Consider the following 72,089-nt stretch of genomic DNA (forward strand, 5'->3'; position numbering starts at 1 on the left):
GGGGAGTAGGCATATGATGAACACAAGCATTCACAAACTGTCATAGCAGAAGGCAATGAATGCTATGGCACCTTTATGATCAGTCGTCGCTCAATATTGAGCAAATATATTGATCCGTTGCGATCAACCACTAGATGATATGCAACAAATACAAGTTCCTAAGGGCCCTTGTAGAAGATCTGCAATACATATGTACGCACCAAATACCACCTATGAGTAGATGCATAAAGGCTTTAGTGAATGCAGTATCCTTTAGTCAATTTCAGTCTATGAATGAATACATCTACCTGCCTACAGGTAGCAGCAACGAATGTATTGGAAATATCAAAGATCACAAGCAAAATGCAAAATAACTACAACAAATACAAATGCCTGTGGTAGACGATAGAAGAATTGTATGCAAAGCAATGGCCATAAACAAAGTTATCATGTAAATGCAGTTATCCATGAAAAACAAGCAAGAGATTCGTTAGTGCACTGCAATCCACTTGCAAAAGCAACAAGTAGTACACGATAGTCTACATGTATAAAACGGACAAATAATTATAGTACGACGCCACACCACCGGATCCGCAAAATCCATGCAAGCGGATAGCTGTTTACAAATATTTCAAGAATGTGTGGGTCAATAAAATTGAACCGATCCTCCTAAGTAGGTAAGTAAGAGTTGATAAGGTTCAACAAATAATTATAAAATAACCCCAAACACCCGCATGGATCCCGGCGAGCGTGTTTTGGATATACACGTGACGTCTAGGGATGTTGCGCGGGTCAATAAATGGACGGAGTTCAAAACTGATCCTTCTATATGAATAAATAGGAATCGACATGGTTTGAACTATCAAACATATATACGATCAGAGTGTCGACCGAAATATCTATTTTATACGCTCATCTAAGGCCTTCAAGGCCTATAACAAAAGAAATTCATCAACAAAGAATAAAGCCTACAAAACTCGATCCTCTATCGACAGCTCGACAAAGTTCAATCCACAAATAGAAATAACCCCATTCACCCTGATAATGGCCGTATTGAATGTGGATCTCAACCAAAGGGGTTAATTCCAAATAATCAAAATGTTATCATAAATATTTGAAAATCCAAATTTCCAAAAATCATTCAAGTCTAAAATATTTAAAATTGAAATCAACCAGTCAGCCACTAAAAGAAAAATTCATCCACCATCCGGAACAGTTTGTCGAGGTGGACAAATTGAAATTTACTTCAACTCATATAGAATCAATGCCTAGTCGAGAATATCACTAGGATCCATTCTCAAATAATCTCCTACCAGTAAGGACATGATATGTGTCCTCTGACCGGCGATTTTGCTGCTAAATGGCACCGCAGAATAAACAGTTATGACCCGGGGCCCTCTGAACCGAGCGATTTTGCCATCAAATGGCACACTAGATAACATTTATGGTCGAAGTCAATACATTCCTTATTGGCATCAAATTCTTGAGATATGAATCAATAGGATATAATCGATAGGGTACAAAGCCCTCCATTAGCAAAGGTGGATTCAAATTTGTCTACTTAGACAAATACCCACCCCAGGTCTACAAGGATCCTTCTGTCAGGTTGGGTCGACTACCTCCTCTAACTAAGTAGACTAAGGACCACGATGGCTCAGGACGACGAAACCATGGGATCTTGATCGGGTCCATCATTCATTCCCCCACCATCCGCTTTAAGTGCAAGATGATGAAATTTACAATTTTAAATATAAAACCTTCAAATTTCCAAATACCCAAACCTATGTTGCTACTATATGCCAGATAACATGTATTTCTAAGTATTTGATCGATAACTAGTCTGAATCGAAAGTTCTCTCTCGTGATCGGGAGGGGTAATTAACTATAGGGACTTGCACCTATAGGAAACTAGAACTCAGATCATAAAGTCCTTGCAAAATGAGGGCGAAATCTCTGGGCAGTGTCTTATCTACAAACTAATCTATCTTCCCAAAATTTACCTCGGAACTTAATTCCGTTAAAACTCCCCTGAAGAAAAGTAGTGTGAGAGGCTAGGGCCGCAATTTTTGAAGCCCACATATTTTATATTGTGCCATATGTTTAAAATGGCGCACCTCGCCATGAGCTATGTGTCATGACTCCACAGGAAACTTTGCGCCGCGGTGTGTCATTCGTCATTGACAAGTATGATTATAAGTTAGGAAATTTTTTATTTGAGAAATCTATATTTTATAGATTATTTATAGAAGAAATGAGTTTTTGAGATGATCATAAGATATTCAATTTTTATATTTAGAAAACAATTTGCTTTATCAATTTGTATATAATTTTTTAAGGTAAACTTCTAAGTAAACTATGTATTAGAAAGTTTTTCATATTGAAAAGAGCAAATTCATGTCCTACCAATTATGATCAAATGATTATGCACTATTTTAAATTATGAAAAGTATAAATTTGAAATACTAGAAGTATATTGGCATAGTCTTAAAATATTGTATTTTTAAAGTAGGATTACTTTTACTTATAAACTACATATGGATGCACATATTAAAGTTGAATACTATATGTATTCAAATGTTTAGCAATAACTATTTATGCATGGTTTTGTTTATGCAACAATTTATGCATGGTGATGATTACATTTTTTGCTTACTACAAACCTAATATCAAACCACTTACTACATAAAATTTATTCAGTAAATGATATATTAACATTATAATTACTTTCCTACTGTATTGTTTGAATAGCTACCACGCAAAGCTACAATTGCAGCAAGCAAAGCCAGCACCTGCCACACACAAAGATAATTGCTTCCCAGCCACCACAACAGCATGCGAAGACTAGGCAATACCACACTTTGGGTTCATAATTATTTAGAATGTATTTCAACAACAAACATACCTCGTCCATACAGCTAAGGACTTTTATTTATTCTTCTCTATAGTATATTAGAATTTGGATTGCAGCATGAATAACTCACGACGGTTAGCATTTTCATGGTTCATCCATGATGTCACCCTACTTGGCAAATCTCAATACAAAAAGATAGAGAACAACGGGAAGTATATAAGCGAATATGTCATTGACAATCATACACAATGTTTAAAATTGCGTATTCGGGTATTGAGGCGTTTTTCATTTGTGAGGCGAGGCGTAAGCCTGAAGGCGTTTTGAGGCGTAAGCCTCAAAATCAAAAGATTGCGTAAACATAAAATGATAAATTTTTTATATACTAATGAGTAAATAATATAAAACATACAAAACATAAGATATGAAGTGAAATCAAAATATCCCAATAATAAAACAACATGAAATATAGTTCAACTCAAAATTCTATCTTTCCCAAAGCCTAGTATTTTCTTCATTAACATATAATTCAAATTTCAAAAAATAAATAGCAATGATATATCACATAAGAACTCATAAGTCATCAGCACTGTCATCACTAAGGGGTTCTTCATTTGAATCATCATTATGATGAACTACTCTCTCCCCTTCCTCCTCTCCTATAGAGTCCAATGTCGGGCATTTACTTCAAGATTTATGTAAGTTTTAATATATATATATAGCGTGAGGCGTAAGCCTCATGCTAGTGAGGCGAGGAGGGCCTTAAGGTGAGCCTCAACCAAGTTGAGGCGCAAGCCTCATAAAAAACTCAAGGCGTAAGCATCGAGGTGTTTTTTACTGGAATTGCGCAAAGGCGGGCCTCATATTGCGCAATTTTAAACCATGATCATACAAAGTATTAATGAAGTCGCACTCTCAAGCTACTACTCATTTCAAATCCTGCTCAAATATTTATGGAACAAAGTATCAGCCTACTAGACCTCTCCACTTAAGAATACATGTTTCATAACGTAATAGGGCATCACCAACAATGAATGCCCAGGTCATAAAACTAATCAATGTGGCAACAATAAAAAATTCTAATGCAGGGCAAAGGCAAGTTTGTCCAAACCAATATTCAACTAATTCCATAACACAATTCATGATTCTTAGTGAACATTATTTCTTTTATATATTCGTTTATATATATGTAGTACTATGTCATTTGATTTTTTATTGTATTTCTACATTTATCATTGTTTGGATAGCGCAGAGGGATTTTGGAGACGTGATGGAAAATCCCCCCTTTCCACTAGATATATAGAACCATAATGTAAAAGAAAAAAATGAAGTGAAATACCAATCTCTTGCATCCCTCCATTAGCCAATCAAGGCACCTTCCATCCATTTTAGTTTGTGTACCCATTCTCACTCCTAGGTTGAGTGTCTGATCTTTCTTCATCTCTCTTCCCCTTAGGTTGTGCACCATTTACCTAAGTTATCCTCAAACCCTGTACGAAACAAATCCCTTCCACTACAACTCCACGCCAATAGCTATAATCAATATTTTTGTTACCAAATTCAGTCCAGCCCGAATTTAACGCCAAATCTTTTCTTTACCACCACTGCAACCTTTAGTAATCTCTCTCACAATTTTCAACAGCAGTGCCTTCTCGATAATCATTGTGAGCAAGCCTTTAGCGTGTATAGAATACATTAAAAATACAATCTATAATGCCACTTAACTCTATTTCAAGGACTCTTCTTGAGAAATAAACGAAAATCCTTTTTGTTTATTTAAATCGTACCTTGCAATGTAGGAATATGTGGCCTGTAGAAAGAGAAAGCATTATGCAAGAAAAAAAAGAGGTCTTTCTTCTAAATTTTTTAAGATAACTAAAAAAATAAATCTAATTTTTTATGTAATACTCAAATTTAGTAATGCTAAAGGGTAATTAATTAAGAAGATTCAAATGAAAAAAAATGCCAATGAAAGGGCAAGTAACAGTAAGTAAAGGTGCTCGAAATCAATAATCATACCAAGAACGTGAGCAGCAACAATACTGGGTAAATTTTGAAGAAATATCTCTCCCTCAAGCAAATCTAAAAGGAGCGTTTAATAAAAAGATGTCAGAAACATAAAATTATTAATTCTTATCTATAAATTAAAAAAGAACAAAAAATGAAGTAAATGTGTATAGTTACGAGAATTTGTGGAGATAGTTATACATCATATCTTAATAATAATGAAATGTTATCCACGTAAAAGAAAATTAGGCTAGAGCTTAAAGAGGCTACATGATTAAAGGAAGAATTTATGTTTGCTGATATGAAAGCTTGACATGTAATTGCAAATATGAATATTGTTATTTAGCTGAAGGAAGCAACATTACAGGATTAATTGGCTGATCAAATCATCCAAAGCTAAAATGGGTAATCTCATATCTAAAATGAGATCAATTTTCCTTTCTTCAAAAGTTGATGCATCTAATATATATTTTCATGATTCATGCTCTTTTATGAGCATAATACAAATATTATTACTACAATATTATATCTCATATAGTTATAATTATTTATCTCTTATGCACAAAAATAGGAGTGTCAATATACCCAACCCGAAAACCCGACCCGAACACGAAGTGGGTCTGGTTCAGGTCCGGAAAACCAACCTGTTTGAAAAACCGGGTCGGGTTCGGGTTGACCCGGGAATGACCCGGAAATCCAGCTGCCCTACCTACCCCGCGGTCCGCTTGCCCGCCTGCCCCACATCGCGCCACGTCGTGTCCGCTCCACGCATCACCTGCTGTCGCTTCGCGGCACCGCTCTGCTGCTGCTGCCCCACCGGCCGCCGGCACCATTGTCGCTGCCGCTACCCCGCCTGACGCACTGACCCTAAATCCTAAACGGGTTGGGTTGATCGAACCCGAATAGTGCCGGGTCAGTTTCGGGTTCGACCCGAACCCGACCCGTGATCCGAAATTGACACCCCTACACAAAATGATTCTTTCATTTTGTAAAGAATTATACAAATAGCTCAACATTATCTTTCAAAATTCAATTATTTAAAAAAAAAAAGAATATATTAATATTGCTTGGTTAAAAAATGCAAAATAGAAAATATAAGAATATTTACATGTGAATGTTAAAAGATAGAGTCACTCCCTCATGATATTAGCTGAGGCCAATAATGAACCTAAGGAGTGATGACTTTAACCTTTTCACTATAGATAATAGTAGGTGTATGAGCTACACTCTGCTATGTTCACAATGCATGTATCGCCTAGTAGTGATTTAGTTGCCTTTCAATCTTAAACAACATTAGATTTATAAGATATGTCTTACTATACCGACGAGGGATGAATCGACCAAACATTAGTAAGATTTATGCTTAAAAGGTGCTTCTAAGATTGATGTTGTAAATATATGCTAAAGGATAAGTTATTATATAATAAATTTGATTTATGTTTAGACTCTTAATATCAAATTAAATGTTATGATTATATTATTATTCATAAATTTGACAGCTAATCAATGTATATGATTATAATTATATTATAATGAAAAATCAAATTTTATGATTTCTTTACAACTTTAATATAATAATTGGCATGTATATTGCTTCTTATTTTCTTTGAGTTACTACAATTTAAAACTGCGATATATCTACTAAGTTATACATTCATACCTCACCCTGATTAATTAACAAATGTCTTCCCAAAAAATATATGATGAAGTAAATGGAACATAGTGTTTACAACATACAAGAAGTATAATATGTTAGATACTTGTATAATTATGATAGATACATAAAATTATTTAGATAATTCCCCTTCAAATGTTTAGTATATGACATGTATTCAAAATGTAACTGAATTTCTTCATGATAAATGAAATTCCTGGTTTAGTATCTCTTTTGTGAGATTAAAAGTCTTTTACATACAAGAACAAGTTGGTTTAAAATTGTTCTAGTTGTGTACAATATATGTTAAGCTTCAAACTTCCATTCCCTATCTATTTCTACCCTGATAATTGCAAGCTCATGGGTCAAATCATGACAAAAATGATATCAGAGCAACAGGTTAAAAAAGAGATAAATTATGACAAAGAAGTCATTAGAATGATCAATGAAGAATTTTATAAGCAGCATCAAAGATTTTAGTGTCATTAGCATATCAAGTCTATGGCTTCTTGTAGGTAAACCACAATTGAGAACACAAATAAAGTTAGGATAGGGTGATTAGAAGTCACGTTAGTACAAGAATTAATTGGTCCCACAATCTAGTGTAATTATTATTTTCACGGATATCTGTACTCAAATGATGACAACAATAACTCAACTAATCCAAGATTCTTGATCCTAATCAAGTGGGGGTAGCAACACTACCATGGATAAATGCTTTAAGTTGTTTTCCAAGACATATGACAACCTCTTTTAATAGGAGCGAAAGGGGCTACTAAGTTGAAAATTAGTTGATATGCATAAAGAAGACACTTGATGGTATGTATCAGCTCGTGGATCGAATTAATTTCATTTTGAGCCAGTTCAGCTTAAACCAGCTCGATTTCTAACCGGCTCAAATTTGAATTGGGCTAAAACAACATAAAAAATTTTCCACTTTTTATGTTTAAAAATATAATATGCACAAATGAATTATATATATGATTTCAAACTGGCTATTTTGGTTTAATGCATCCCTTTGGAAATTTATGGATTACGGTTACATCAGTGGCGAAGAAAAAAATATTTCTTAGCGGGGGACTAAATTCATTTTGATAAACATTCTCTCGACTTTTTTCAACCATGTTTGAAACAGCATAGACAATTTTAAAGTAAAAAAATGAACAAACACTATCCATAATTAATTGTCTAAATTTATAAATCATTTGTAAATTAGATAAATAACAATTATGGACTTATAAAAACACGTCATATCTGAATTATGCTTCATTGGAGCATTTCCATCTGCACTTAGAGTGCAGAAGGTTGCTTCCTATTCAACATCCATGGCAAAATATTTCAAACACATGCTTGATGAGTTCCTAAAATCACAAACATCCACTACAAAAATTCTCAATCATATCAGCCCGATCATTCAAGACCATATTCACGTCTCGATTCTGTATGAAATTGTGATACACCTCTAGATTGTCGTCCCAATTACCATCACAACCAGACATAGGCCATATCCACGTCTCCATTCTGTATGAATGCCTTACAAGTAATTGTAAATATGAATACAGGTATTAAGCTAAAGAAGGTCATATTTAGGGATTAATCGACAAATCAAATCAACTAATCTCTAACAACAACAACAACATGAATGCCTTAGCTGACATGAATGCCTTACAAGTAATTGTAAATATGAATACAAGTATTAAGCTAAAGAAGGTCATATTTAGGGATTAATCGACAAATCAAATCAACCAACCATTAAAAAAGCAGACGAGGTGTCCGCATTGAGTCGCGCCTCAAGTCGAGGCGGAAGTCATGCGTATCGGGGCTTATGCCTCGAACAATCCAGCGAAGCCTACGATTTTTTCGCACGAGGCACGCGCATTAGAGCGTAACGCCTCGAGGCAGTATGAGGCACCGCCTCGAAATTTTTTCTTCGGTATATATGTAAATACGACGCAGTCGATTCATATTTGTGTATTCGCGTATAGGATTAGGGCTTCCTGTGAGAATTAAAAGGCGAACTAGAGGCGAAGCCGTGAGGGAAGGAGACGAAGCCGTGAGGGAAGGAGACGAAGTCGGAAGGAGACGACGCAGGGAAGGAGACGAAGCCGAAGTTGTGAGTGCAAGAAACGTTCAGGCATCGATTAGGTCGGAAGAGCAGGTACGCGATGTTGTGGCCTTGACTTTGACGTGCAGTAACGAATGCTTGAATTAACTCCTTATTCGGCTTTCTTTCATTCGTCCGCTCAGTACATGCTCGGTACCGAGCAAGTACAAGCTCGGTACCGCCAGTACATGCTCGGTACTGCTAGGTACATGCTCGGTACCGAGCGGTACACGCTCGGTACGCTCGATCGAACCCCGCCTACTTTAGGTCTTGATCCTAAGGGGATGTTTTATTTTTAAGTGAGTTTATTTTAAATCTTGTATTCCAGTAATATTATCTTAAAACAAATCTTCAAATTCATAGTTGACATAATATTTTGTTATTTTTTGTCATTATTTATAATTTTAAATTAATTTATTTTAATCGTTTTGAGGCTTACACCTCGCCTCGTTTAGAAAAAACGCCTCGATTCCCGATTTCGCCTTTTAAAACCTTGTATAGTGATCATTGTTTCTAAAATAAATTTTAAGTCTCTATTATATGATTGCAACATCTACTTTGCTCACTACACTATTTAGAAGACTTACAAATCCAACACGAAAAATTCAAGTTTGGTTCAACCGATTTAAATTTCAAGTACTTGTACCACCATTGTGTCCTGTTAAAAGTCAAATTCTCATTTAAATCTAATAAAGAAAGATCATTTCTAATATTTTCTAACCAAGACTTTTTAGGTCTACCTCTACCTTTTTTAATATAAGTCAAATCTAATACCTCAACTTTCCTAACCGGGTCATCGGAAGGCCTCCGTTTAATGTGACCAAACCATCTAAGGCGGCTCTCTCTAATCTTATCTTCAACTAGAGCTACTCCAACCTTTTCACGTATATGCTCATTTTGTATCCTATCTCTAAGGGTCAAGCCACTCATCCACCTAAGCATCCTCATCTCTGCAACACTTAACTTAGTAAATCATCTAATTTTTAAATTAAAGTAAAAACTCATTTCTTCTAAGCCTAAATGTGTTAATGGATATGTTTATGATTCATATTCTTTTCTAAGCATAAGACAACTATCAATGGTGCGAGATTGCATCTCATATAATTACAATGATGTATCTCTTATGCAAAATAATTCTTTCATGCATTGTTATAAATAATACACACATTTGTAGGTCATGTTTCCATAATTTAAGAAAAGCATAAATTATTCTATATAATGTTTCTTACAAGTAAATATTGTATTTTGAAAAGATTGAATCATTAAAAAAAGAAATAAAAACAAAAATGCATGTGCATGTTGAAAGATAGAGTCATACTATTATAATCCTAAGGACACTAATGTAACTGCATAGGATGACTTTAACTTATTCACTATAGACCATAATTGATGCATGAACTATGCCCCCATTCTGCCGACAAGGAATGTATCATCTAGTGCTGAGTTAGGTGACTTTCCACTTTAAGTGAGATTTATTTTTAGAAGGTGCTCCTGGGATGTATGTATAAAACATGCATTAAAGGATACAACAACAACAACAACATCAAGCCTTTATCCCACTACGTGGGGTCGGCTACATGAATCCTTTTTCTCCATTGTGTCCTATTAAAAGTCAAATTCTCGTTTAAATCTAATAAAGAAAGGTCATTAAAGGATAAATTAATAAAATGATAGCTCCACTCATGTTCAGGCTCTTAATGTTAAGTTATATATTATGATTCATTACTGTGTGTAACTATAATTGCTAAGTAATATTTATGATCATAATTGTAATTAAAATAATCTTTAATAGCCACTAAAATAGGAGGAAGCTACAGAACCTACAAGGAGAAGCCGCACCCATAAGAAATTATAAATTGCAGCAGCTAAGGAAACTGCCGAAGGCTAGTGCAGTCCCAAGAAAAATATCAGAGTAGAACCTTGTTAAACTTATTCCCCAATCGGATGGATGGATTGATGCATGCCCCATGTCCATTGCAAAATTACCTAATCATGGTTATTATATTAATAAAATAAAGTTCTAAGAAGATAGCTTTGTAAGACGATTGTTTGTGTAGTCTGCAGCTAATACGTAAGAATTGCATTCAGGTGTAGGTGATTTGTAAGATAATCTGAAACTGCGTGAAAACATGAGAAAGTTCCATTTGCATTGCTAAGAGCAAGGGCTAACAATTCCCAGGATCTTGGTTAGAACCTCCAAATATTGGTCCAACTGCTGAATTACTGCCACTGTCTAATTGACTTTGGAACTTCTAATAAGACTATCATGAAGAAAAGCAAGACTGCTTTTGTTTGTCCCAACTAGTATGACTGCTAGAAAATGATAATGAGAGTTTATGAAGTAATTATGATAATGTGAGGAGAATTAAAACAATGGGCAAAATACACTTGCACATAACAATTTTTAATTTTACGTGGTGAAATGAAACATATCAAGCTAACAATATCAACTTTAACAGAACATGAATCAATAGAAACATATAGAAATCACCATTTTTACCATCAAAACATGGACAGCTATAAATAATAACTAAAAAAGTCAAATGATGTTTTATATTTTTAAATAGCTGCTTCCTGATACCATGTCATGTATAGATAGGTTTATGCAAGTTTGACAACTTAATCAAACCCTCAAGTTAAGCCAGAAATGAAGGAAAACTATAATTCCGGAGAAAGGAATACATTCCATTCAAGCCATGGTTTAAAAAATCATTCAGCGCACATGCCTCGAGACATGCCTCAAATTAAGGCGCATAAGAAGCACCTCAATATTTTTAAGCCTCACGGTCATCAGTAAGGCTTTAGCCTAAGTGTACAACTCAAGGAATTTTGAGGAAGCGCATCTATTAGATTAAATTTTAATAAAAAAAAATTATTATATATTATTATAAACAATATATAAGCTATTCTATTATATACTCTATCAAATTGAGACCGACTTTTACTACACAGATATTAAAAAAAATAGAATAAAAAATGGGAATGGAGTTCCAAAAATAAATAAAAAATTAATTTGAGTATAATTGATCACTTAGTTGCATGGTTTAAAATTGTGCAATATGAGGCTCGCCTTGAGGCCCGCCTTTGCGCAATTCCAGTAAAAAACACCTCGATGCTTACGCCTTGAGTTTTTTTTATGAGGCTTGCGCATCAACTTGGTTGAGGCCCGCCTCGCCTCACTGGCATGAGGCTTACACCTCACGCTATATATACTAAAACTTACATAAATCTTGAAGTAAATGTCCGACATTCGACTCTATAGGAAAGGAGGAAGGGAAGAGAGCAGTTCACCATAATGATGATTCAAATGAAGAACCCCTTAGTGATGACCGTGCTGATGACTTATGAGTTCTTATGTGATATGTCATTGCTATTTATTTTTGAAAATTGGAATTATATGTTAATGTTAATGAAAAGAATACTGGGATTTGGGAAAGATAGAATTTTGAGTTGAACTACATTTCATGTTGTCTTATTATTGAGATATTTTGATTTCACTTTATATCTTATGTTTTTTTTATGTTTTATATTATTCACTGATTAGTATAAAAAATTTATCATTTTATGTTTACGCAATTTTTTTATTTTGAGGCTTATGCCTCAAAATGCATTGAGGCTTACGCCTCGCCTCACGAATGAAAAACGCCTCAATACTCGAATACGCAATTTTAAACATTGCTTAGTTGTGCAATATTAACATTCAAATGTGGTAAGAAAAAAATGTTGTAATTGAAGAAGCTTTTTAAGATGACAATAAGACAGTTGGAGGATGATAAAAATATTGCTTGCGTGGACTCTTTTAAAGAATATGAAAGTGAGGTTCAGGCCAGTGTGGATCTTGATCCTCATGGCATATTTAATTTCTAAGAGACTACTTGATGCAGCACAAAGAAAAATGTAAATGACGAGATCACAAATAAATGCCAATCATCAAAATTTGGGTCAATCATCATGCAAAACTTTCCATACAAGCCCATGAATGTCCCATATTATTATTATTATTATTATTATTATTTTTTAGTATTAGAACATGTTATCAATTCATATAATAATATTTTATTGACTCTTAAGACTTTCCAAAATTGTCTAGGATTGGAAAAAGCTTATAAATAGAACCATGCTTTGTACTTCTGATACATTGAATAAAAATTATTTTTTGTTTGTGAAAATTTCGGGAGAAAAGGCTTGGTGGTTGTTCTACTCATTGGTGAAACTTGGTGGTAGAATCCTCTAGGACTTTGATGAGTCTTTAGTTATCACTTTTTACCATTTTTCCTACTCTTTCCCGATACAATTTTCATCTCCTCTACTTTGCCTATAACTTAGCATCTCTTAACCCCCAAACATATCCAAACTCTCCAAAAGTTTCCTAAATAGCTCCACACATCTCTCATAACCTTCAAAGGCCTCAACTCCCTAAAATCCTAATATACCATAGTCAAAGTTCCAATATAGAGAGGCAAGTTCCTGCGGTGAGAAACCAAGTTAAAAATTTCATAATTTCTCAACCACTGATCCAAAATTCATAAAAACACCACCATTAGTTTCCTAGTATCCCAAACCTTTAATCTATTGTTTCTCATTATTTTTCTCCAAGGAAAACCCATCTTTTTGGATTTTAGAAGTTTCAAACTTGACTCTATCCAAAAACCTAAATTCAAGCTTCACCACCACTCAAATAATCATTCCATCACCATCCTAAGTAACACTAATCAAATTGATGTCTTCACCATACAGCTCTTATTTATACTACATCGCTACTTATTTTGAATCTTATTGAAAACATTCATGTTATAATAACATTTAATATTGAAATTTATAGTTTCTATGATGAAAAAGCATATGATAAAGTTCCAAGAGAAGTGCTATGGAGAGTTCTTGATAAGAAAGGAGTCAATAATGCTTATATTCAAATCATTAAAGATATGTATGCAGGAGCTATTACTTGTGTTCTGTTGTTGTTGTATAGTTTCTATGATGAAACAATTAAATATATTGATGTTTTATTTTATATTTCAGCATTTTTATGAATTATTTCTAATTTTATGAGCTTTTTATTTTTTTTGTTAAGGGCGGCATACACCTCAACTCGCTATGGAAAAAAGCCTCGATTCCATATTTTGTCTTTTTAAACCTTGATTCAGATAATATTTATATCTGTACAGCTCCTGCACACGTGGTCTGATAAAAAAGGAATCATTTTTGGAGATATGTTTTGCTAGAAACTTAGGCTTTTAAATCCACACGTCTGCTAAGATCAGCAATAAAGAAGATATCACTCAGAAAGTTTCTGCATAATACCTACAAATACCTAATCTCAAAGTTAATGTGATAACTTGCTTCTAGAAATTGTTTTCAAAATTACAACCTCTTCAGATCAATGCCATTACATATGATCTGGAAAAATGGAGATGGAATGGGTTACAGCGCCAGATTGCTAATTAAGTTTGCACAAGATTAAATCATATAAAGGGATGGACTAGTCATCATCTCTAACCTACTCCTTTGCAATATGGCAATTATATATGCCGAACTTCAATACTGACCTAAACCAACCTGGACAGCCAAAAGAAATTGTCCTTCAATATCAGCCTTTCGATAACCCTATTAGGAGATTAAATATATTAGATTTAGCATATGTTTAAAAAGATAGAGGTAGAACTAAAAAGACTTGATTAGAAAGAATTAAAAATGATATTTTTTAGTAGATTAAATGAAAATTTAACTCTTAATTAGGAAAAAATAGAGAAAAACGATTCATTTATCCGACCCCACATAGTAGGATAAAGGTTTGTTATTGTTGTTGTATCATCTAATGTGAATCCGTAATTCCCTAATAAACACATTGACAGCAAGAAAAACATATAGTATGAAAGAAAATGAAGAAAGATCATCAGCAGCATCATTAGTGTTATCTCAACTATTATGAGCTAACTTTTAGGATCATGTCCGTCATTCACACTGAATGCTATATTAGTTGTTAGCTCTATGGTCCAAGTCCTTTCACATGACTTTTATGCAATTTTACCTTTAATATGCCTTTTGTTTACCTACTCCTTTCAGATTAAACAAAGAAAAATAAATATAGTAAAAATTAGCTTAAAACTATTACTAGCTTTTTTGTTAGAAGAATTAAGTTCCCGCATAGATTCCTAGAACTGCAATGCTACGGCACATCACATTCCCAAAAATCAGACTTCAATAACCCAAGGAATTAACTTTAAGGTAGATCTACTAATAATCCATAAGGACAGAAAATCAATTAATGTTGTATTCAAGTAAATTCCAAATTCGTTATCTTTAACGAAGGAAGAAAGGTTGAACAAAAGAAAAGAATGACGAAAGAACATACTGTGGAATGAAGGAAGCCTGTAAACTCTGTCTGTCATTTCCACAGCAATTCCTTCTGAAGCACGAAACATCCCTGCCCTTGAAAACTTTGTGATTCCTTGTCCAATGTACATACCATTCCTTTCAAGGTATTGAGGATCTATCATTTTTCCAGCACCAAAGAACAAAAGGTCATAATAATAAAAAAAAAGAAGGCAACATTAGCTAAATAATTTTTTCATCACTATAGAAATTTGACAGCCGAAGTTAATGTCGTCAAGGGAAATAGCTACATTTCTAGAAATCTAAGCATGATATAACAAAGGTCATTTCAAATTTCAACTTATCAAAGGCAGTTACTATACAAATAAGGACCAAAAAAGTCCCTCATCTATTTGCAGGGGGTCATTTTAATCTCCAGTTATATAATTTTTTTTAATTTAGTCTCTTGACTCTTTAAATATGAGCCAAAATAGCCCCGCAATCGAAAGTATGGAAATTAAAATTAATGTTAAAATTAATTGATAGGATTAAAAATAAAATTATTCTAGAAAAATACAACTTAAAACTTTTACAAAATTTAATTTCCAACATACTTTATTTCATCATTTACAAAAGCCAACTTCACGTCATAGGAGTGGATTGAGAATATACAAGTTATAGCGTGAGATGATTTTTTGTAATAAATAAATTTTCTATACAATCTATAATCTTAATTCCATTATAACAAAATACATTGAGTTTTTATCTTTTTATTAAAATTTTAATGTTTTAATACTACAAAATTAAACTCAATATATTTTGTTGCAATGAAATTAAGATAAAAAAATATATCAAACAATATTATTTATAACAAAAACATCATCTCACTCTACACCCTAAATGATCTATGATCTCAGTCAACTCCTACTATAGTACAAGCAATCAACTATTGTACAAGAGGAAACAAAGTAAGAAATTAATTTTTTATGAAAATTTCAAGAAGAAAATTTATATTCCTGAAATACCCTCATTTTTAACTACAATTAACTTTGACTTTGATTTTCATCACTTACCTACATAACTATTTTGGCTCGTATTTAAAGAGTGCAAAGACTAACTCGGACGTTTTATAAAGTCTAGCACTAAAATAGCATTCCATAAATAGTCGGGGGTCCATGGTGGTCCTTTCTCATATACAAATGGTATAATTCACATTTCTCAAGGGTTGTTTACCTGCCTCTGATCCTTGTAGAACAGTTCCACGTGTCAGACCAACACCCCATCCACCATCAGCACTTGGCTGCTCTACAGCCACTGAAACTGCAACAATATCTCCCTTTTCGACATGTGAACTACAAGCCAATAACCCTGGCACAAATATCTACATGCCAAAACATCAAAATTATCAAGAAACTATCAGCACCAAAGAGAAAATATAAATGAGCATTAAGTTCCTATGAAGGTATGCATTATGTATTTGTTACAGATTCATGGGAATGAAGGCACCTAAAATTATCCAAACCATACTGTGAAATGTACACTAAAGAAAGATGGTGATAATTCATAACCCTAGATGAAAAGGGTGATAATTCATAACCCTAGATAAAAAAGAAAAGCCCCCAAAAGGATGGTGATAATTCATAACTCCAGATGAAAAAGGAAAAACCCCAAATCATGCCTGGCCCCAAACCCTTCACAATAAGAACTTTCAGCACTAGTACCCATTTGGAGTTGCTACTTTGGATCTGTGACATTGGCTGTCTGTTGATGGAGGCTTTCAGAGATTTGTAAAATTTCACTATTCTTTGGTGTGTGGTGGCTCTGATCTTCGGTTCCACCTCCAAAGTGAATTTATTGCTTGTCGTTTTCTTTCCAAAGTTAGGAGTTTAAGTGACAGATCTCAACTTTCACATGAGCTCAATCTTGAATTAAGAAGTTAGATGATCTTCATAATGCTAAGGCAGATTAGAAATCTCCTCCAATCATCTTGATGAGGAGGATTAGAAATTTTAAGAATAGTATTTCGTGAGCTTGACCAGGAACTGCTTAGTTTTTCTTTATGACTAACGGTAATCGTTTTATTTATTATTTTTTGCTTGGGTTATCCCATCTTGTATTAGTTTTCCTTAAGTAATAATATTGGTAGGAGTCCATGCATCACACCCCGCCTTCATGGGTGAGTTCGTTTAAGAAAAAAAAAACTTCGCAATAAGGACATATTATCATTATAGCACCTCAAGGTGTCCCGCGGAATCACAGCACCACAACCTAAGCCAATTATGGTGAGAAGGAAAGAAGGGTGTGCTAAAACATCAACATTCTCCATGCCTTGACCCAATTGTGGTGAAAAATAGTGTGAACCTGGTGTGGATATTTGTCTAATAAGATAATTTTAAATCAACTTTTAGTTGACAAAGGGTTTTAAATGCTATCAAGTGGATCATATAATTCACAACTCTAGATGTTGGAGCGATTGGGCTACATCTAAGTTTTAGTCGTTGACATAATATAATGGTGTCATTTTATGACGAAAGCACATGATCAAAGGCCCCCGATCATAACCATAATGTGGTGTCATTTGATAACAAAACCATCAATTAGAGGACATGTATTACATCCTTACTAGCATGAGATTTTTTTTAAAGTCACTATAATGATATGCTCGGCAACACATTGGCTCTTTATGAGCAAAGATTAAACTAAAATTTGTCAACCCCATCAACCTGGTATAGAGAATGGATAATTTTTATTGCTTAAAGCTTAAGGTGGTAAATTTTGTTCAAATTTATTTGTATATTATGTAATATTTTTATAGTTTCACATATTTGTAGAAATTTGGCTCGAAATAAGTAGCATAGAGATTATGGAGCATTTTGAAAATAAAACCCCCTCAGGTTGAAATTCTTAGCCAATACGACCATCATCGAGATGTTATGCATACACCTAATCGCTTTGAATCTAGGCAAATTTTCCTTCTTACTTATAGAGGATTGGTTTCAAAGATTAACTAAACAAGTTACCATATAGGCAATGTAACTCCAAGAATTTGAGTTTTAAAATGAATTTCTTCATAAGGGGCTTTGAAGGACTAATGGGAATATAAAATAAAATATTTTTATGAACTTTGGAGTTGTACAACAACAATAATAACATCAACCCTTTATCCTACTACGCGCATGAAACCTTTTTCTCCATTGTGTCCTATTAAAATTCTCATTTAAATCTAATAGAAAAGGTTATTTCTAATATTTTTAACCAAGTTGTTTTAGGTCTATATCTATCTTTCTTAACATACGCCAAATCTAATACAGACTCTCCAAACAAAGTCATCAAAAAGTTAATGTTTTATGTGACTAAACCATCTAAGGCAACTCTCTTTAATCTTATCTGCCACTAGAGCTACTCCAATCATTTCATGTATATACTCATTTCACATTCTAACTCTTAGAGTAATGCCACTCATCCACTTAAGCATCCTCATCTCTACAACACTTATCTTAATTTATGCTTTTCTTTTAATTGCCAACATTCTGTGCCATAAAGCATTGCAGATCTCACCACCATCTTATAGAATTTTCGCTTAAGTTTGAAGGATTCTTTTCTATCACACAACAGGCTCGATGCATTCCTCCACTTCAATCATCCAATTTGAATTCTACTTATAATATCCACATCTATTTCACCATCACTTTGAAAAATTGACCCAAGATATAAAAAATGTGTACTCTTATTAATGACTTAGATCACCCAAAGTCACAATCCCCCAATAGAACTATTACTACTAAATTTATACTCCATATATTATATTTTAGATCTGCTAAAACGAAAACCTTTAGACTTTGACCTCCATAATTCAAATTTTCCTCCAACTCCCTCTCAAGTCTTATCAATAAGAAGAATATCATTAATAAAAAGCATACACTATGGTACAATATACCCTACCAGGGTTTTATTTTTGTTAGCTTTTAAATATATTCAATTAGTTAGGTGTTTTATTTATTATATTTTATTTTGTGCTTAAGGGCTTGCAAACCAAGGGCCCACCACAGCTACAAGGTGCAACGTCCAACAAAACTCCTCCAACAAATGTCACCAAATCATCCAACAAACACCTCCAATAGCTTAAGAAGAAAGATACAAGTGGAGTGGAACTTGCGGAGAGAAGAAAAGGTCAGAAGCCCAAGACAAAATAGTGGGGAGGAAGAGAGAAATTGAACAAGCTCTCAAGCTTTTTCAAAGAAGAAGAAACCCTCAGGTTTTTGTAGAGACTATGCTCAAATATTCAACAACCTTCTATGATTCAAAACAACTCTAATTTATAAGAGAAAATGGGGCAGCCAAACAGCCATTCCACCTCCAACCAAACCAATCAACTAAGTGGAACTAGAAGGCCGGCAATTAATCCATAAACAGCACCCGAACAACCACTCAGGAGACCAGGAAAAGCAGCCACGGGAAAGGAGCGGACGGCCAGGAAATTCATGAAAGGCAGCTAGGGAACGGAACAGCAGCCAGGGGAACCGGAACAGGCCACGGGAAGAACCAGTAGGGGAAAAACCAAAGGGCCACAAGCAAGAATCCACTCCACATAATGAGCTAACAAGAAGAATAACTTTTCATAATAATGAGCTAAACATCAACTCAAGCATTTATGAGCTAGAACAAGCAGCTCACCAAAATAAACATAGCCCAAAACCGAGCAGCCAAGCTCCACCTAAGAAGCACCCAGCAGCCCAAAGACCAAAGAACCCAAATAGCTAGCACACCCAAGGTTTGCCTTGCCCAAGCACTACCTACTCATGATCATTGGATGGCATAAAAAATAAAAAAACTATAGCAGTCAAATTACAATAAAAAAAAAATTGAAATAGACTGAAATTTGCATGCATCAAAAAGGATTCATATAGCCAACCCCACAGTAGGATAAATGCTTGATATTGTTGTTGTTGTTCTACTTTGTGCATGATTCTTTTAATTCTTCGAGGCAAATATTTGAGTATTCAATCTCTTTAGATTCAATATATTGAGCAAGCCAATCAAAATTCTCACTTTGGTACACCTCAAACTTGTAGAATAGGCTCCTCAGGAAGCGAAGCTACACAGAATGATTTTAGTTCTTCAATGTTATGGGTCTTGCAAAGAGTTACCTCTTTAAAATATTGAGGGACAAGTGTGATTATGAATGTATTTTCTAATATTCACGAAATCTACCACTTTCTATAAGGAAAAAAAATTTCTGCTTAGATGAAGTATTAGCTGGTTTAGGAAGAAACGACTACATGTTGCTTTTTATCATCCTCCTTTCCAGGTTGTTTTGTGATTTTTGAGGTTAATGCCATAACTTTAAGAGGTTACATTAATTTTGGTTCTTTTGAAATGAAATATCTGACATTCTAACAAAGTTGTATTTCATGCACTTTAAGGAGTCATATGTTGCCAGTAATCCCAAACTCTTATCCATCCTTCAAATATTCAAGTATTGATGCAGAGTAGATAGAACAAAATCATATTCATGGAGCCACGACTGACCCAGAAGCACTTTGAACAAAGCATCGGCATCGATCACACAAAACATTTGGCCTCATATAAATTTTTTCAAATTTGAGAGGAAAAGTGAATAATCCCGCATTTGTGGTCCTTCCTTGTTAAAATCGTGCACCATCAAAATATCTCGCCAAAGGTTTTAGACATCAAGAGATCGCTACTTTAATGTTCGTGGGTCAATGAGTTTCAGTGAAGAACTAGGATAAATTAAGTTTCAACTTATCGTGACACCATCACTTTCTGGTGTAAAATACAAAAAGCAATTATACTTTGTTGTTCCAAGCATGAGAACATCTTCAAAGATTTAATGATTGACTCATTCTTACCTTATAGAACTTCAATCAGACAAAGTTAAGCAAAATCAAAACTTTAAGAAGTTAAATTAAAATTTTCCAAAGACTTTTGACATCAAAAGGACTTTTTAGACACTGAGCTATTCTGGAAACTTTTGCATATACAACAACAACAACATCAAGCCTTTATCCCACTACGTGGGGTCGGCTACATGAATCCTTTTTCTCCATTGTGTCCTATTAAAAGTCAAATTCTCGTTTAAATCTAATAAAGATTTGCATATGAGATAAAATATTATAATCCACTATTTTGCTTGAAGTAGACTTTATCTTGAAATTTTTGGGAATAATTTCCTCATTGATGACTATATATTTCCCTATAATTTTTTTTTATGATCCCTTTTTTGGGTGAAGAAGATAGCACCCTATCGCTCCACAATTGCATCTAGATAATTGCATTTGAATCAAATTTCTTTGATAAACTGGTTCCTTTATAATCATTATCCATCATTTTGAAAGCTCAGAATCACTACCCACTTCATGCATTCCATCTATGAGGCCATTGTAGATTTCTACTCATTCAATTCAAAAACAAATAAATCATCCGAACAATTGTCCATCTGCTACACCATCAAAACAAGACTTAAATGTTTCTTATCAAAATCTCCACTTTTTACTGAGATAGAAATGTTGACATCATTCTTTTGAATGACACTTGTTGGGTTCGTTGACACTCAACTCCTGTCATGAGCATGAAAAGAAGCTTCTTGGAAAACATTCGATGTTACCAAAATAAGTGAGAGATCCTAAGGGAAATGGAATAATAGTTAACAATAGGTAACTAAAATGTTTCCTCAAAAGACCAAGGTCGGTTGTAAGCTACAAAGCTTCCAATGTCAAGAATCAAACTAATGAGCAAGATCCCAAAGAATAATAAAATTTCAATTTTTTAATTAAACAAAAACCATTCTTAAAATTGGGTTTGGATCACTAAAAAGAATTACAACACCAGTTCAAATACATAAACAAAAGTAGGGAAAAGAGTCGGTAGTTTCTACATGATTTTTTTTTTTTTTTTTTTGGGGGGGGGGGGGGGTTTGAACATGGCTCCTTGAAATGCGAAGGTTGTGGGGATTGTTCGTTTACCACATGTTTTGAATGTGAAAACCTCCTTGGATGGCTCTTGCATGGAAATATCAACCTTGCATGTACATGCATAGACACTTCAATCATAATCCAACAAGAAGGTCACTTGAAACATATCCATGCATCAAGCTTGCCATTTTGGCTTTGAAAAGGCAGATCAACCACTTGGAAATGATCTTCAATTAACAACCTAATAAATGAATGCACTAAATTAAAAGTTCACATATTACAATAACGAATCATTACAAAAGTTAGCATATTACAATAACTAATCATTACAAAAGTACCAAATTACATTATCAATCATTCCAATAGTTCGTAAATTAAAGAAAATAATTAGATATGACATTCTTCTTGCTATGTTGCATCATTAAGTCATCCAAACTGCTCAGCATTCCTCCCATCACAATGAGCATTAGTTAGTGGTGGTTTATTGAGATAACTAGTCATAATATCAATAGCTCTATACCATCGCTTCTGTATCATTCAATATTTGCATTGGGCTTAAGAAGATGAATGATATATCACTTGTAAACAAAAGAAGGTTTTTTTCTATTCTCAAAAACAAGTCCACATCATTTAGGAAGACTCATTTCAACCTAGAATGTTGCCTCTAATCACCTATGTATTAAATGTCCAAGGGATAAAAACAAACATAAAGGACAATGTTGCATGGCTTAGCAATAAGATTTCTAAACTTAATTATTCAATTTATTGCTTTGATAATTAAATTTACACACATTAGTTTATATTTTGATCTAACTTTTCCAAAAAAGAAAATCTTTTTAAGGTCTATAAAACCTATGCCTCTTTCATTCATTTCGATTTGGATTATGCGATGGTGGAAAGGTTCTGAACAGAATATATGCATTCTTTTTTTTGTCTTATTGAACTTCATCAACAATATACCAATTAGTTGATACATCTGTAAACTTTGTTAACAGCACTGCCACATAAAAAGTAACACATTTTTTAATTCTTTTAGCTGTTTCAAGAGATGGGCAGTACATACAGGAAGATTCAACAGGAATTATTTTGCAAATTCTCAGCTTGGTTTCTTCTTTCATATACAAAGTGTTTTATAGTTCCATCTAAAGCAAAGGAGTGCATCAAAACCTAGCCCTTTTTGGGATGTTATTTGTTTTTTTTTTATCTTTTTTTATGTCTAATTACATCTTCTAATTTTTTCAGCATAATGTTTTCATCCCTATCTTAATATAACCATAATGATGCTTAAACATTTTATTTAAACTTCTTAATAGAACTTTCTTTCCAAATATAAAAATTATTTCATGAATTTCACTGATTTTGATCATTTCAATTTTATCAAAACAACCAACTGTTTACTGATATCATTAAATATTAGGTAAAATTTTCACATTATTTTAAAGTCAATTGTTCCAATCAATTTTAATATGTTAAATATTTGAATCATGGAACTTGTGTATTTAACTCTACACTGCAAACCACTATGATTTTTTTACTGTGAAGTTGAACAAGAATTTCTTTCCTTTTTTTGGTAGCAGATATTGCACCTCAATCTTTTGTATAATAATTTTCACGGAAATATAGCTTTCTTGCAAGATTATGCAACAAATTTATACCATGTTTAACAAATTAAATTTTAAATAGCTTCATAAAATTAAGTTTAATACAAATCTCAAAAGCTGCCTATGTTTAGAGGGTGCTTTTGACTGCTATTTCTTTATCCTCATGCATGCAAACATGAGTGCAACAGTATATTATCAAGGAAAAGACAAATTGGAAAAAATTAAAAAATAATAATTAATAAAATATAAAAAAAAACAAAAAACAAAAAAAAGAAAAAATTGGAAAGGAAAAGTCAAACTAGACCAACATGTAGAGCCTGACAACCACAGAATGTCATGGATGTAAACCTATGATGATGTTTTTTTTTTTTTTGGAAAATTTGAGGGCAAGAAGCCCTGATTTCATTAATGAAAAATAGTTACATGTGAGAAAAAAAAAAAAGAAAACCTTTAAGAAAAGAAAGAAAAACATTCCAAAAAAGGAAGCAAAAAAACAAAAGGGAGCAAAATCCAGCAGAAATCCCAAGCAAGACCTAAAAGTGCCTGGGAGGATCCCAAAATCGGGCTCGGGGTATTGCAGAGAGAGACGGACTCCCCCTGGTTGCAGAGGAAAAATTCACGAAGAGATCACAGAGACGGCCCAGTCAAAGTCCACTGCCATCCAAGGGGGCAAAAGGAGCAATACTGACATCATTGCTCACAAAATCAGCAATAGAAAAAGAAGCCAGCATGCCAGGACAACCGAACAGCGACTCTGAAAATAATCAATTGAGCAAAGCAAAACAGGCTTTAAGATCATCAAAATGTTTTCATCTCCTCACCTTGAGGATTAACGCATGCAAATTTCAGTTTATTTTTGTTTTATTGTAATTTAAATATTATAATTTTTGTTTAATTTTTTTATGCTATCCTATGATGGAAAACATCCCATAATCATGAGTAGGTAATGCTTGGGCAAGGCAAACCTTACCTGAATGGTTTTTGACATGCCTTTCGGGTGTTGTTCTGAAATGTCTGATGGCCTTCCATTTCCCCTTACCTGATTGGTTCGCTTGGAGGTTGATTGGTTGTTTGGCTGCCCCCTTTTCTCTTATAAATTGGAGATGTTTTTGACATGAGGAGGTTGTTGAATATTTGAGCAAAGTCTCTACAAAACCTGAGGGTTTCTTCTTCCTTTGGAAAAGCTTGAGAGCTTGTTCCATTTCTCTCTTCCTCCATATTTCGTCTTGGGCTTCTAACCTCTTCTTCTCTCCGCAAGTTCCACTCCACTTGTTTCCTTCTTCTTGAGCTACATGAGATGTTTGGCTGATTTGGTGATATTTGTTGGATGAGCTTTATTGGATATTTGACCTTGTAGCTGTGGTGGACCCTTGGTTTGCAAGCCCTTAAGCATTTATCTTATTTTACCTACTTTTCGTTGCATGTGAGGAAATCATTTGCCGGTTGTTCTGAGGATAGTATTTTTTTTATTTTAATTTTGTTTCGTTGTTCGACTTTCGTTTGTTTTGGTGTTTATTTGGATGTCTACATTCTAGATTGATTCGAGTTTTGTTCTACTTGTCCTAGTGTTCTCCTCTATTGGCTCTTTCTTTCTAATTTGAAAATCATTGGTAAAACATTGAACGAAAACCTAGGAGTTCCTAATTGCATAAAAGGAGTCAAAATAGTGGCTGCGGCGCGTCGAGGTGCGACTGTACCTACATCAAGTTTGGTATCAGAGCGAACTAGCAAATCCTAGGGTGGTGTGAGTCTCTTTCTTAAGAAAACAAAAATGGCTAATAATCAAGTGGATTGGCAGCAAATGATGCAACAGTTAGCGGATTTGCAAAATCAAATAAACAACATGGCTAATACACTTGCAAATTTAAATGTTAACAATCCTAATGTTCAAACTTCTGAAAGTGAGAAGGAAGTCCCTAGGAACCAAAATAGGCGACAAAGAAATTGGAATTATGGGATTAAAATTGATGTTCATAACTTTAAAGGAAAATTACAACCCGACCAATTCATTGAATGAGTAGAAAAAATAGATTAGTTTTTTGAGTGGAAAGAAATACCGGACAACATGAATGTTAAATTTGCAAGCTTAAAACTCACTGGTCATGCACTCACATGGTGGAAAAATCTTCAAAACAATAGACTAAGGAGAGGAAAAGAAAAAATTCAAAACCGGAAAGAACGAAAGAGAAAATGAGAGGGAAATTCCTGGCTTCAGACCACGCACGAACCATCTTTCAAGAATTTAATAACCTACGTCAAGATAATCAATTTGTTGAATAGTACACTGAAACTTTTTACAAACTCCAATCTAGAAATGACTTAGATGAATCTGAAGAAAGAATTGTCACTAGGTATATCAATGGTCTAAAATGGACAATCCAAGATCAACTGAATTTGCACCACGTAACTAAACTCGATGAGGCTTATCGAATGGCACTGAAATGTGAAAAGCAACATCAAAAGGGTCACAACAAAATAACTAAAACTTATAAGCGACGACAGACTAGCAGGGTTAAAACTCAATCCTCACAAACTTCTGTAGGAACATTGGGTATGAGAATTAAATTATTTGAAACTCAAAATATGAATAAAGGTAAAGAAATAATGGGTCCTAAACCTACGGAACAACCAAAACTAATTGGGTCATATTATAAATGCGAGCTCTATGGTCATCTCTCTGCGGCTTGTAGAAAAAATAACCCACCAAGAAATAATTACAATGAAAATGATGAGGAAATAGAAGAAGATGAAGAAAATGAATATGAACTTGAAAACAAAATCGAATTGGAGAAAGTTAATATAGAGGGCGATAAAGGTGAACAACTTTTAGTAATCCGACAAGTTTTAATTGCTAAAATAGAGAATGGGGATAGGTGGCTTAGAAGAAACATTTTTAAAACCACTTGCATAGTTGAGAAAAAAATTTGCACTCTAATGATCGATAGTGGGAGTTCAAGTAATTTTGTTTCACAACTAATGGTTGATAAGCTTAAATTGAAATCAAAATCATTTGTCAAACCATACAAAATTGCTTGGTTCAAGGAATGGGGTGAGGTTTCTATAACAAAACAATGCAATGTTAACTTAACAATTGGAAGTTCTTACAAAGATCAAGTGGTTTGCGATGTTGTACTTCTTGAAGTTTATCACATCTTATTAGGTCTTCCTTGGCAATTCGATCACAAAACCATTCATAACGGGGAAAATAATACCTACACTTTGATTCAAAATAATAAAGAATTCACTCTTTATCCTCAAAAACATATGTCTGACTCGCATGCCAAAAATATCAAAGTTGCAAAAACAAACACTCCTGAACTGTTTCTTAACACAAATGAGTTTAAACACTGAACATGAAGCTTTGCGATTTTTGGGCTCTCAAAAAAATATGAACAAAAGACATGTCAAATGGGCTTCTTTTTTACAAGAATACTCTTTTCATATTAAGCATAAAATTGGTGTGCTAAACAAAGTGGTTGATGCTTTAAGTAGGAGGTCTCATCTGTTGGTAACTGTTTATCCAACCATAACTTCTTTCGATTTCTTAAAAGACATTTATGCGAATGATCCAGATTTGAAGAGTATTTGAGAATTTTGTCTCACTTATGGAACAGATAATTCTGCTCAATTTGTCATTCATCAAGGTTTTTTGTTTAAGGGTTCTAGACTTTGCATTATAAAAAAAAAATTTAAGAGAACAGTTTGTGCAATAACTTCATAGTGGGGGGGTGTGGGTGGACATTTTGGTCAAGGAAAAATGTTGCCTTAGTGGAAGAAAAATATTTCTGGCCTCATATGAGAAAGCAAATTGCTAATCTGGTCAAACAATGTAAAATTTGTCAAGCTTACAAGGGAATTTCTCAAAACATTGGTTTGTATACTCCTCTTCCAATTCTAAATAAACCTTTGGAAGATATCTCTATGGATTTTATTTTAGAGTTGCATGTTACTGCAAGCAAATATGATTGTCTTTGTTGTTATTGACCAATTTAACAAAATGGCACACTTAATTCCATGCAAGAAAACTTCTGATACTTCATATATTGCTGATTTATTTTTTAAAGAAATTGTTTGTCTCCATGATATTCCTCGAACATTTACTTCTGATAGGGATACTAGATTTTTGAGTCACTTTTGGAGAATACTCTGGCAAAATTAGGAACTACTCTTCAGTTTAGTAGTGCATATCATCCACAAACAGATGGACAAACTGAGTCTGTCAATCAAAGCTTAAGAAATTTACTGAGATGCCTTGCTGGTGAGAAATCATCCCAATGGGATTTGAAATTAATCCAAGCTGAGTTTGCATATAATAATTCTATTAATAGTTCCACTGGTAAAACTAGCTTTGAGATTATTTATGGTCAGTCTATACCTCACATTTTAGATAGAAATTGTTTGCCTTTACCTAATAAGGTTAGTGCTGAAGTCATAGAAACTTTTAATCATATCAAATCTATCTAACAACAAGCTCTTGAAAAACTCAGAATGACTAATGTTAAATACAAATCTGCTGCTGACAAACATTGGACGAAAGTTTATTTTAAGGAGGGTGATTTAGTTATGGCTTACTTCCATCGCCAATGATTTCCTGTTGGTACTTTTGGTAAATTAAGCAAGAAGAAATTTGGGCGTTTTCATATTCTACGAAAATTGGGCACGAATGCCTATCTCTTGGATCTTCCTAATACGGTTGGGCACTTCTCCTGTATTTAATGTTTCTGACCTTTCTCTGTAAGAAGGAAATTCTGATCATTCTGTAGAAGCTGAAACTTTATCACTTTCCACATCAATTCTAAATAGTGATGATCAAATTGAAGATGTTATTGATGTCAGGATTACTAAGACTAGACATGACGAGCACAAAAGGTTCCTGGTTAAATGAAGCAATCGTCCATTGATAGACTGTACATGGATGAATACTATTGAGCTGAAAAATCATCATCCGGATCTTTTTCAAAAAGTTGTTGAAGCCTTCTCATCGGGAGATGAGATTCTCCCACCAGGGAGGAATTGATGCATGTAAATTTCAATTTATTTTCATTTCTATTGTAATTTAAATATTATAATTTTTTTTAGTTTTTTTATGTTATCCTATGATGGAAAACATCCAATGATCTAGTAGGTAGTGCTTGGACAAGGCAAACCTTGAGTGTGCTAGCTACTTGGGTTATTTTGATCTTTGGACTGCTGGTTGCCTCTCGGGTTGGGCCTTGGCTGCTCGGGTTTGGGCTATGTTCTTTGGATGCTACTTAGTTCTAGCTCATAAATGCTTGAGCTAATGTTTAGCTCATTATTATAAAAAGGTATTCCTCTTGTTAGCTTATTAATTGGAGTTGGATCTTTGCCTTTTCCTCTTCTTTGTGTCCCCTCGGCTTCTTCCTAATGTTGTTTCCCGTGGTTGGTTCTTTCTCCCTTGTTGGGTGCTGGTTTCAGTCTCCTGTGCTGCCCCTTCGGTTTCTCCCCTGGTTGCTTGTCCCGTGGCTGCTTTACTCGATTCCCTGTATGGCCTTTTCAGGTGATGTTCTGAAATGTTTGATGTGCTTTACTCGGTTCCTTGTGTGGCCTTTTCAGGTGATGTTCTGAAATGTTTGATGGCCTTCCATTTCCCCTTACCTGATTGGTTCACTTGGAGGTTGATTGGTTGTTTGGCTGCCCCCTTTTCTCTTATAAAGTGGAGATGTTTTTGACTTCAGGAGGTTGTTGAATATTTGAGCAAAGTCTCTATACAACCTGAGGGTTTCTTCTTCCTTTGGAAAAGCTTGAGAACTTGTTCCATTTCTCTCTTCATCCCTATTTCGTCTTGGGCTTCTAATCTCTTCTTCTATATGCAAGTTCCACTCCACTTGTATCCTTCTTCTTGAGCTACTTGAGATGTTTGTTAGCTGATTTGGTGACATTTGTTGGAGGAGCATTGCTGGATGTTGGACCTTGTAGCTGTGGTGGACCCTTGGTTTGCAAGCCCTTAAGCACTTATCTAATTTTACCTACTTTTCATTGCATGTGAGGAAATAGCTTGTCGGTTGTTCTGAGGATAGTGTTTTTTTTTATTTTGTTCGTTTGTTCGGGTTTCCTTTGTTTTGGTATTTGTTTGGATGTCTGCATTCTAGATTGATTCAAGTTTTGTTCTACTTGTCATAGTGTTCTCCTATATTGGCTCTTTCTTTCTAGTTTGCCTGCATCAAGGATAGATTGTTGAATGGTAAAATAGATCCTGGTAGGATTATTCCAAGAATTATCAAAGCGACAATAATTCTTTTCCTTCCATAAATGATAAACAGAGCAACAAATAATGAAAAAACAGAAATCTTTATCCCAACTGGAAAAACCATGTACACCATTTAAGAAATCAAACATCTGAAGCAGTGTCGGCCTCAAGAGGATACAATCCAGCAAAGGCAACATCTTGAAGATGACAGAAAAAGAAAAATAACATTCGAAGAAAAGATGCAAATGAGTTTCTGGGGCATTTTGACAAAACGGACAAGCCAGATTGATATCAATAGATCTCTAAAGAAGTAAATCTGCACTTTTCAACTGGCCTAAAACAACCATCCAAGTATAGGAAGAAAATCTGAGAGAATGATGTTTATGCCAGATAAATTTGTGCCAACTAACCACCTCCAAATTACCATAGAATTGAGAAGAAAAAATAGAGAAAGAAGGGTTTTGTAAGTCATCCCAAGACAATGTCGGTTGCTCACAAATGGGAATGCCGGAGAAAGCAGTGCGAGGCTGATCGGGAAGAGAAATAGAGAGAGCCAACTGTTTTTGTTGAGATAGCATTTGACATAGGGCAAATCAAGCCTAATAGAAGGATAAAGTTCATGAAGAGATTTACCGTTACACTAAGGGTCCCAAACCATAGAAAAACTACAGTTATAAGTAACAACCAGAGAAATCGAGCTCTTAAAAGTCTGGGCAGAAGAACATAGTAGCTTCCAAAATTTTGAAGCATTGGTCGAATGTTGCTTCCAAGGGGATAAATATTTGGATTTAAACCAGAAGATGGCCAAATTATCTAAGGTATAAAACCTCCATAAAAAAGAGTAAAAACTGGCATGATAAAGAGCTTCAATATAGGGAATGTCAAGGCCACCCAACTACTTGGGTTTAGCAGACTTGCACCATGAGATCAAGTGGAGTTTCCTTTCAGAGATACGGCCGTGGAATAAAAACCTAGAGCAAAGCCTTTATATAACTTTACAGCACGCCTTAGGTATGATGGATCCTCTGATCCAATAAGCAATTGTGTTGGCAATAGTGAATTTTAGAAATTGAATTCTTCCTGCAAAAGAGAGAAACTTAACTTTCAAACCATCAAGTAGAGTAAGGATTTTACTCACTAGTGGTTGGAACTGAGTAAAATTAAGTCGAGAGGGAGAGATAGGAATCCCCAAGTACTTGAGATAAGAGCTCACATGAGAGATGCCCAGAATATCATAGATCACGTCAGGATACAACAAATTTCTAGAGAAGATGATGGAGCTCTTGGAGGGGTTAATGGATAGACCTGAAACATTAGCAAAAAGTGATAGGGTGTTGGATAAGCAGGTTGCATTTGCGGGGGAGGCAGCTCCAAACACAAGCACATCATCTGCATAGAGCAGATAGTTAAGGGAGCAACCATTTTGCTGAGGCCCAAAAAGGGAGAATTAGATTGATGCAAGCAACAAGACAGCTCATCCATCACAATACAAAATAGCAAAAGGTATGTGAGAATTCAGAGTGCTGGATTTCGACAGTTTAGCACTTATCTATAATTGAATTGCATGATTTGATGCTTTCTTAACTTTATTAGCTTTTTTTTTCCTTCTTCTTAAGTTTGCTTTGTTTGGCATGTTTTCAAATAAGACAGTTTTTATAAAATATATATATCTACTGAGTTGCATGCACTCATTGCATGTACAGTCTAATTAGGGTTCTTGATAATGAAAATTCCCGAGACAAAAAATGTGAGAACATATGAAATATTAAAGAAAATGAAGGAGATCAAGTAAAACTCATACTACAAACATATAATTAACACAGAGCTTAAGAAATAGAAACTTCAAGGGCCATGCACCACCGTAAATGAAAAAAGCTAAAAAGCATCAAAATGTACCTGGGCTCCTCGAAGAACAGCCTCAGCACATTTTCGACTAACAATGACTTCCTTCACTGATTGATCTGGTTGATTTCCATAATGAATGCTATGTGGACCCGAACCTTTGACAAACAAGACATGATCGAGTCCAGCGTACCGACACTGACAAATTGAAGGGTCTTTAAACAATTTCATAGGTTTTCTCCCGTTCTTAGGTGTTTCCTCCAGCAAAAGGTTAAACATACAATCTATACTTTCTTCCCTCAAACCAACATCTCCGGCAGTGCTCGCAGAAACTTGCTTCCCTATGCTCAAACAATGCAAATCATCTACAGTTCCACCTTGAAGAAGTCTTGTTAGCTTCTCAATAACAGCTTCATTTGTAGACTTGAGAATGTTAACTCGAATGCAAGAGTAACAGGATGGACGCCTGAACAAAATGAAGAATTAATAGCATAAAAAGAATCAAACGAGCAATTTTTGAATTTTACTTTAAACCCTCAGAAAACAACAAGTTAGTGATCATTCGATGTTTTCATGTGCATGCTTATTGCATATTGTCGCATACCAAATAGGACCCTGTGGAACTTTTTCTCGCCTTTCGGCTGTGGTAAGAAATTCCTTAAGATAAAAAGAGAATGAGCATAGAGAAACAATGACGACCACTTAGTTTCCAAGACCAGGCATTGTTACAAACACGCACATACTGCAAAAAAAAAAAAACATGGAAGAATCGCCTGTCACCATAGGCTATGCTGCTTAAACCTCGGCAGCATCTCTACACCATTTATCCTTCACATTCACAAAATATCCAACTTTTCAATGGTTCAAATTACTTCTGCTTGCAACGAAAAGAAGAGAACTTCCAAACCCAAGTTTTAAGCATAACGAAAAGGAAACTGCGAATACGCTAATCGAAATTGAACAAAGGAAAGAGATAATATGGTGAAAGAAACATACGTTAGGGCTTCTGAAATTCGAGTGAAGTGGTCAGCTCCGTATGCCTTGATAAAGTACTCCTCCACCTGCGGATTCCAGCGAAGGTTTGGGTTGTAGCAGTAGCGCTTCGCCACAGATGAAGAAGAAGAATCCATCTACGGCAACGCTCGAATAACAATTGATACCATATCAAAAGAAAGAGGATGAAAAGCGTGAACGCAAATAAATAATTGGGGAAATAGGTTTCAACTACATTGAATGATTTCAGTTTGGAAAAGTAGTGCCGGCCAGCGATTCCAATTCCACGAAGAAGCCGAAGCCGATTCCTTGTCCGCTCATTCAAAGTGACCGCCACTGCTGTGATTTCGGGGGTGTTCGCAAGAAATTTGGATTTAATAAATGAACAATATAATTTAAAGTACATATTTAAAGGCCGGGTAAATAGATATTATTTTAATTCACCAACAAAGTTCTATTAATGTTTGAAACACATTTGAGAAGATTTTGAAATTTATCCCAACCTCATTGACCTTAGTCATCCCCTATAGAATAAACTTCAAATAAAATTTTATCAAAATTTGAGAAAGATTTCTAGGGGATTCAAATAAAATTTGAATAAAATTCGAAAAGGATTTAATTGAGGTATATACAATAAAATGCAATGCAATTGCTTAAGTGGATCAGATTAAAAAAAGGCAAATGCAGGAGATATAACTAAACATAGTATGGCTACAATAAATAATGAATTAACAGTTATAACATATAGATATAACAATCAAAATAATAAGGATTGCATCATTATGAAACCATTCAGTGCTATTATTTGAATAACTATAATTTATCCTAGCAATGACACTATTCTTATAAATGAAAAAGAGTAAAAAAAATTAATTATGAAGGTAGTGAACATTTGCCATTATAATTGACTTAATTATAGCTTCTCTCTCACGCCACATTAGCTAGGTTGCATCTTTTTGCATTTTAAATACCTTTTGTTTTCCTTTGAACAACCGTTCTTAGGATTTACCAATAGGGATATATAACCAAATGTTGCCTAGACGTAAGATATTAATAGATGAATTTTTGAACAGAGTGAATTATTTAATTCAAACAAGCTGTCAATTAACTTCATTAATATCAGAGGTTAGGTTTCGTTGTCCATGTTGCAAACAAAAAAATCAAGCCTACCTTACACCATATGAGATTATTGTTGATCTATATCAGAGAGGATTCATGTCAGAATATTGGTATTGGACTTCATGGTAAGTACGAGCCTTATTTTAACTCTCGGTGTGGCCCATCTACAAGTTTCCTCATAGTTGAGGAATATAGAGTTAGGATATTTGATGACTTGATTTATGATGTAACTAGGCCACAATTTCAATAATTTATAGCAGAATCCCGGAATAAGCAGACAAAAAACTTCTATAATTTGTTGCATGTTGTGCAACAACTAATTTGGAATGGGTGCACTACTCACTCATATTTATTTGTAGTTATGAAGATGTTAAGCATAAAAATAAAATACAATGTACCCAAAAAATGTTTTAATAATTTTATTGGCTTACTTAAGGAAATCAACCCGGCATATAATATAATTCCAACAAATTTATGCCTGACTAAAAAATTGGTTCTCAAACTTAGTTTGATAGCTATAAACACGCCAAGGTTTAAACCAAATTCTGGGGAAAAAAAAAAGTAGTTGGATATGCTAGTCAATCGATTATTCTAGTTACCCATCATTCCCAGATTGAAACGTTTAAATGCATATATGAGCTCTGCTGCATATATGAGATGACATTAGAAATACAGCTCACAAGTAGGTGTTGTAACACATCCATCAGAAGCAAAAGTCTGAAAACACTTTTACTATACACATCCCATCTTGATCGTAGAACCAAAAAATGTAAGATTAGATTTATGTGAAAATGATTTTACTTTATTTTATAAATCTTTATCACCTTACTCATACTAGCTTGTGATACTCACCACCAATAATCTTCCTCCAAAGTTGTATATGATTACACCATATATATTTCTTACACTTATTATTCCTAGCCCACATAATCCAAAGACCAAGATAGATGTGCTCATGCAACTTTTAATCCATGACATAAATTTATTGTGGAATGAAGGAGTTACCACATATGATATCTCCATCAAATAAATTTTATATTAAGGGCATCATTACTTTAGATATTTTGTGATTTTTTGCATGCAGTATGCTTTTTGGTTGGAGCAATCCATGCAAGTTAGCTTGTCCATATTGCATGGAAAAATTTAAATCATTCACTTTGAAGCATGGAGGAAAAAAATAATTTATTTTACTGTCACCGAATGTTCTTACTTGCAAACCATCCATTCATGCAAAATTAGGATGCTTTCACTAAAAATAGAGTGGAGACAACACAAACTCCACCAAGGTTAAGTATTGAGGAAATATTTAAAAGAGTAAATTTTATACCCACAATAATTGATTCTTCATCATTAGTTATTCACAAAGTGATTGAGTATGGAGTTACTCACAATTAGACAAAGAAGAGTACTTTTTGATCTTTCGATATATAGAACAAACTTGATTATATATAATATGGATGTGATACATATATAGAAGAATATTTTTGATAATGTGTTCAAAACAGTGATGTATCATAAGGGAGAATATTAAGATAATGAAAGATGGATTTGAAGGATATTTGTAGGAGGAAAATGCTTGAGTTTAAGGAAGGTTGAAATGATAAACTTTTAAAGCCAAAAGCTCTATTTACCTTCACTTTAGAGCAGAGGAGAGCAATTTGTAAATTTGTGCAGAGACTAAAGCTACCTGATGGATATGCTTCCAACCTCAGTGGATGTGTTGACATGAGATTGTGGAGGTTATTTGGATTGAAAGTTCATAACTAATACATATTTATTGAATGTTTGTTGCCTATTACTTTCATTTCTCTTCCAGATTTAATCTTAAATCCCTTGATCGAACTAAGTATCTTCTTCAAGGACTCATGCTCGTCAAGACATACTAAAGAAGCATTGTTCCATATTGGGCATTACATTCCTTTCATTTTATGTAATCTTGAGAACATATTCCCTCCAGGGTTTTTCAATTCCATGGAGCATCTACCAGTGCATTTACCATATGAGGCTAGAGTTGGTAGACTTATTCATTATTAGAGGATGTATCCTTTTGAGAGGTAATTTTGTATAAATATAGCATATCAAATATTATAAGTAAGTTTTAAAATAATAACCATATATGATTCAGGTACTTAAATAAATTAAGAAGATTGTAAAGAATAAAGTACATCCCGAATGATTAATATGTGAAACATACTTGATGTCAGTGGCAGAGCCAGAAATTTTTCATAGAGAGGGGGCCTAATTTTTTTTTTAAATCCCCTCAACTTTTTTCATCCGGGTTTGGTACCAGCATTGGTAGTTTTAAAAATTTTTGTTTAAAAAGCAAAGTACTAAATATAAGATGAAGCACTAAATTTATTAACTAAAAAATTTGAAAAGGAAGCAGCAAACTCAGCAAAACTTACAAACAAAACTTAAAATTAACTCATCAAACTTATAAATTAAAAAATAATAAAACAAAATCTGAACAAACGAATGAGTTGTGAATGTAAACAACATATTCAGCAAACCAATGGAAAATACTTCAATTAATCGAAATTGATTTGAGAAAACATGTTCGCAATCGAAAAAAACTTTGCTTCTAACTTCTCCAAATCTGAAATTTGTATAATACAAAAAACACTCTATTCAGATCTCAACCAATGGCAAAGTAAGTTTATGCAATTTGTAAACTCAAACTAGCATAAGGACAAATGCAATTTGTAAACTCAAACTAACATAAGGACAAATTTACCAAGCATAGAACAAAAAATGATATAGTTAAACTTGAATCAAATACAACAGTTGGCCATAACTATAGTTAATAAAAAGCAAGACAACCTTTTACGGTACTCTACATGCTTAAAATCAAAAGGAGAAAAATCGCATGAACCTTAACTTTGCTGATTATTTTGCAGCTGAAAGCCGTTTACCAGTGACAAATTAGAGAACCGAAGCAAGAAGTTTGCCGACGACGAGATCGACCTCCAACCCTATGTACAAATTTCGGTCCTTCACACAAAATAATACCTAGCGAGGTTGAGGTCATCTTGAAGGTGCAATTAGGGAAAATATGTTATTAAAGTAAAAAAAAGTTAATTAATATGCCCAGGGTGTGGAACCTGCAACAGAACTTTGCTAGAACACACCCTTAAAATCCCAATCGAATGAGGGATGGACACCGAACGGAATAATTGGCGGAGGCAAGGGACAAGGGGGACGCCAACACTACGAATACGAGTGCCTATGCGCCGCGACTCACAAGAAGAGAGAGCTTTAAGCTAAAAATTTAGGGTAAGCACTGAAACAGACAGCCAAAATAGGATTTTTTTTTTCGTGGAGGGGGCACATGCCCCCACGGGACCCCGCTTACATCCACCGTTGCTTGATGTATGAGACTACTCAATTTGCTCATACTATTTTGACATAGAGTAATAATCAACAAGTAATATTGTACCTCAAAATTTGGATAATCCAAATGTATGTTCATTTACTAGTAACATATTTATATTCAACAGATGTGGCGAGGTAGTAAATGCTTGTACTATGTGCTATTTGATAGATAAGGATATGATAGTTGCCTCTTTGTACACATTGCTTAATTATACTGAAGTTGCGCCATATGTTAAGTCAACTTAAGTTAAGATTTTGTAAATTTGATAGAATCATACATATAGACCCTAAATTCAAAACTTTTGCAGGACATTCATTAATGGTCTTACTATAACATCAATATTAGAGCATGAAAAGAGGTGGAATTTGAATTTTTAGATTGGTTCAAAGAAATGATATATATTTTGACATGTCACTTCAACCTTATATGCAATTAATTAAATTAGTGAAAATGATAATAATATATCTACACTTTCTATACCAAGCAAGTTTATTAAGAAGATAAAGATTTGCAAGAGCAATGACTAATGAATCTTGCTTGGGGGCCTATTAGAGCAGTAAAATATTGGCCAATTTTTATTTTCAATGGTTATAATTTTCAAACCAAATCTAATCTTACAGGTGATAATTGTGATAAATATGGGGTCTTAAAGGAAGTACTACAGTTAGAATATCCTAATGAAGGAAACAATGTGTATCTTTCAAGTTATGATTGATTTGAGCTAGTGCAAAATGGAGGAATTAGCGTGCATCCTCTTTATGGTATCACAGAAGTAAAGTGATGTAGAATATATTAAAATACAACCTATTTATCTTTGCTTGCGAGGCTACCCAAGTACTCTTTGCTAACTCTCAAGGTAGAATGTGGGGTGTAAGTAAGATTGGCTCGTTGTAATTAACATTAAACCTAAGGAGGTTATTAAGAATACTTCATCAATACCAACACATCAAGAAGAGTGCATGTCATACTTTAAAGAGCTTGCTAATGAAGTAAATTATCACATTATAGGTAATGAAATCAAGTTGTAGTTAGAGGAGGTAGACTTAAACATTGAGGAGAACATTGAAGATATTAGTAGTGAGGATGTGGTCTCTTCATATGAAAGTTAATCACCTAGCGATTAATAGTTAGGAGGTAAACATGAATCACTTATTATTTTTGTATATGTTAGTATACATACAATAATTTCTTTTTTTACATGCTAGTATACATATATTAGATTTTTTTATATATATTAACATACATATAGTAGTTTCTTTTTTTATATGTTAGTATACATACAATAGATTTTTTTACATGTTAGTATATATTGTAGCTTGTTTTCATGTATTTAATTTACTTACATTTTTATAAATATACAAATTGTAGGTAATTATTTCCTTAATTTTTTGCATATGCCTTCTAGTAGTGATGAGCTCCATAGATGGTTGATCACAAATATTTTTAGTCTGAGGAAGAAAACCAGTGGAGGATCCACTAGGAGTAGAGGTACTGAGTGGACCTCTTCTTCACATCTTGCAACTTACACCCAGTGTTCCCTCCCCCCCCCATGAACCTTAACTTTGCTGATTATTCTGCAGCTGAAAGCCGTTTACCAGTGACAAATTAGAGAACTGAAGCAAGAAGTTTGCCGACGACAGGATCGACCTCCAACCCTATGTACAAATTTTGGTCCTTCACACAAAATAATACCTAGCGAGGTAGAGGTCATCTTGAAGGTGCAATTAGGGAAAATATGTTATTAAAGTAAAAAAGTTAATTAATGTGCCTGGGGTGTGGAACCTGCAACAAAACTTTGCTAGAACACACCCCTAAAATCCCAATCGAATGAGGGATGGACACCGAACAGAATAGTTGGCGAAGGCAAGGGACAAGGGGGACGCCAACACGACGAATACGAGTGCCTATGCACCGCGACTCGCAAGAAGCAAGAGCTTTAAGCTAAAAAATTTAGGGTAAGCACTGAAACAGACAACCAAAATAGGATTTTTTTTCGTGGAGGGGGCACGTGCCCCCACGGGACCCCGCTTACAACCACCGTTGCTTGATGTATGAGACTACTCAATTTGCTCATACTATTTTGACATAGAGTTATAATCAACAAGTAATATTGTACCTCAAAATTTGGATAATCCAAATGTATGTTCATTTACTAGTAACATATCTATATTCAACAGATATGGCGAGGTAGTAAACGCTTGTACTATGTGCTATTTGATAGATAAGGAGATGATAGTTGCCTCTTTGTACACATTGCTTAATTATACTGAAGTTGTGCCATATGTTTAGTCAACTTAAGTTAAGATTTTGTAAATTTGATAGAATCATACATATAGACCCTAAATTCAAAACTATTGCAGGACATTCATTAATGGTCTTACTATAACATCACTATTAGAGCATGAAAAGAGGTGGAATTTCAATTTTTAGATTGGTTCAAAGAAATGATATATATTTTGACAGGTCACTTCAACCTTATATGCAATTAATTAAACTAGTGAAAATGATAATAATATATCTACACTTTCTATACCAATCAAGTTTATTAAGAAGCTAAAGATTTGCAAGAGCAATGACTAATGAATCTTGCTTGGGGACCTATTAGAGCAGTAAAATATTGGCCAATTTTTATTTTCAATGGTTATAATTTTCAAACCAAATCTAATCTTGCAGGTGATAGTTGTGAGAAATATGGGGTCTTAAAGGAAGTACTACAGTTAGAATATCCTAATGAAGGAAAAAATGTGTATCTTTCAAGTTATGATTGATTTGATCTAGTGCAAAATGGAGGAATTAGGGTGCATCCTCTTTATGGTATCACAGAAGTAAAGCGATGTAGAATATATTAAAATACAACCTATTTATCTTTGCTTGCGAGGCTACCCAAGTACTCTTTGCTAACTATCAAGGTAGAATGTGGGGTGTAAGTAAGATTGGCTCATTGTAATTAACACTAAACCTAAGGAGGTTATTAAGAATACTTCATCAATACCAACACATCAAGAAGAGTGCATGTCATACTTTAAAGAGCTTGCTAATGAAGTAAATTATCACATATAGGTAATGAAATCAAGTTGTAGTTAGAGGAGGTAGACTTAAACATTGAGGAGAACATTGAAGATATTAGTAGTGAGGATGTGGTCTCTTCATATGAAAGTTAATCACCTAGCGATTAATAGTTAGGAGGTAAACATGAATCACTTATTATTTTTGTATATGTTAGTATACATACAATAATTTCTTTTTTTACATGCTAGTATACATATATTAGATTTTTTTTTATATATTAACATACATATAGTAGTTTCTTATTGTATATGTTAGTATACATACAATAGATTTTTTTACATGTTAGTATATATTGTAGCTTGTTTTCATGTATTTAATTTACTTACATTTTTATAAATATACAAATTGTAGGTAATTATTTCCTTAATTTTTTGCATATGCCTTCTAGTAGTGATGAGCTCCATAGGTGGTTGATCACAAATATTTTTAGTATGAGGAAGAAAAAAAGTGGAGGATCCACTAGGATAGAGTACTGATGGAGGTGACTGTGCACATCTTGCAACTACACCTCAGGCGTCCCTCACCCCCCCCCCCCCTACCTTACCACCTCAGACATAAGGATCCCCCATTATTTATATGATCCCACTTTCATTACATACATCTACGCAAAATGGCTCTCTTATTATTACAAACCCTCAACCATCTTCTCAGGGATTCCCTACTTCTTATCCCTATCCACGATACGTTGTGTCATTTTGCTAACCACTACTCCCTCAGCCCTATGCAGTTGGTCCTTTCCACCCTGACTACAACTGGACCTTCCATGCAGGCTATCATAGCACCGACTATAAATAGGCATATGCTGATTCAACCTGAGGGTGACATGCATATACATGTGTATGTTTTATATTATGCATATATTTTAGAAATAAAATTCTTCAACTAAATATTTTGTGCATGCCTTATCTATCAAAGCAGACTATGGACAAGATATGGGATATCATATGGAGCAAGTTTGATTCTCCATATGTCTCTTGAAAGAAAATCCCAAAGAAGGTGCTTGACATGTGGTTCAGGGAGTATGAGGTTAGTAAGTTGCAATATTATTAACATCTCTTCATATTTTGTTATACTAAAAAAGAATATTTTTTTTTTTGTAATTTATTGCATATAGTGAGATTTATATTGGTTGCTTGAGCATGGAACTCGAATCAGAAAAAAAATTTGAGAAACATGGAGTAACTCGCCTACAAGATATATTCACTCACATTAGGAGGATATGTGAGCGACTACTTTGGATTGGAAAGGATGTATGGGTAGAGCTCAATAGTGCTTGGGGTAGCCCATATTTCATAGTGAGAAGGGAGCAGAACAAATAAAATTGATCTTCTAACGTTGGTGGCTTGGGTAGCTCCCTCCACACTAGGGCTCAGTTCCAAACACTGAGCATATATAATGATTGGCAATAATTTTAATAATTTATTTATTTAAGCATGCCAATCTAAGTGTATTGCAAAAGGAGATGCTTAGTAAATAACCCATTGTAATTGATTTACACAATCACACTTACAAGAGCTAGGAGGACTAGTAGTGGGTGGATGACTGAGCTAGGTGGACATATATAAGTATATAAAGATATTATATTTATAGAAATATTATAAGTGATAGTTATGATGATTAATCTTATATTATATTTTGTAAGATGAGTAAACAAGGTTTTAAGAGAGCTAGGCTATAGTAGGTGAGGGTTCTTCTGGGCATCTACATATATTTCTAACTACTGCACTTGGTTGCAAATGGTAGGTGGAAAGTAGAAGGGATGAGTTTATGGATTAGGTTTAGAAGCCTACGCATATGAGGGACAGTCTTCTGCTGTTATGAGTTACTCCGTAGGCAGCCATGAGAGTTTATATATCCAACAAGTGGCTAACCTGACAGTGGAGTTAGAAAATATCTTAAAAACATAAGAAGACATGTACATTCAGATACTATATGAGCTTAGGAGATTGAGAGAATAAATTGGAGGAAATCAACTTGTACATACATAAATCAAGCATGAGAGCAACGACACATATTATGCCTAGAGTGTCTATAAAAATGTTTTTGATGCATTTTATTTCTTTTGATGTAATATAATAGCTATTAAAACTTTAGCATTATTATAAAAATTGTAGAATTTTATGAAATGTGGTTATTTTTTTGAGCTATTGGTGATTATCATTATTTTTTATTACTACATTTAATTATTATTTTTAAACTATTTGGATTTATATTATTGGAGAGCTCAATAATGAATAGCATGAGCTTTTTTTATTTCTATTATAGGTTTATGGCAGATTTGTGATGTAATTTTAATCACAAACATTGATACGATGATTTAGTATCATTTTTTGTGATGGAAATATCCATCACAAATGGAGGCAGATTTGTGACTGATATTCCCATAGTGTGTGATTGATATTACGCCACAATTTGGGTCATAATTTTCATCGGACATCCGTCGCAAATTTGTCATAGAATATTTGTGATGGATCCATTCCATCGTAAATACTTTTACAATGAGGGTTTTAACAATGGATTTAATTCCATCACAAATCCACAACAAAACAAGTTTTTTAGATGTATTTCTCTTATTTTGTGGCGGATTATTTTGTTGTAAAAGGTTGAATTTCCTATAATGAACCTAAGAAATAGAGAAGAAACTCAAGAGCCATTGCCTAGAGAATGGATATCTTCATCTAGTCATCCTAAAGAACTTATCTCAGGAGATTCATCTATAGGAGTTAGGACTAGGCATGGACTTAGGAAGGATGTTAGTCATTTTGTATTCATTTCTATGGTAGAAGCCACAAGTGTAGATTGAGCCCTATTTAATGAATTATGGATCCTAGCTATAATAGAAGATTTGAACCAATTTGATAGGAATAATATATGGGAGTTAGTTAGTAAACTTAAGGATAAGAGTATTATAAAAACTAAGTGGGTGTTCAAAAATAAGATTAATGATTATAGAGTTGTGATTAGAAATAAAGCCATATTAGTGTCTAAGAGGTTTAATTAAATAGAAGGCGTTGATTTTGAGGAGTCCTTTGCCCCTATAGCTAGATTTGAAGTTACTAAAGTTTTGTTAGCATTTATATGTTTTAGAGGCTTCAAATTATATAAGATGGATGTTAAAAGTGCCTTTCTGAATGATGTTATCAAAGAGAATGTTTATGTAGAGTAACCCTCTAAATTTGAAAATATGACTTTTCCCAACCATGTTTTAAAATTGAAAAAGGCATTATATAGAGTAAAGTAAGCCCCTAAAGCTTGGTATTAGAGGCTTAGCATATTTCTCTTAGATAGATCGTTTGTTAAGGGTAATGTAGATACCACCCTATTTATAAATAAAGTAGGAGATGATCTAGTCATTGTTAAGATATATGTGGATGTCATACTATTTGGATCATCAAATGAAAGCCTATGCAATAATTTTTTAGAAACCATGAGTAGAAAGTTTGAGATAATTATGTTGGAAAAGTTTACATATTTCCTTAGATTTAGTGTGAAGCAAAGAAGGAGTTTCTAAAGAAGTATGAGATGGAAGTTGTTAAGGTAATAAATATACCCATGAGTTTTACCATTGAATTAGACAAGAATCCAATTAAAATTTTTGTAGATCAGAAAGGGGGATGATATTATTTCTTTTATATTTTATTTCTAGTAAACCTAACACCATGTTTAGTGTATGTCTTTGTGCTAGATTCCAAGCTGATCCCAATGAATCCCATATGACAACATTTAAGAGAATTCTTAGATTCTTTCGAGGCACCCAAAACTTAGGTATATGATATCATAGACATAGCTCATCATTTAAAACTATAGGATATTTAAACTCAAACTTTGTAGGGTGTAAGGTAGATAGAAAAAAGTACCTTTGGAACCTATCAATTCATAGGACAATCATTAATTTCCTAGTCCAATAGGAAGTAAAATTCAGTAGCCCTATCCACCGATGAGATAAAATACATAACTTTAGGAAGTTGTGTTGCTCAATTCTTATGGTTGAAGTAATAGATCCTAGACATTAGACTATATGTAGGCACCATTCTTATCATATGTGATACCATAAGTGCCATTTGCATTTTTAAAATTCAATTCAATACTCCCACACTAAGCATATTGATATTAGACATCATTTTATTAGATATCATATAACTAAGGGATATATATAATTATATCATGTAGCCATTGAAAATTAATTACCAAACATTTTCACCAAACCCCTAAACTATGATACCTTTAGCACATTGACTAAACTAGGTGCCATTGATATTCATGCTTGATTCATGGCAGAGTTAAATCAATAATGTATGTAGTAAATTGTTTGGTGTGTTTCCATTTTTATTAAAATTTTTATTTATTTTTTATTTATTATTATTTTTGTTTGCTGTGTTTGATAATTTTAGTTAGTAATTATTCCCTATTCTTCACACACCAATCTACTTTCAAAAAAAAAAATTAAATAAAAAATTACTCACATGGTATTCTATGAACCTTTTTTGTACTATATGGTCTTCACATGTATGCATATCCTCACCACTTATGAAATCAACAACTCTAATTTGACCAAAAATTGATGATCATATTGTATGACCACCACTTCATACTAGACAATCCACATCTCTATAATTATTGGATAAATTCAAATCAGCAGGGCTGATAATAATTGCATTATTGTACTATATGAACACCTATTTGTACTTTATGATTAGTTAGTCAACATTCATACCACACGACTCCTCTGGACGACTACTTCTTAGAAGATCGTCTAGTAGGATCATGATTATGCTACAAGATTTTACCACCTTTTTCAACAAGTCGTCCAGACAATTTAACTCCTTATGGTAGCATTATATGATCTAATGTTGTACTGTACAATTTGCTAAAAATTCTATAAAATGGAAGGGATTCTATGAATTTCATTCGCTCAATTTCAATTTCCCTTTGATCACATCTATTTTGAGCTTCTTTATTTGAAATGGCTAGAGGTAGCAAGAGAGCTCACCTACTCCAAGGAAGTTCTTTTAATTGTCCTTTGGATGATCTAGTTTAAACTGTTGAGGATGAGTCAGCCTATCATCAATTCAAAAATGCTCACATCACTTTGTCTCGACTCCAGGACCAACATGTACTATAATATCATGTCATGGACTTATTTTCTTCCACTACCTTGCATTTCCTTCTAACTCTTGTATTTCCTTTTAACTCTAAGCTTCTCTTTGAATTCTTAGTAATCCTTAAACTAAATGTTGATATTCTATAATCACTTCATACTTGTGTAGGCAACTTGTAGAAATCACAAAAGCAGACCTAAACACCACTTGCTTTCATCTAGGGGAGACTATAATTAGACTTCTATAAACCTCATTATTATGAATACTCCCTTGAATCAATATCATCCTTTAGTTCATTCTTTAAACCAAGATGCCCTAGTCATTCAATATGTCCTTAGAACTTCCATCCTTCATAAGGTTGGATATAGAGCCAATATTGCTCAACTCTTATCTTTGGTTACCTATTTCATTATGTTTAATACCAAATTCGATGAATCCCACATGATTATTAACTATTTTTAAAATCTCAGTGCCATCCGTCGCCTATCCACTCTAAGAAAGAAAAATATTTTCTTAGGACATCTAGTTTTCTACATCCTAAACCAAACATATTAAATTATCTATCCTAAAACTGCACACAATTTTCCCATCTTCTACACTGATAGTTCATTTCACCTTAATATCACTGACACTGGGAGTTGAGCTAGTAGAGGAGTTAAATTTTGAAAAGGGGGAGACCTTTCTGCACCATTGTTAAGAGAATTGCTATTTGTATATTTTACATTCTTGCAACTTGTATAGTTTTGATGATTTCAAATATTATTATTTTATATGTAGTTATCTCCTAACACTTTTTGGAAGAGTTGTTTTTGCTCTTGTGTGTACTAACATTTCAGGAAAATCGAACTCCATACTACGAAGACTTCAAATCAAATTCAGCATGAAATACTTTGTGAATTGAAGCTTGTATTTTTCTTTGAATTAATTTTGAGAGAGAGTAATTGTAATTGAGTGAATAAATACACACACATACTTAAGGAGATCTTTAAAAAATTCTACTGATCGCACGGGACGAACGTAGTTCGTACAGGACGACCAGGTTAGTTATCTTCTCTGAAGAGCAATGGAACGAATAGGAGTTGAAGAAAATTTTCTAAGTCCTGATCGTCCAGGACAAATTTTTATTCGTCCCAAGATGAAATGTTCTCTGAAAAAGTTTTGTTCAGACAAAATTTATATTCGTTCCAGGACGAGTTGCTTTCTGGAGAATTTTCGTCCAGGACGAATTCAAAATCATCTCAAGACAAAATCTCCTCTAGAGAATTTTCGTTCATATGAAATTTATAATCGTGCCAGGACGACTTGTCCTCTATAAAAATTTCGTCTGAACAAACCCATATTCGTCCTAGGACGAAGTGAACCGACTTTGAAATTTTGGCGATGTTCTGCAGTTTTTGGGAACCGACCTATGAAATAACCGTTCGTACCAGACGAACCTAGTTCGTACGGGACGATGTGTGTGTACGAAGTCATTTCATACCCATATACATTGGGTTCATTTTCAACGCATTTAAGTAAAATCGTCCAGGACGATCCACGATCGTACGGGACGATCCACTGCATGTTGGCTTAAAATTTTGCAGTTTTTGGACGGTTTTTCTTGTCTTTCCTATATATAGTCCAATCTAAACTGCCACTTAATCTTTTTGCCTACTGATCTTCATTCCAACTGAAGGGAGACTCAAAGAGAGAGTGTGAGAGAGCATTTGAAGGAGATTTCTTGCAATTGGAGCGTGAAGGTTTCACTTGGTACTCAAAGGTAAGAGTCTCCACTCTTGAATTATGATTACTTCACCATTTTCTATCTTCCTTCTAGATTTCTTGTGAAGAAGATCTGTCAAGGAGATCCGGTTCTCTGCCGACACTTGGAGAGTGTGAACAACCGAGGGTTCTCTGCCCACACTAGGAGAGTGTGAAAGGATGAAGGGTTCTCTGCCCACACTAGGAGAGTGTGAAAGGATGAAAGGTTCTCTTCCCACACTAGGAGAGTGTGAAAGGACGAAGGGTTCTTTGCCCACACTAGGAGAGTGTGAAAGGATGGACGGTTCTCTACCGACACCGGGAGAGTGTGAAAGGAGGGACAGTTCTCTGCCAACACTGGGGATAATATAAAAGGATGACGATTCTCTGCCACACCGGGTAGTGGTGGAAAGAGTTTTTGTAAAGGCTTCTCCATCTTGTTGTGGGTGCAAAAGGAGAATCACTAGTGGTATTAGTGCAATACTCAGAGGGTGCCTCCGAGAAGTGGATGTAGGTCTAGTTTTGACCGAACCACTATAAATCTTGTGTCTTTTATTTTTCTGCTACTTTTTGTTTTTAACGTTTATAACTTGTGGTTGAAAAACATTTTCTAGAAAAATTCATTAAAGTTAATTTTTGGTTTAAATTTTTAAAAAGAGGGATTAATTTTTAATTACCAATCCACCCCCTTTTGGTTAGCCTTGGGACATAAACTTAGGTTTAACAACCTAATTCATATTAAACAAGTTTCAACAAGTGATATCAGAGCTTTGCTTCAAAATCATAAGTTTAAACTACTTTTTAATTAACGTAGATGGCTACATTTGGAAACTGAAATACACCTGAGAGTTACTCTATAACTAGACCTCCATTGTTAGACAATATCCCTTTTGATTTTTGGAAAACACGCATGTCTACATTTTTACAATCACTTGATTACCATATGTGGATCTTAGTTCAGAAAGGGTATATAAAACCAACTAGACTAGTTGACGGAGTTAGAGTTGAAACACCTTTTTCGGACTAGATAGTAGAAGAACGTGACTTAGCACAACTAAATGCAAAATGCTTGAATAGTTTCTTTTGTGCTTTAAAATTAGAAGACTGCATGCGGGTTTCTACTTGCAAGAGTGGAAAGTACATATGGGATAGACTTTGTATAACGTATGAGGGGACTAATGAGGTTAAGCAATCTAGACTTAATATCTTGTTGCATGATTATGAACTGTTTTGCATTAAATCTAATAAATCCATTTCTGATATGTACACAAGATTCACACAAATAGTCATCTTTTTACATGCATTGGGTAGGGAACTAACGAATGTTGAAATGATTAATAAGATTCTTCGTTGTTTGCCTACTACTTATGATGCTAAAATTACTGTAATTATAGAGTCTAAAGATCTAAATATTTACTCTATTGACAATCTTCTTGGTTCGTTTATTGCTTACGAGCAAGGAGTTAGCCAAAGAAAGGTTGATGTAGGTGAACCACGAAGGGAGAAGAATATAGCACTGAAAGTGGAAGAGTCTGAGAGTGAACACTCATAACTTGAGGATGAAGATGACATCGCATTAATGACTAGACAATTCAGAAGCTTTTTGAAGAGGAAGTAGAAGAGACGCTAGCAATGGAATAGAGGTAAATTTAATAGAAATTCCAAGGTTTCAAATGATGTTATTTGCTATGAGTGCAGGAAACCTAGACATATAAAGATGGATTGCTCAAAACTCAAAGCCAATCCTAGCAAGGAGAAGGTAGAGGATAAACCTTTTGTAAAGAAGGGCAAGAAGAAATTTCAACGAGCTTTTTGGGCGGACTCATCTTCGGACTCGTCAGAGATATAAAAGGAAGAGGAAGTCACTAATCTATGCTTAATGACCAACAATCTTGATCAGTCAGATCAAGAAGAGGTATGTGACTTACGTTATGATGAACTTTTAGAAGTTTCTGAACACATGCATGATGCATATAGGAAAATGAAGAAAATACATGCTAGCCTTAGTTAAGAATTTGAAGAACTACAAAAGAATCATGAAATCCTTAGGAAAGATCATGCTTTGATTGATAACAATCACATGAAATTACTTGATGAGTTTGATGACTTGAATAAGAATCTTTAAAGTTTAAAATCATCCTATGTAAAACTTGAAAGTGAATTTAAGAATTTTAAGGATGAATCGGAGAGCCAACTTTATAGGTCTAATTATACAAATCAGATTTTAAAGGATATGAATTCGTTTTATATTTTGAAGATAAAAGCTCTCGAGAATAATAGGGTACCCCCCAAGCTTGAAGATTTCACTAATCCTATTTTGTATCCTAAATTTATGCAATCCCTAAAAAGACAGATGAATGGTAGAAGACTTAGAAATCCTTTTCCAAAACTCAAATGTAATAATTGTGGATTGATTGGACACATAGCTCACACATGTATTGTGAAGAATAAAAATTATATGTTGTGGAAACTTAAGACCCATAACCCTAGACATATCATTCATACATCTATTTATAAACTACCAAAAGGTGAACCCAAACTTGTTTGGGTTCCCAGGTCTAATGTTTGATATTCTTGCAGGGTCGCTCTCACACAAGACCTCGTGAGAGCATATGGTACATGAACAGCGAATGCTCAAAGCATATGACTGGAGATACTGCACAATTCATATCTCTGGAAGTTAGGAGTGGAGGCAAGGTTACACGTGGAGATAACACCACAAGGAAGGTGATTGGGACATGTATGATTGGAAATATTAAAAAATTTTACATAAAAAATATGTTATTGGTAGAAGGCTTAAAGTATAATTTCTTAAGTATAAGTCAGCTATGGGCAAAGGATATTGTGTGAAATTTTTTCCTACTAGCTGCATATTAAGACTAAATGGAAATGATGTTTTGAATGGTAAAAGGGTAAATAATGTTTATATGCTAGACTTAAATTGCATTCATACTCCTACTACTTTTTGTTTAAAAACTATTTCTGATGAATCATGGTTTTGGTATAGGAGACTTTGTCATTCTAGCATGAAAACTTTAGGAGGATTACTCAAAAGAACTTAATGAGAGGTATATCAAAACTAGACTTTATTAAGGACTACCTTTGTGATGCATGTCAATTAGGAAAATAAGTGAAGTTATCTTTTCAGTCCAATAAGGATCTTAGAACTAGTAAACCATTGGAAATTTTATATATGAATCTTTTTGGGCCAGTTGGAACTGTAAGTCTAGGAGGGAAGGTATATAGATTTGTGATTGTCGATGATTTCTCTAAATTCACATGGGTTAGATTTCTATTTCAAAAGAGTGAATTATTTGAAGAATTTAGAAATTTTTTGACTTGGATTCAAAGAAAACTTGGGTGTGAAATCATGACTATAAAAAGTGATCATGGAGGAGAATTTGAAAAATGAAAGATTTGAGGATTTTTGTAAGGAGAAAGGAATTGATCACAACTTGTCTGCACCTAGAATCGCTCAGCAGAATGGGATAGTTGAAAGGAAAAATAGAATATTAGTAGAAGTCGCCCGAGCAATGTTGGTAGAATATTCACTTCCAAAATATTTTTAGGCTGAGGCGGTTAGCACTGCATGTTATGTTCTGAATAGGATGAATGTGAGATCTAATTTAAATAAAATATCCTATGAGTTGTTAAAAGGAAGAACACCTAATTTGTCTCATTTACATGTTTTTGGTTGTAAGGTGTTTATACATAACAATGAAAAATCTGCCTTAGTAAGGTGTTTATACATAACAATGAAAAATCTGCCTTAGAAAAATTTGATCTAAAATCAGATGAAGGAATTTTTGTTAGATACTCAAGTGTTGGAAAATCTTATAGAGTATTCAATAGAAGAACTTTGAGAATTGAGAAGACCATATATATTGTATTTGATGAATCTAGAAATTTGGAAGAGCCAAATATTGTAGAAGATGAGATTAAGGATAACTCCCAAAAGATTGATAAAATAAATTTTGGAAGAAAATTTGGAAGAAAATATGGAAAAAAATTTGGAGATAGAAAACCCTTTGCCTAGAGATTTAAGATTTTCTAAAAACCACCCAAAGGAGTTGATAATTGGTGAACCTAGTGAGGGTTTAAGGACTAGGCGTGGATTAAACAAAGAAGTCAATCATTCAGCCTTCATTTCAACAATTGAACCCACTAATATTGATCAAGCACTTTCGAATGAATTTTGGATTTTGTCCATGCAAGAAGAGTTGAATCAATTTGTAAGAAATAAAGTTTGGGAATTAATTACAAGGCCAAAGGATCAAAGTGTAGTTGGAACTAAGTGGGTATTCAAAAATAAAATGAATGACTCAGGAGTGGTCATTAGAAATAAGGCTAGATTAGTTGATAAGGTGTATAATCAGATTGAAGGAATTAATTTTGAAGAGACTTTTGCCCCTGTAGCTAGACTTGAAGCAATTAGGATTTTGTTAGCCTTTGCCTATTTTAAAGGATTTAAATTATTTCAAATGAATGTAAAAAATGCATTTTTAAATGGGGTAATTCAAGAAGATATTTTTTTAGAACAACTATCAGGATTTGAAAATTCTAAATACTCAAATCATGTTTTTAAGTTGAAAAAGGCATTATATGAATTGAAACAGGCACCTAGGGCTTGGTATGAGTGATTGAGCACCTTCCTACTTGAAAGATCATTTGAAAAATGAAGTGTGGATACAACACTCTTTTTGAAGAAATTTAGAAAAGATATACTCATTGTACAAATTTATGTGGATGACATCATCTTTGGATCTTCAAATAAAATCTTTGTGATGAATTTTCTAAAATAATGAGTAGTGAATTTGAGATGAGTCTAATAGGATATTTAAGTTACTTTCTAGGCTTTAGCATTAAGCAAATTGAGGAGGGTATATTTCTTAGTCAATTAAAATATGTTAAGGACATCCTCAAAAAGTATGAAATAAACAATGCTAAACTTGTTAGTACACCAATGAGTTCCTCAGTTCAGTTGGATAAGGATCCTAAGGGAAAATCTAAAGATCAAAAGAAATTTAGAGGGATAATTAGATCATTACTTTACTTGACAACTAGCCGGCCCGATATCATGTTTAGTGTTCGCTTGTATGCTAGATTTCAATCAGATCCAAAAGAATCATATTTGATAGCAGTAAAAAGGATTCTAAGATATCTGTTCGGAACTCAGAACTTAGGAATTTGGTATCCTAAGTTTAGCTCTTCATTTGAAATAATTAGATATTCAGATTCTGACTTTGTAGGTTGTAGGGTTGATAGAAAGAGAACTTCTAGAACATGTCAATCTATTGAAAATTCTTTAGTCTATTGGTCCAGTATAAAACAAAATTCAGTAGCCTCATCTACTGCAGAAGCTGAATACATTGCATTAGGATGTTGTGTGGCATCAGTAATTTGGTTGAAACAACAGTTAATTGATCTAGAATTAATTATAGGCACTATTCCAATTTATTGTCATAACACTAGTGTTATTTGTATTTCTAAAAATCATATTCAACATTCAAGAACCAAACATATAGATATAAGGCATCATTTCATATGGGATCATGTATCCAAAGGAGAAATTAAGCTCACTCATGTTTCTACTGAAAATCAACTTGCAGACATTTTTACAAAAACTTTAGTTTTTGATACTTTTAGTGCATTAAGAACAAGTTTTGGTGTGATTGATTTGAATGCTTAATTAAAAATGTTTTTCTACAACATTGATATGTGTTTTCTAGTTGATATTTTTTGTTGTTTTTATAAGTTTTTGGTATTGTGTTTGTGATTTTATTTATTTAGAGTTTGTGTTTTTTTATTTTTTCATATTGTTTTTATTATATTTTGTGTTTTAGTCTTGATTGAGTGCATGATTTGAAATTTTTGAGTGATAATCATCCGGGATGAAATTTTTTCATACGGGACGATTTGTGTAGTGTGTCAAACTGTCGAATTTTGAACCGTGTGCGTGCAGTTTTCAGTTTTTAATTGTCACTTCGTCTGTACGATCGTCACGATTGTCCAGGATGAGATGTTTTTTTTTTTTCAAACGACGGGACGATTGAATAATGCAGTTGAATGGATAAGATAGTTTTTAATACTATAATTCGTATGTATAAACCTTTGGTTCGTCTGGACGAACACATGTCAGTTCAATATGGGGGACAGTTTCAACTGTCACTAAAATGAATATAAGTTCTGATCGTCCCAGGACGAACACGTGTTCATCTGTACGATCAGTCTGGTCAAAAGTCTGTACGAAATGATGCTTTGTAAGTTGTGTTGATTACGAAAAGCCGCTTCATTTTGAACACATTCTTTCGTCCATACAAAATTTTTTCTTACTGGATGAACTAAAAATTCGTACGGGACGAAATTGATTTTGTCTGGTACAAATAGTCATTTCTCAATAAATAGACGGGCTTTTGAACTCAACAGTCACACTCTAAACTTCACTTTCAAACTCTTTCATACTTTAGATTTTTTTCAATGGCAAGTTCAAGCAAGCGTCAAAAGGTTCTGGCCAAGAAATCACATAGAAATTCTTCTGAGAACTTCCTTTCCAAAGCCAATGAGGAATCTTTTCCTATGTTTGTCTCAGCAAAGATCGCACCCTCCAAAATTCTAATCCAAGAACAACTAACCTTTCAAGTGATGAACTTATTTACTTCAACACAATTTGATTTTATCCTCACCCTCGTCTATCTCTACAACAAAGAAACCTTCCAATACTTCCTCGCAAACATGTCCTTTAATTTTGACCATTCTATAATCTATTTCTTTATGTTTAAACAAAAAGTTGAAATCACCAAGGCTGACTTAGGAGCCTTTTTAAACTTAAGGACTGAGAGAGCTAGAGCATATAACTTAATCACCACTCATGATTATGAATGGTATCAAATTAATAATGTGATTAGAGGATACAATTTTAACGATCATGTGGCTAAAGTATCTGGTCTCGTTCGTAAAGAAACGTATCATCCAGCATGTTCTTAGAACTTCAATTATTCCTAAAGTTGGTGATAGAATTAATATAACCCCTCTTCTTTCTATGGTGACCTTTTTTATCATGACTAAAGAACCTTTAGATGAAGCCCAACTAGTTCTTAACTATCATTATGACTTTTTGAAATTAGTCATTTCGAGCATGAAAGAAAGAGGAACATAGCCTTAGGACATCTAGTTGCCTACATTCTGCATAAGAAATACAGTTTGGTTCATCCTGATAAAGAGTTTGAAGAACCACTCTACTACAACGATGGATCATTTAGAGAAATCTTCAAAAATGATGAACCAAGTAAAGCATATGTCATTAGTGATACTGAAGAAGAACATGAAGCTGCATTTGTACCCGCCAATGAACCAAATTATCAGGATTTGGTTCAAAGATTTGATCGCCTAGAGACTCATATTGATCAACGTTTTGATTAAATTGAGACTCATCTTCAATAGCAAGATGCACAATATTAGCATGACATGGGGTTTATGAGGGATCAGATGAATGATATTAATACAAACATGCTTATGATTAGTACTTATTTTAATATCTTTGGTGTTGCACCTCCTCCTCCTCCTCCTCCAGAATAGGGTCCTTCTGAGTGACAATTGCACTTGATTTTATGTGTTTTTTGTAGTTTGTGTGTTAGTTGTTGTTTTAGGAAAGTTTGATGTATTTCCTTTCTTTAGATGTTTTATTATGATGTATTGATATCCTTTGCTCAAATTGTAATATTCTTATTTTGATATCAATATAAGTTATTCTATTTTGACTTTATTTTTGAAATGTGTGTTAGCCTTTATGACAATCACTAAAATTTTTATCTTAATAGTGATATACTTTGAAATGCAAGTTAAAATTAAATTCATTAGAAAATCTAATTTTTTTTTAAATTTGAGTTTTGTTTATAACTTGATATTATTAAGATTGTCAATTTCATGTTTCTTATTTAGACTATATTAATGTCTAATATTATTATTGCAATTGTGATGTTTTCTTATTTTGTATTTCACTTATCAATAAATATTTATGCACTTAGAAAAATTTGAAATTTTATATTATTTATTTTGAAAATAATACAATTACTCTTAAAAAATGTACAAATGTATAAAAAATCAAAAGGAATACGCAAATGTTCGCAATGTGAAAAAGAGGCACAAAATAAGCCCAACAAGTGAAAAGATGCACAAAAATGTGCCACAAATTTCAAAAAGATGCGCAAAGCCCCACATGTGGTAGTTATTTCTTTCCAAACTCTTTTAATCTCTTAATTCAAATTGATCTTCTGTTCATTTATATTTCATATTGAAATTTGAAATATATAATTTTTCTATTCATCCTTTTTGCAATGATTTTCTCTATCTTAGTGTCTAAATTGACTCATATTTTTGATAAATTCTTTTTATTATATATGTTATATCTCTTCTTAAATTCTATGAATCAATATGATTTACCTAATGTTTTAATTTTATTTGCATAAATTATTTCAATCACTTTCAAGGTTAAATTTTCAAATGATTTTCATATGTCTGCTTACATTTCAAGTCTATTTCTTCTTCACTTTTTGTTGTTATAAAAAAGGGGGAGAAATTGTTTGTTCTATCATTTTGCATGTGTGTTTGTTTTATTTTGTTTGTTTCGTATGTGTGTCATTTCGTATGTGTGTTTGTTTTATTTGTTCTATCGTGTCTGTTTTGTTTTGTGTATGTGTGTTTGTTTTGTATCTCAAAATTTTTGAAAACAAAAATTTTATGTTATTCAATGCCTCCTTATTTTCACATGTTTATCAATTCAGAGGGGAGTTTAGGAGATTCTTAGAATTTGAAATTATACAAATAATAATTATTTTGCCATCATAAAAAGGGGGAGATTGTTAAGAGAGTTGTTATTTGCATGTTTTACAATCTTCTAACTGTATAGTTTTGATGATTTCAAATATTATTATTTTATGTGTAGTTATCTCTTAACACTTTTTGGAAGAGTTATTTTTGCTCTTGTGTATACTAACATTTCAGAAAAATTGAAGTCTAGACTATGAAGACTTCAAATCAAATTCAGCATGAAATAATTTGTGAATTGAAGCTTGTATTTTTCTTTGAATTAATTTTGAGAGGGAGTAATTGTAATTGAGTGAATAAATATACACACACTTAAGAAGATCTTTAAAAAATTGTACTGATCATACGGGACGAACGTAGTTCGTACAGGACGATTAGGTTAGTTATCTCATCAGAAGAGTAATGGAACGAACAGGAGTTGAAGAAAATTTTCTAAGTCCTGATCGTCCAGGATGAATTTCTAGTCATCTCAGGATGAAATGTTCTCTGAAAAATTTTCATTCAGAAAAAATTTATATTCGTTCCAGGACGAATTGCTCTCCGGAGAATTTTTGTCCAGGACGAATTCAAAATCATCCCAAGACGAAATCTCCTCTGGAGAATTTTCGTTCTAAAGAAATTTATAATCGTGCCAGGACGACTTGTCCTCTATAAAAATTTTATCCGGACTAACCCATATTCGTCCCAGGACGAAGTGAACCGACTCTGAAATTTTGGTGACGTTCTGCAGTTTTTGGGAACTGACCTATGGAATAACCGTTCGTACCGGATGAACCTAGTTTGTACGGGATGATGTGTGTGTACGAATTCATTTCATACCCATATACATTGGGTTCATTTCCAACGCATTTAAGTAAAATTGTCCAGGACGATCCACGATCGTACGGGACGATCCACTGCATGTTGACTTGAAAATTTACAGTTTTTGGATGGTTTTTCTTGTCTTTCCTATATACAGTCCAATCTAAACTACCACTTAATCTTTTTGCCTACTGATCTTCGTGCCAACTGAAGGGAGACTCAAGGAGAGAGTGTGAGAGAGCGTTTGAAGGAGATTTCTTGCCATTGGAGCGTGAAGGTTTCACTTGGTACTCAAAGGTAAGAGTCTCTACTCTTGGATTGTGATTACTTCACCCTTTTCTCTCTTCCTTCTAGATTTGTTGTGAAGAAGATCTGTCAAGAAAATCCGGTTCTCTGCCGACACTTGAAGAGTGTGAATAACCGAGGCAAAGAGTGTGAAAGGACGAAGGGTTCTCTGCCCACACTAGGAGAGTGTGAAATGACAGATGATTCTCTGCTGACACCGGGAGAGTGTGAAAGGATGGACTGTTCTCTGCCAACATTGGGGATAGTGTAAAAGGACGTCGGTTCTCTGCCGCACCAGGTAGTGGTGGAAAGAGTTTTTGTAAAGGCTTCTCCGCCTTGCTGTGGGTGCAAAAGGAGAGTCACTAGTGGTATTAGTGCAATACTCAGAGGGTGCCTCCGGGGAGTAGATGTAGGTCTGGTTTTGACCGAACCACTATAAATCTCGTGTCTTTTATTTTTCTTCTTCTTTTTGTTTTTAACATTTATATTTTGTGGTTGAAAAACATTTTCTAGAAAAATTCACTAAAGTTAATTTTCAGTTTAATTTTTTAAAAAGAGGGATTAATTTTTAATTACCAATTCACCCCCCTCTTGGTTAGCTTTGGGACATAAACTTAGGTTTAACAACCTAATTCATATTAAACAAGTTTTAACAACCATGAACAGTACCAACTTCTACATGAGCTCTTATAGCCTAGGGTGATAACTACACCAACATGGCAGAATGTTTTGGCAGCTTGAATACCCTGATCATCTCGCATATTGATGAATGCCATCATCACAAGACTTAGATATAGCAACATAATGAAGTGCTTCTACAACAACACCTCTAGCTACAACAATAACATGAGGATGATAAGGAATAGTTCATTGAGCAGTTTAGTACTCTTCACCAGTATTTTTTGCCACCACCATTTGATTAGGGACCATCTTACTTCTAGTTCATGTAAAGCTAGCCATTATTCTTATCAAAAGGGCCACCAACACCATTAGTTCTTGTCCTTGAAATCATAAAGATTTGTAATAACCCTCATTGTGTTTGCTCATCCAATATGAAGCAAACTTGGATTTGGAACTTGTAAAACCTTAGGGGTCTTTATCAATGTTGAAACCATATTATACTAGAGTGCTAAGGATAAGAGTAATGGAGACAAGTGATGTTGGAATCTCATAAATGCATGAAGAGAACTCTTCAGTGCAAGAACCATATTTATTAATCAGACCTAAGGCCATGAATGGTGTAATTGTTATCTTTTTAAATCACAATTCCATCCTAATTATTAAATCAAAATGTTAATAAGGAATTATTTTCATATTGTTATTAATATACCTCTCTTCATGAAATGAAGTTCTAGATAATCTCAAAATCATTTCTTGATTAAAGCTATAGTAAATAGTGACTTTATAATTTAAGGTTGGCATCAAGATCAAAGAATGGCTTTAAGATAAAAAAGATATTTTTCAACAAAATTGGCTAAGTGTAAAAATAATAGATTAATAGAGCAAGATCTAAACTAATAGCTCTTATTTTTTTAGTAGGCGATGATACAAAAAGAAACATTGCTTAAAACACAGCTTATTGAATGAGAAAAGGAAAATATAAAAATAAAGTAATACAAATTTATGTAAATTTCTCAAAGTATTACTTTTTCTTATGATAAATTAAGTGGTCAACTCTCTGAAGGCCAATTTAAATAGTTAAAGTACCTCTGACGTCATATTATTGGCTCCAACATTGAAGATAAACTGAAATGTTTGATCAAAGGAGATCTCTTAAGAAGAGCTCCTCGCCAACTTATATGGTACATTATGAAGTCACCCCAACATAATAGAGCAATAAAGCGAGATCTAAACATAATATTTCATTTTTTTATATTACATTGATGCAAAGATAAAAAATACTTGCAGGATAACTAAATGAATAGTAAAAATAATAATAAAATATCAAAAATTAAAAATTAAAAAGATGTAATAAAAAAAGTTTCAAAATATTATTTCTTTACATGGTACATTAAATAATCAACTCTTTGACGGCTTACTTTAAATTATAGACGGGGGATTTACTCTTATCTTCAAAAACTTGAACACTGAAGAGAAAGATGTTGGACCAAAAGCATTCTCTTGTAGAATAATACCACATTGAATTGCACTGTACATAATGAACTCCTATCTGTGTTAGCCTTGGAAAAGTGAGTGTGAAGGGAGCAATCAGGAATGAATTTGGTCGATCTGCTTATCTACTTTAGGAACTCAATTTAATCACTGAATTCCTTTTCATAAGTATGTGAGCTTTCATTTGGGATGGCTTTCTAACTACTTTTTAAAGAAGCTTTCTTGCACAAAAGTTTTTTGAACTAAAAATTTTTATACTACAAAGCTATTTTAAAAAATAGTAAGAAAGCTGTCTCAAATGAAGCATGAGTATTTTTCAATAATAGTTAGAAACTTCTCAAAAGATTATCTAATAAGAATGACATCAAGAGTTACAGGACTCATAGAACTTTGGTTGTCTAAAAAGTTAGGTGTTAGCACTATTGAAGCGGCGCATCATATGCTTGAGAGAGTATTTTATCATACTGTTATTTTTTGCACTATTAGTTACACTCTCCACTACATTAGTTATCCTTTTTTGTATTTTCTAGCACGGTTCATCTTTTCATTTCCCTTAACTTCTCTAGCTTGTTGTTGCTATTGTTAAATATAGATGACTATTGTTATAAAAAGGGGGATATAGAAGAATATAAAACCTTTAACATTAACCTCCCGTTTTCCTTTTTATCTTCCCTATTAGTTTTTGTAATCTCCTATTTCTACATATTACCTACATCAGATTTGGTATTATTTCATGGAGCTTTGAAGTATGGTTGATTGCAATGAGAGGGGGACTAGCAATCATGATCGTATTCTTGATGCCCTTTGGGCAACCCAAACTAGTCTCAATCGATGGGGTGACGAGATAACCTCTAACGTCTTCCAATTATTTGTGGAAATGCAGAGGAGTTTCAAGCTATCTGAATCAAATTTGACGAAAATCATCTTAATCAAACGGTTACATAGGCGACCATACATGCTGGAAAATGGGAGCAAGATAGCAAGATAGAGACCATGGTTGAAGACAAGCACCAATCGTTTCTAAAGTAATTGATTTCGAAGAAGATGACTTTAATAATTTTGTTTTGAAATCCCTTCCAATTATGAAGGTGAAAACACTCCAAGTCACTATGCTCCTTGACACAATTGTAACACTAATGCTTAATAATATGGCGAGTTTAGGGTGAAGCTAGACATTCCTTATTTCATGGCCAATGACACATATAGGATTATCTAGATTGGGAGAGGGCCATAGAAATATTTTTGGAATATATAGAGAGTGAACCTAAAATGCAGGTTAAGTACGTAGCTTGTCGCCTTAAAGGGGGAGCTAGTGCGTGGAAGTTACAATTGCTTCAAACCCATCGATAAGAATGCAGGTGTCAAGTCTGCGATTGGTATCTAATGAAATAGCTTTAATGTGCTCATTTTTTACCCACAGATTATGAGTTATTCTTTAATCTCAAATATTAGCATTGCACCTAAGTAAATAGAATCGTGAGTGAATATATCAAGAATTCTACCGCCTTAGTGCGAGGAATAACCTTAATGAGAATACTAATTAGATGGTTGATACTAATCAGATGGTTGCAAGCTATATTGGTGAACTTAAAGATGCTATCAAAGGCAAGTTGGAGCTAAATTTTGTGTGATTTTTGTCGTAGGATGTTAATTTTACTCTAAAATCTGAATTTCAGCTGACCCAATGTTGCATCCACGATGCATCACGACATCAATTTTCTTAGTATGCAACTAAAACTATCAAACCTACTGCTCCATACAATAAGTAGCTTGTAGTCCCTACGATACCTTATGTTCCAAACCAGTAGCTGCATCCCATCACCTTTGATAATGACCTTTGGGATCCAAAGATGCAACAAAAATTGATGGCCCCATTGAAGTAAAACCCATATGCACAACCAACAACTTTTAAATGCTTATGATGTTCTCAATTGGGGCATAAATCAAATGAGTTCCCAAATAGACAACAATTACAACTAGTGGCTACTAAAGCTGATGATGGTCTGGGTGATAATGAAATTGAACAAGAACCAGAACAGGAATATATAACTGTTGATGTAGGGGAACCATTGATTTGTGTTATGGAAGAATTGCTATTGGCACAACGCCAACAAACCAGAGGAATGCTATTTCTCGCTCTTTCATTTAAGCCTTATAACTTAAAACCACTAAGAGTCCTCACCAGTGTAAGATTAGCAGGGTAAAGAATGCATGGATATTTTGGTATTCGAAATGTGCTGAGTCACATTTTCCATTGGAACGCACTGTGTATATGAAGTTTTGTGTGATATTTTGGAAATGGATGTTTTCCATATCAGATTAGGTAGGCCATAGAAATTTGATGTGGGAGCCATTTATAATAAAAGATTTAACTTCTATTCATTTGACTAGAAAGGGAGAAGACTGCTATTGTTGTTCCATTCAATTGTGTTTCCAAATTTAGCTAAAACTTCAATGACTGTTATGCATATGGTTTTAGGATCAATCATTATTAGTTCATATAGAGAGAACTCTGTGCTGTTAGCTTTGGTTGTCAAGGAATAATATAAATCCCTTACAATAACCAATACACCAATAGAATTACAAAAACTGCTTCAAAAATTCCCGGACATTGGTCCACGGTCCTTGGGACTTGATTCCAGGAGCTATACTCCCTAATCCATCTCATTATATGTTGAGTCCAAAAGAATACTTGATATTAAAATAGCTTGTTGATGAATTATTAGAGAAAAACTAATTCAACCTAGTGTAAGCCTTTGTGCCATACCATCACTACTAGTCCCAAAAGAAGGATGGTTCATGGAGGATGTGTATTGACAACTAAGCTATCAATAAGACCACTATCAAATCCAGGTTCCACGTTCCTCGAATTAATGAGTTGTTGGAAAAATTATATTGTTCAGTTGTTTTCTCTAAGCTAGGTCCGTAGTGGGTATCGTCAGATACGTATTCGGTTGGGTGATGAGTGGAATACTGCTTTTAAGACTCGCCAATGGCTATATGAATGGAAGGTTATGTTGTTCGGGTTATGCAATGTCCCTTCCACATTTATGTGACTAATGAATGAGATTCTTAACCCATTTCTTACTAAATTTTGTGTCGCTTACTTTGATGATCTCTTCGTATTAAGCTCTTCCTTGGCCAAACATTTATAGAATTTACAACAGATCTTTGAAGTGTTACAACAAAATAACTTATATTTGAACTTGCCTAAATGCGAAATTTGCAACTAACATAATATATTTCCTTGGCTTTATTATTAATACAGATGGAGTTCAACTGGATTCTCGGAAGATTAAAACAATCTTCGAATGGCCCATTCCTCAATATTTTTTTTGATATATGAAGCTTTCACAGCTTGGAGAATTTTTATCACCGTTTCATATGAGGATTTATCATATTAACAACACCCCTTATCAATTGTTTGAAATCCAAACAATTTGTGTAGACAATAACACAAAAACAAAGTTTTGAATCTGTTAAATCAGCTCTATATTTATCCCCAGTTCTTACTCTTTCGGACTTCAAAAAACCATTTAAGGTTGAAACTAATGCTTCGACTATGGGGATAGGAGTAGTCTTAATGCAAAACCATAAACCAATTGAATATATCAATGAAAAATTATGTCCAACACGACAGAAATGGAGGCATAGAGCAGAAAATGTATGTTGTTGTTTGTGCTCTTAAATAATGGGAGTAATACTTATTACATCAATATTTTGTACTTCATAATGATCATAGGGTGTTGCAGTATATAAACAGCCAAAAATCACTCAACTGTATGCACGTTTGATGGGTTTTTTCTACAAAGATTTACTTTTGTCTTAAAACTCAAATCTAGTTCCAAAAATCATGTTGCATGTGCTTTGGATCTATCAATTAAAACTGTTGGTGCAGTTACAAACTAATTTATAGGACTACAATGTCTAAATGATTTATATAAATCTGATAATGACTTTAAGCAGATTTGGCTCAGCTGCCTTGCAAATAAATTTTCCTTTGATCCATTATGTGTGGCTATCTATTCAAAAGCAATTTATTTTTCATTCCTTATTAGTCCTGGCAGCAGCAGCTTATCCGAGAAGTGCACAATAGAGGCTTAGAAGCTCACGCAGGTTGTGAGAAGACATTGAAACAACTATAACTGTGATTTGTTTTGGCCACACCTACATCATGATGTCACTCAATTTGTGGAATGATATTCGGTTTTCAAATATACAAGGACAGAATGCAAAATAAAGGTTTACATTTTCAGTTGGATGTTCTTGACACTATATGGGAGGACTTAGTCTTGATTTTATTTTGGATTTACCATAAAAAAAAGGGGAAATAATTCTATTATGGTTGTGGTAGATATATTTTAAAAAATGTAACATTTTATTGCATGCAAAAAAAAAAAAAGTTTTGACTCACTTTACATTGCCCATATATTCTTCAATGAAATAGTCCATCTACATGGAATACCATGCAGCCTTATGTCGGATCATGATGTTAATTTTATTAGCCATTTTGGGATAGAACTGTGGAAGAGATTGAGGATTGAAATCAACTTAAGTTCAGCTTAACACCCTCAATAGGATGGGAAAATTGAAGCGATAAATTATAATCTTGGCAATATATTACCGTGCTTAGTGTAGGAACACCCAATGTTATGGGATGAATTGCTAAGTCAGGCAGAATTCACATACAATAGCATGCTAAGTAGATTGATGAGGTGATGCCCTTTTAGCATTGTTTATACGAAGACTCCAAACCACACTATTGATGTAGCAGTTCTTCCAAAATACCACGGTAAAAGTGTAGCACAAATCACTATTTAATTCACTCATATGTTGAGTGATGTCTAGATTAAGCTCATTGCTTCCAATGATAAATATAAACAAGCAGCTCATTCTCACCACCGAGCAAAGTTTTTTAAGCCAGGTGACTTGGTAATGGCCCGACTATGTCGTTTAAGCTTAGCTCCCAGTGTCGTAAAGTCGGTCCATTTCCCATCTTACAAAAAAATAAATGATATGCTTATATCATTGATTTATCACCTAAATTTGGTACTGACTCCACATTTAATGTTGTTGATATTCAAACATATTATCCTTCATATGATTTTCTCCAGTTGGGGAGACCTGATGTGGTGCATCATATGCTAGAGGGAGTATTTTATCATTATGTTATTTTTTGCACTATTAGTTACACTCTCCACTACCTTAGTTACCTTTTTTATTAATTTATAATATGGTTCAGCTTTTCGTTTGCATTACCTTTTCTAGCACGTTGTTGCTGCTGTTTAATATAGATAACTAATGTGATAGAAAGGGGATATAGAAGAATATACAACCTTTAGCATTAACCTTTTGGCTTTTTCTCTGTATCTTCTCTGTTTGTTTCTATTATCTCCTACTTCTATAAATTACATACATCAACTTCAGAAAATTCCCACTTTATTAATGGAAATCCTTAGCCTGGAGTTTTTATGATATGCATGATTGTAAGATTGACTTAAAGGTAAAAATTTTAAATTATAAATATTGATATAATTTCTTCTTCTTTTTTCAAATTTAGGAATATTATAGCCACTTGTTAACAACAAATAAAACAAACAAAAAAATCACAAAAATTTTCTTAGAAATAATAAGAACATAACAACTAGGCAACTTCGAACTTGCCTAAAAACTTTAGATAATTAAGGGAGAAGATTTTTAACAATTACTATTGCATACAACTCTATGAGATTGGCGAGAAGGTAAGCATTCATCGACAGAAAATTCTTTCATTTTTTGCATAATGTTAGTTTTTTCATAAGAGGATTATATATTTATTGTCTACAAAGGCATTTAATAATCTATCAAAACATCTAATATGTAATTAAGGTGTTAACTAATGGGACTCATTGACTATCCATTAAAAACATTCCGTATTCGTATCACCTCTCCAACTACCATATTTCCATCACTATATATTAAAAAATATTGCTCTCCTATTTTTTTAACATTTTCTTTAAGAATTGTGTGTGATTTGATAAATTTGAAAATATATTCACAACTTTATAATCTCCAAAAAATAATCTTCTTCCACCACATGTTACAGCTGCACCACTCGCTCTTTATAGCTCGCAAATGCTGTTGCAGATTTGCAATGATATTTATATGACTCTGAGTCGACAATGCATTGGCTTCCTTTCTTACCGCTGACTCAATGAAACAAAGTTCTTCTTAAATTTTTTGCGTTAAGTTAATTCCTCGCTGTTGGATCCCACGCTAACGCGTTTAAGTGAGTTGGCAGATTAGTTAGTGCGCTCAGCTTAATAAATTCCAAGCTTTACCTCAACCTTCTCACTCTCCTCACCTACATCAAACAAGTATTATTGCTGCTTTAGCCATTGATTTGGTAAGCTAATCTGGCATACGTCTTCGATCATGTTGATGCTTTATCCTTGATGAGCATAGCAAAAATGATAAAATGCACTGAAGTTCAAACCTTAGTTAGAATAAAAGTTGGAATAAGATTTGAACCTATTTGAATTTGAAGGGGTTCAAACCGACTTATAATCATTTAGAACAAAATGAACTATGTGTGGTTGCATGAGATTATCCTTCTTTTATAGGGTAGTTTGTTCAAAATGAATTTTTGGACATAATTTTTCAAAAAAAAATATAACAGAGATATTTATCAATTATTTATTTTTTGAGGCATAAAAAATAAAATTTCTTAAGAATTGACTCTAAAGTATATTGTTATCTTGAGACTCTATTGAGAAAGGTTGAATTCAATCACGATGTTGACCTAAATACTAATGCAAAAAAAAACAAAAAAACCAACATCTCAAGTACCTGTTTGGCGCCATTCTTTGCACGAGCTCTACACGTCGTCTGCACGCTGCACGCAATGTTATTTCAGTTGTGCTTCGCACAATCTCCCTATGCTTGTCGTTAAAATGACGAAGAAACCAAGCCTCTCATTTCTCACTTCTCTACACACGAAGCCTCCCATGTTCGCAAGCCCAATTGAACCCACTTACCACGTCTAACCTATAGCCCGCTGCATCTCCTTCTATGACGTCCTTTCTCGTCTGATTCGAAGATACACCTCGAACCACATTTGACCTTCAACCCCTTCCTCACATCAAATATGGTCGAACTCCTCTGCTAGCTGGCCAATTGCAAGCTGTCTGTGATCCTTTCGATCCTGTAGCCTTGACTGGCCCAGTTATACATTCAACATGCTATCTACAAGTAATATACTGAAGAACTGTGATAAATGTAAATACCTACAAAGTAGCATTAGAAGATCTGGATTAAACACAGCTTGCCCACATATAATAATGGATATCTTGTAATGCATAAAATAATCCTATTTACATGTAATAATGATGAATGTAACGCCAATGTGATGGATCTTCTACAAACATGAGATAGAAGGTTGTGGCAAATATAAATGATGACTAGCAATAATAGTAGATTTTTTGTATGCATAGTAATGTACATGTGGGCAATGATCAGCAATAGGCAATGAATGTTATAATTCCCTACAGTCAACACCATTCAACAGCATGCAAATGCAATTATCCCTCATAAGAAAGGATCAAGTGATCAATATGCAATGCTAATTCTAATAGTACCATGCAATTAGAAGGTAAAAATGTGTGTTGAATGATGTCTTGCCGACGAGCATGCATATGGAACTAATGATGAATGCAATTGAACTAGTAGCCTACATTAACATGCTAATACTAAGCTTGTTTGCAAATGATAACATTCACTGCAAATGTCCACAAGTAGCAATGATAGTAGATATGATACAAAGATGCTGAATCCCCTGTGTACATAGATATGTATATAATATGATATCTACGAGCAGGGACTGAAGATCACAGCAAATACATGAGGACTTCAACAAATTCAAGCGTCTATGAGCTGCTATAGAAAACCCTTGTAGTTAACAACCAGGCTAAGAAGAAATGCACCAATTTTACATTAAACTTGAAGGTTTTATTGACCAAGTACAACTGAATCCTCCAAATTGACAAATTTAGAGATCCTAATAGTGATAGTTGGGATAAAAAAAACTTGGTGTAAAGAGCAAGCCCACATGCATATTATCATAGGAAAGACCTAATTGTGGCACTAAGCTTGCAAGGTTGAATGATTCTGTAGAGTCAAAGAACTTATCAGTTGAAAAGATGTCTTGATGGGAGGGCACACCAAAGATGATTTGGATGGAAGTACTATTTAGACTTATATATTTTGTCATCTTTGCAGAAGTATTGAGGCTTCTGGAGAAATGCCACATAATGAAGGAAAAATAGCCAAAGATAAGCTTCATAACATAATGACCTACACGCACACCACCAAATATTCCAACTATAGATTGAAGAGAGCTACTCTTGGTTTCCATTTCAAGGGTTATAGAAGAATCTTCCACATCCCAAGTGTATATCAAATGCTAGAATATCATTGGGATACTAAAAACTATCCTATGCTTTTTTTGTTCATGCTTCGAGGAGACTACGTTATGATGAAGGGGAGACAAAAAAATCTAAAAGTATCTCAGTCAAGCCTTTGGTCTCATCAGATTGCGATACCTCATCTATCACAAAATGACTTCATGCAACTTGAATGCCCTCATCTAGCCTGAGCAATGATTGGATGCTTTATGGATCTGATCACTCAAAGGATAAGAAGATGGAGCTTACATCAGAACATTGAAATATCTCGTGGCTATTTTAAACAATAAGTTACAATTCATCTATAAGCAAAATCAGTGAATTAGTAGTAAAAATTGTAGGCCATTAGTAAGCTAAGACAATAAATTCATGGTGTCAGGCTATCACACTAGATAAATTAGCTTACTTGCAAGCTACATGTAATAGATCCTTGATGCAGCGCACAACTCCTTTGCAGGAAGTGGACACCCCTGCAAGCTGAATATCAAATAAAATAATAGCTTGTGGAAGGTGAAATGTGACCCATAGCACTACTGCAACACTCATACAAGCAGATAGAAGGCGTATACATGCTTCTAAATAGAATGTTGAGCTCCTTCAAATGATAGTTGTCTGCATAATTGATTAGTGCCAAATACTTTAAAATTCCACCGTACATGCATTTCAATAGGCATACTAATTCATGCAAATATGTCATTAGACATCATAAGATGTATTATGCTATAAACGTGTATCATATTTACGTGCCAACATATTTCACATGCATACATTCACAACATGTAGAATGCACCATAGGAAATGTGTCATTCAATATGCAAGATGTATTGTGTGTATAAACACAACAACATACAAAATGTATTACATTGACATGCTATTCAACATGTGAGATGTATTGCACCACAGTAACATGCCTCGTTGGCATGTAGATACATTATGCACTACTTGCAAGGGACAAATTATCATGCAAATATATCGATGATATATAGATATATTATGCATGCATATTATGTAAATGTACTATATACTATGTTAATGCGCCATGCCATCGGATTCGTTACACTCGTACAAGAAGACAAAAGGCATTAACAAAGCCTAAAATAAATCCATGCACATTTGGTAGCAATAACCACCTATATAGTTAGCTACATCTTAAAATGCAAAATACCCCCCTCCTTATGCATTAATGTGTATTTCATAATATCCATATATTTATATGATGTAGAGATTTTTATTCCAATATGTCATCTAGCATTACAATTATATTTTAAAATGACCTCCTACATGTATCGTTAGGATTCAGAGGGTTTCATTCCAATATGTTATCTAATATTGCAATCATAATTCAGAAGGACCTCTTGCTTATATCTTTGATATACAAGGGGTTTCATTCCAGCATGTCATTTGACATTATAATCATAATTCAAAATGACCTCCCACGTGAATTTATAGGATGCAAGGGGTTTCATTCGAGCATATCATTTGACATTGCAATTACACTCTAAGATAAACTTTTGCACGCATTTGTAGGATGTAGAGGATTTCATTCTAGTAATATCATGTAATATTCTATCTACATGCAAAACTATCACACATTGCAGCTACATAGTGTGCAAATATAAGATGCAAAATACATAGGCTAATAAACATGATACAAGAAGATGTATCACATACATGCAGTATACACATATAATAATCATATAAATGCATCATGCAAAATGCATGTAGTAACATATACTAGTATGGGCCCTAATGAGTGTGTCATAGGTTCACACATAACATTTAAGGATGTTGCATGGGTTAAGAAATAAATTTAGATACAAACTTGATATTCTGTTAGTAAATTGATAAAGTCAACAAGGTTTAATAAACAAAATTTAACAACCCATATAAACCCCAATGACGACCATGTTGATTGAAGGTCTCAATTGGAGGGGACTACAAACATTTGAATATGCCTTCAAAATGCCCAAAAAATTCAAAATTTCAAAAATATTAAAATTTAAGATATACAAAAATGAAATAAATTATTAAACAATTAAAGTATAATTCATCCATCCTACACAATAGTTTATTGAAATGGACAACTTTGAAAATCACATCAACTCACAAAGGGCTCATGTTTAGTCGGGAATATTACTAGGATTCATTCTCAATCCATATCTTAGCAGTAAGCATGTGGCATGTGCTCTATAATAGATGATTTTCTTACCAAATGGCACCACACTGATGCTTTTGCTGTTAAATGACACAACAAGTAAGTAGTTACGACCGAGATCGCGTGGTTTTACCACATAATGACACATTATATTATGGTTATGGTCATAGCCTGTTTGTTCTCTAATGATGTTAAATCATTGAGTAATGAATCAATATGATATAATCAATAGGGAAAAAAAGTCTTCTATCAGCTAAGGGGAATTCAATTTATTCCCTTGGACAAATATTCACCCCAGGTCTACAAGGTTCCCTTAGATGATGTAACCCATGACTATCGATATGGATCCTTCTGTTAGATTGGGCCAACTACCTCCTATGACTAAGTTGACCAAGGACTACGATGGCCCGAGATGATGAAATCATGAGATCTTAATCGGGCTCGTCATCCTTCCCCCACCATTCTCTTTAAGTGCAAGATGGTAAATTTTTAATTTTAAATATTAATTTTTTAAAAACTAAACCCATGATGCTACTATACAATAGATAATATGTATCTGTTTGATGACTAGCCTTAATCAAAATTCCTTTCTCATTATCCGAATTGGTAATTAACTATAAGGGCTTGTGCCTATAAGAAACCAGAAGATCATAAAGTCCTCAAAAAATGAAGGTGAAATCTTTGGTAGTGTCGTATTCATAATCTAATATGCATTTTGAAAATTCACCTCACAACATACTCGTTAAAACTCTCCTCGATGACCCGAAAAGAGAAAGAAAGGGTGTCCGCGGAACGAATTTTTGGAGCCCATACACGAAACTATGAAATAAACTAGTCAAATTAGGCTAAATCTTCCCATCATTATTTGCTATAGGAAGAAATCATAATCTAGAAAATTGTTGACTACCATTGCGACGACAACCTCCTCTTTTATTCTCGAGTTAATCTATCCTTTGGATGTTATATTGAAATCTCTATCATATCCTTGAGCCAATGTGCATCAATTGTTTTCATGCTTGACCCTTTTTTTATTACATTTCTAATGCTTTTTCATTTAATCTCCTCTAGTTATACATTTAATTAACCTATCCTTTCTCCGTTTGAACGTGGAGGATAGAAAATTCACTATTGCTTCTTTAGTAATTAGTTCTTTAAATCATTTTAATTTAAGAGTTATTATTCAGGCATACAATCTTTATATTTTTTTTGGTGATTTTCCATTTAAAAATGCAAAAAACATAATTTTATTATATGTAAAAAGCTCTTTTCTAATATAAGGCTATTGAAGTTTACAAACCTATGACAATTCATAGGATTACCACAGCCAAATTTACTATTTATTGAACCATAAAGTTGTAGAACTTTCACAAACAAATACAACTTCAGCAAGTATAACATAGCATATGAAGAATAATACCCTCTATACAGACTATCTCCTAACTTCATAGGCTTCATTTGTTATAGTTTTCTTAATATTTTATGTTCAAAAAAATTTTTGTACTAAAAAAACTACTTTAAAAATACTAAGAAAATCGTTCCAAATGAAACCTGTAGTCTAATGGGGATGAGAATAAATAATGTTGTACTTTGTTTGTAAAGAAGTTAGTTCCTCTGGCTATCATTTAGTTCATTTCCATCCTTCAAAAAGTAGAGGGAGGTTCCATCATCAAGCATAGTTCAAGCTAAAATTAAAGCCAAGCAGTTTCGAGTAGTAAAAGTATCTTGTGATTATGAGAGTAAGGGGGTAAAGCATGGCGTTGTTTCTCTATTCTCTTTCTATGTTTCTCTATTCTCTTTTCATTTAGTATTCTCAACTATTTGTGTGAGATTTACGAATAATTTTGAATTCACTTGAACACGATTTGGGATGATATCATGAAGGAAAGATGACTAGAATCCAAGAAAAGATTGCTACATGCTGGAAGTTGAAGTGGGCTAAGTGCTTGCCCTGATCGATTATAAATTGCAGTTTTTTAATCATTACAATAAAAGAGCCAACATGTTGGGCAAAGCACAATAGTTGAAATCAAAATCTTTAAAAATAAAAGTAGGATCTGAGTCTCCTACCACAATCTGAGTAAGTTCCACAAAAATGATGAAGTAATTTGACTACTAAAATCATCTTTTCTCTTTTTTTTTTTCTCTCATCTTTCATTTCCTTCCTCCTCTTCCTTCTTCGCAAGGCACATCACTAAAATTTAGATTTTTCATATAAAAAAAATTACTTTTAGAAATTTAGGTTATCATACTTGTAACCTCCGTCGCCCGCCAACTACCCTCCAACCTCCTTGACCCACCGACTACGTTCCCTCCGACCTCTGTGTCCCGTAGACTATGGTCCCTCCGATCACCATTGCCCATAAACTACAATCCCTTCAACCATCGTCGCCCTCTTACTACGGTCTCTCTGACCACCAATGCTTGCCGACTATAATCCCTTGGACCTTAGTCGCCCCACTACGACCCCTCTACCTCTATTTCCTAACTAAGGTCTTATTGACCAAACAAATAAGACAATGTTCTTTATAGAACAACTCCCATATCACTGAATTTTTCTAACTCTAATCATGCAATATGCTTTATATGATATAT

The 72,089-nt window shown here is 33.8% G+C and overlaps 1 protein-coding gene across 2 annotated transcripts; it reads right to left on the reverse strand.

Annotated features, from left to right (window-relative positions):
* Window positions 1–4,760: 4,760 nt before the first annotated feature.
* LOC110100759 (putative methyltransferase NSUN6) lies at window positions 4,761–32,857 on the reverse strand. 2 transcript variants are annotated; one of them, XM_028692946.1, is made up of 6 exons: window positions 32,716–32,857; window positions 32,484–32,617; window positions 31,542–31,953; window positions 16,138–16,285; window positions 14,945–15,082; window positions 4,761–4,909 (listed from the first exon to the last, which is right to left on the reverse strand). In XM_028692946.1, the coding sequence occupies exons 2-6, from the start codon at window positions 32,615–32,617 to the stop codon at window positions 4,776–4,778; spliced, it is 966 nt and encodes a 321-aa protein (XP_028548779.1). In that variant the 5' UTR covers window positions 32,716–32,857; the 3' UTR covers window positions 4,761–4,775. The 2 variants fall into 2 exon arrangements, with proteins under 2 accessions (XP_028548779.1, XP_028548780.1); XM_028692947.1 differs by having other exon boundaries at window positions 4,833–4,909; window positions 16,142–16,285.
* Between the last annotated feature and the right edge of the window lie 39,232 nt (window positions 32,858–72,089).

Source organism: Dendrobium catenatum, unplaced genomic scaffold, assembly GCF_001605985.2.
Source record: "Dendrobium catenatum unplaced genomic scaffold, ASM160598v2 fragScaff_scaffold_28, whole genome shotgun sequence".
In the NCBI taxonomy this organism is placed as follows: Eukaryota; Viridiplantae; Streptophyta; class Magnoliopsida; order Asparagales; family Orchidaceae; genus Dendrobium; species Dendrobium catenatum.

What these genes read in the sequence shown, in the direction of transcription:
- LOC110100759 (XM_028692946.1), bottom strand. Translation starts at nt 32,617, where the DNA reads ATGGATTCTTCTTCTTCATCTGTGGCGAAGCGCTACTGCTACAACCCA. An exon ending in CGAATTTCAGAAGCCCTAAC is followed by an intron (nt 31,954 to 32,483) that starts GTATGTTTCTTT and finishes CATTTTGTTCAG; the next exon opens with GCGTCCATCCTGTTACTCTT. An exon ending in CAGGCTTCCTTCATTCCACA is followed by an intron (nt 4,910 to 14,944) that starts GTATGTTCTTTC and finishes CGCTCCTTTTAG; the next exon opens with ATTTGCTTGAGGGAGAGATA.